The sequence below is a fragment of the Pongo pygmaeus genome, chromosome 8 (genome assembly GCF_028885625.2).
Source record: "Pongo pygmaeus isolate AG05252 chromosome 8, NHGRI_mPonPyg2-v2.0_pri, whole genome shotgun sequence".
Classification (NCBI taxonomy): Eukaryota; Metazoa; Chordata; class Mammalia; order Primates; family Hominidae; genus Pongo; species Pongo pygmaeus.
In genome coordinates this window covers 47,813,360-47,885,448 of record NC_072381.2, presented here as the reverse complement: position 1 = coordinate 47,885,448, position 72,089 = coordinate 47,813,360, and the positions used below count along the sequence as shown (strand labels likewise).

Sequence of the window (72,089 nt, the reverse complement as noted above, 5' to 3'; positions counted from 1 at the left end):
ATCTGTAGTAACTGGGATGCTAGCCTATGAGCGTTTCATAACTTATTTAAACATTTCCCTACTTAGATGTTTCTCCCACCTCTTTCCAGGATATTAGTATAACCAATGATGATGAGCAATACAAGCTCTGTAAGTTAGTCAAATTATTTCCTTAAATGTTTGAGGGTGGCATTTCTGGGTCAATGAGAACATACATTTAGATTTACATTCATGTTGCCAAACTGTTATCCAAAGCAGCTTAACCAGTTCTTACCAACAATCATCTATGTGTGTGCAACTGTGCTTCTTTTGATTAAATCTGGCCCTTTTCAATCATGAGTTGAATACTTAGATCCTTTCTTTTCTATTTTATAACATTCCTAAGTTTGCTTTATTGCTTTTACATTTTGAACTATATCCATGATATATTTTTATCATAAAATATTCAGGCAATGCATTGACTATACAAAAGAAGTATTATACCATTATTCTTTACTTTGGATCTTTTTCAACTTAATGTCATAGACAGCTTTCCCTGTCAGTTCATAAAAGTCTAACTCACCAAATGTTAATTAATTAAAGGACTGTCTTTTAGTTAAATGTTGAGTGACTACATGGTAGTCCAAAGACTGCATGTATCTTAAACATTCCTCTGATGACAGATATTACAGTGACTCCACCTCTTCATTACTACAATGCTGTAAAGACCACCTTTACTTTTTAATTAGATTTTAAGTAGAAATGTTAGGTCAAAGAGTCAAAGTTGGTAGGCATAATCATTTATATTTCTTTTTCCGACAACTGTACATTCATATCCAAGACCATTTCTCCACTGGAATTTTTATATTTATGTATTTTAAGGACTCTCTAAATATTCTAAGTGTTACCTGTTAAATATGATGATGGTAATATTTTCTCCAAGTCCAGCCCTTTGTATTTTAATACTACAAAGCCACTAGTTGCAGAAACTAAAAGCTTTTAGTTTATGTGTTGCATTTGTCTTATTTTTATGACTTCTGAGTTTTCTTATATAGGAAGATAACTATACTAAGTTACAGAAGATACATGAATGATGCTTGATTAAATATTTCATTTTAAAGAACTCAGCCAAAGTCAAAATTTCTCTTCATCATACCAATACAGGTCGAGTATCCCTCGTCTGAAATGCGTGAGACCAGAAGTATTTAGGATTTCAGACTTTTTTGGACTTTGCAATATTTGCATGCACATAATAAGGAATCTTGGGGATGCATTTTAACTGCAACCCATCACATAAGGTCTGGTGTAGAATTTTGCACCTGCTGGTGCTCAGAAAAATTCTGGATTTTGGAGCACTTCAGATTTCAGATTTTCCAGTTATGGATGCTCAACCTATACTACATCCTCATCAAAGACAACTGCTGTTAGCTGAGTGTCGTGGTATGTGCCTGTAGCCCCAGCTACTCCAGAGACCGAAGTGGGAAGGTTGTTCAACCCCAAGTTCAAAACTACAGTGAGCTATGATCATATGGCACTCCAGCCTGGGTGACAGAGTAAGAGCTAGTTTCTTTAAAAAAAAAAAAAGTGAGAGATAACTGCTGCTAAGATTGGTCTTTATTTTTCCAGGTCTTTTTGAATGCATATAATATAGATTTCCTGAAACTTGCTTCTTTAACAAGGGTATATTGGGTAGATTATCATGGGTATATTTCTACTGTTGTATTTTTTTACTTAGAGGTGGAGTTCTTGCTATGTTGCCCAGGCTGGAGTGCAGTGGCTATTCACACGCACAATCATAGTGCATCACAGACTCAAACTCCTGGGCTTAAGCAATCCTTCTGTCTCAGCCTCCCAAGTAACTGGGACTACAGGCATATGCCACCATGCCTGGCTTTGTACAGTATTTACAGCTCCACCTCATTCTTTTCAATTAGCACACAGTATGCTATAACTACTTCCATACTGACATACATTTAGTTTCTTCAAATATTTCACTATTAGAACCTCACAATGAATATCCTCACAAGTGATACGTTCTCTCAGAAGTACACAGAGTATTTCTGTTAAATGCATAATTTATTTAATGTCTCCTCTATGATGGTCAGAAGGAATAAACTACTCTGCACAATTTGCCACACTAACTACATTCCATGGCTCTTTCTTTATTATGAATTTTCTTATGCTGTTTAAGGGCTGAACTTCGGGGAAAGGCTTTCCCACATTCATTACATTTATAAGGTTTTTCCCCAGTATGGAGTCTCTGATGTTCAACAAGGCCTGAGCTGTGCCGAAAGGCTTTCCCACATTTCTTACAGTGATAGGGTTTTTCTCCGGTATGAATTCTCTGATGTCCAGTAAGGGTTGAGCTCTTTGTAAAGGCCTTCCCACAGTCACGACACTGATACGGTTTATTTCCACTGTGAGTTTTCTGATGACCAGCAAAGGATGAGCTATACCTGAAAGATTTTCCACATTTACTGCAGTGATAGGGTTTCTCCCCAGTATGCATTCTTTGGTGACTAATAAGAGTTGAGCTCTTCCTAAAGGCTTTTCCACATTCATTACACTGATATGGCTTCTCACCAGTATGGATTTTCTGATGTTCCAACACAGTTGAATTATCCCTGAAAGCTCTCCCACACTTGTTACATTTAAAAGGCTTCTCTCCACTATGTATTCTTTCGTGACGAGTAAGGGCTGCATTCTGAGCGAAGGCTTTCCCACAGTCATTACATTTGTAGGGTTTCTGGCCAGTATGAATTCTCTGATGACTTAAAAGGATTGAGTTCTTTCTGAAAGTTTTTCCACATTCAATGCATTTGTGGGGTTTCTCCCTAGAATGAATTCTCTGATGGTTGATAAACGTTGAGTGCTTCTTCAGGAACTTCCCACATTCAATACATCTATAAGGCTGTTTGCCTGCATGAACCTTATGGTGATTTAAAAGGGATGAACTGTTCATAAAGGCGATCCCACATTCTTTACATTTATGTGGTTTCTCGCTGGTGTGATTTCTCTGGTGGCTAATAAAGGACGAATTGTATTTGAAGACTTTCCCACATTCCTTGCATTTATAGTTCTTCTCTGTGGAACTTCTGCCCTCCCAGTCCAGGCCTTTTTCCATCATGACAGTTTTCGTTCGCTCTCCCAGAACAGATCCTTCAGAAGTGCTTTGCTTTAGGGCTGACATCTTTGTTTCAAACCAGTAATCCTGGACTGAAAGAGAATTTTTAAAATTCAAATGTTCTTTTTGTTGAAATGCTGAAAGTGAGAGTTGTGCAAGGACTTGAATAATGTTCTATTCTACATAACTAAAGGGTTATGAAAAATTATTAATGTGTCCCACTTGTGATTCTTGCTGAGAAAAGACGGCCAGACTAAGGGCAGGAAAAGGAAGTATGATTTTAAAGAAAAGAAAAGAATCTGTACTACAAACATTGCATTTGAAGAATGCAGTGAGCACCTAAGAAGTTTTCAAGTTAGGAAGACAACACAGGAAACAGCTAAAAAAGAAAAAAGACAATGTGAGAATAAATACAAAATTGAGGAGAAAGCCCAGAGTCACAAAGCAAGCTATAATTACTACTAGGGCAGATTTCTGCAGGTGGTATATTTGAGAACATTACGATGTCACCAAGAACTTGAGAAAAATATTTCTCTGTGAGGATTTAAGAGTGAACCAATATTTAATTGCTCAGTGGAAAAAAGAAAACAGAAAAATATTCAAGGAACAAAAATAGTTCTCAGGCCAATAAGATTTTACTATAAACTAAATTTTTAACATATCTAAAAAACAACATACCTATGCCAGGCGTGGTGGCTCATGCCTATAATCCCAGCACTTTGAGAGGCCGAGACGGGTGGATTACTTGAGGTCAGGAGTTCGAGCCCAGCCTGGCCAACATGGCAAAACCCTGTCTCTACTAAAAATGCAAAAACTAGCCAGGCATGGTGGCACATGCCTTTAATCCCAGCTACTCAGGAGGCTGAGGCAGGAGAATCGCTTGAACCCGGGAGGCAGAAGTTGCAGTGAGCTGAGATCATGCCACTGCACTCCAGCCTAGGTGACAGAGCAAGACCCTGTCTCAAAAAACAAAAAAAAATTACCAATCAATGGGTGTACTATGTGAATTTTCTCTAGCTTTTTACAAAGTACAGACACAAGACCTAAGACAGACAGAGCAAAATGATTCAGACAAAAACGTTCTGAAAAACTAATAGAGCCAAACTTGTAGTAAAATTAACAATCACAACCAATTATTTTACTAAATGCACTTTTCTTATAAACATAAGTTGTATCTATCTATACCTAAAGATATATACACATACATATATTTATATGTATTTATACTTAGTAGTCTGGGGAGAAATTCCATACAACGGATATTAGAGCTAAGACTTATTTTTTCAAGGAAATGCAAGTTGAAGGTGAAGCCCAGTCAGAAACAGCCCACATTCTTCCAATGGCCTTTGATGGGATATGTGTTTAATGTATTATGATCAAACTAGAGAAAATTTCAAGATACTGATTGTAAAGCTGGCAATGTGAAGACACATATGGGCACTTGTTCTATGACAAAGGTGGTCTTGCAAGGCAGTGAGGAAGAGGAGGCTCTGCATTAGTACATTTTAGGAGAAAAAAAATATATAAACCCTACCTCATATGATGCACAGAAATCCATTCTAAGAGGATGGTAAATGTAAACATAAAAACCAAATAATAAAGCTTCTAGAAATTAACACAGAAGAATATCTTCATGATCTCGGGAAAAGAAAAAATATTAAAATCACAAAAATAATAAATGTTAATAAATAATTGTTAATATATAATTTAAAATAAACATTTTAAATAAAGCATGACACAAAAAAGCACTGACAAAAAAGAAAGGGATTGATCAACTGGAAGAACTGGGCTGGGCACGGTGGCTCATGCCTGTAATCCCAGCACTTTGGGAGGCTGAGGCAGAAAGATGGCTTGAGGCCAGGAGGTTCAGACCCACCACCTGGGCAACATAGCAGTCTCCATCTCTACAAAAAAAAGCATGTTTTTAATTAGCTGAGCATGGTGGCATGTGTCTGTAGTCCCAGCTACTCAGGAAGCTGAGACAGGATTGCTTGAGCCCAGAAAAAGAAAGAACTGCTATTCATCAAGACCATTAACAGTCAGTAACAACAGAGAGAGGGATGGTACAATACATGTAATCAATAACAGGCTCTTCAAATAGTTACCCAATCAGAGATGCTCTATAGGGACCAATAAATATTCTAAAAGGTCTTTTTTTTTTTTTTTTTTTGATACAGAGTCTCACTCTGTCGCCCAGGCTGAGTGCCGTGGCGCAATCTCAGCTCAGTGCAACCTCCACCTCCCAGGTTCAAACGATTCTCCTGTCTTAGCTCCCCGAGTAGCTGGGGCTACAGGTGCACACCACCACACCCTGCTTATTTTTTGTATTTTTAGTAGAGTCAGGGCTTCACCATGTTGGCCAGGCTGGTCTCGAACTCCTGACCTCAGGTGATCCACCCACCTCAGCCTCCCAAAGTGCTGGGATTACAGGCGTGAGCCACCGTGCCCAGCCCTAAAATGTCTTTAACCTCATTAGATATAGAGACATGGATATGAAAACCACAATGAGGCACACAGAACATCCACCAGAATGACTAACTTCACAAGACTGACCACAGGAAGTGCTAGCCAGGACATGGAACAAGGAGTGCTCTCACACACTGATGAAGGAGTATAACTGGGTACAAAACTCTGGAAGATTATCTGACATTATATACTAAAGCTGAATACATGCCCAACAGAAATGTAGCCACATAGGAACCAAAAAATAAAGTATAAAAATGTTTACAGCACTTGTAATAGCCAAAAGCTGGAAAATGCCATATATGCATCTGAATATAAGAGAGAAACTGCAGTAGAGTCACACAATGAGTCATTCTAGAACAGTGATTTTCCAAGCATGGGCTCCAGCCCCGCAGCACCAGCAACAGCATGCCTGAGAACCTGCTGAATAAAGAACTCTGCAGGGGGCCCCGCAACTGTACTGCAGCATGCATTCTGAGGCACGCTACAATTTTCAGAAGCATTGATCCACAGCAAAGAAATAACTAAAAATGAATTTGAAAAAATGTTATGCATAAGCCAGACCAAAAATTATATGTACTATATGATACCATTCATATAAAGTTAAAAACAGGCAAAAATAAACTATAGTGTTAGTTCAAGGGGAGGAGAATGGATAATAATTGGGAGGAATTATGATGTGATTTACTCGGGTATTGCCAAAGTTCTATTTTTTAACCTAAGTTTTGGTTACATGGGTATAGAGTTTTAAAATACTAATTTAGGCTGTATACATATTTTATCAGCTTTTCTATATATGTGTTAATTTTTTTTAAGGCTTTAAGAAAAGGAGAGTCTAGCTTATCAATCTGTTAGTACTTCAATCACAGAAATCAAAACACAAATTGCAAAATATCTAAAAAATGATAATGAAAGCTCTACATACTGTAACCTACTGAATATAACTAAAACATTACATAGACAAAGTTTAAGGCTTTAAATATTTATATTACATCAGTAAGAAAAAAGAAAAATCAATGAATGAATAACTAAAATGTTTAGGAGAAAGTAAATAAACCCAAAGGAAAGGAAAAGGGAAAAGGAACTTAAGATTCAAAACACAGAAAACAGTAACACTAATAAATACATCCAAATGCTCTTCTTCAAAAAAATAAAACAGAGCTAATAGAGGGGAAATAGGAAAATATAGGAAATAGGAAAAAGACAAAGTAAGAAATCAGGGAAAAGTAACCAAAGATGCGGAGAATATTACTAAAAGAGTTATAAAAAGCTACTTTGTTCAACACAAGTAACTTATGACCTTAAATTACTGGATGCTTTTTAGGAAATTATAAATTACTAAAACTGTTTCCTAGAGAGAGAAAATCTATTTGGACAAGTCACTATTGACAACACTGTCAAAAAAAGTACCCCCAATTCCTCCCCTCTGCTCCCCGTCACAATAAATAAGTAAAAACGGGACAAAGGACCCAAACCTTTAGGGAACAGCTATCATGTGAGTTAAACTAGACTAAAGGATAAAAATATGAAAGACCAAAAAAAGTTTTATGAAAGTATTACAAAATTAAAATCAAAGCCCAATGAAAATGGGCAGATGAAAAAGAAAATGTAAATACATTTAAGTATCAGTGCAAAAATTTAAATAAAAGATTAGCAAACAGAATCATCCACTGTCATATTCAGAGAATGATATAATGTGTCATGGCCAAGATAATTGAGAAAAAATCTACCACAGAAACAGATCAAAATGGAAAAGACAGATATTTCCATATATCTTGAAAAGGCATTTAATAAAATTCAGCAATCATGCTTGATTTAAAAAACTAAAATTTCTTAACAAAACATGTGAATGAAATACTTCCTTTAAATAACAATGTATGTGTATCCCAACTCAACAGCCAGCTCAAATGAGAAGGCCAGACACAATGCAAAGATGCAAAGACAAGCATATCCATCATTACCTTTGTTAATATAAAGTTGATATAAAACAAACTTTTTAAAAAAAAAATCTGTGATATATATGATATACAATTAATTTCCTGAATGTATAAAAAACCCTTCACACTGACAATAAAAAGACCAACAATCTAACAGTAAAACGGGCAAAGGACTGAACAGGCAGTTCTCAGGAAAGATAAATACAAGGGTTGCTGAAAATGTTGAAACATGCTAAATCACACTCCTGATAAGAGAAAGGCAAATTAAAATTACAATAAAATACTTTCACCTCTCAGATTGGCAAGGATCAAAGCATATAAGACACTGCTGACAAGCTATAAGAGTGGCACTCATATGTTGTCATTAGGAGTATAAACATGTATTATCTTTATGAATAGTAGAAATACCCACCAAATTTGGTGGATTTAAAAATTTTAACCTTTAACAATTCTTATAGGAATTTATTCTATAGATTTACTTGTACATAAGAGAATTGATGTGTATGAGGATAATCACTGCAACATTGTTCAGAGTCATTATGTCCACTAAAGATAACTGATTACATAAATTATACGACATCCATAAAGTGGAACACTATGCAGGCATCAAAAAGAAAAATAAGCTGGCATGGTGATGCACGCCTAGATCACTGTTCAGTTCTGCCATTCAGGCAGCTCTTCTCAACCATGAATTCAAAAGATATTTTTGCTAGAACATGTTTTGACACTGAGCTGAATAACTTCTGTGGATACACCATTCACAAACTTGAGTGAGCTCCCTTTGAAAATTATGTCTTTAGCTTTGTACCTTTTCCTAGGATTGATGAAATTAAATTCCACAGATTACAGTCTTATAAACTGAGGCAAGAGGATTGCTTGAGGCCACGAGTTCCAGACCAGCCTGGGCAAAATAGCGAGATCTCATCTCTACAAAAAAAATTTTAAGAATAAATAAATAAATAAAATTAAAAATAAAAAAAATTAGCCAGGTATGGTAGCATGCTCCTGTGGTCCCAGCTACTCAGGAGGCCGAGGCAGGAGGATCGCTTGAGCCAGGAAGTCAAGGTTGCAGTGAGCCATAATCACGCCACTGTACTTCAGCCTAGGAAACAGTGAGACTCTGTCTCCAAAAGAAAGAGAGAAAGAGAGAGAGAAGAGAGAGAGAGAAGCTCTAAACAATATAGTTATGTCAAATGACTTCTAAGACATAAATGCCAAAGTAACAGGCAAAAGAGCATGCTACCATGTGCTTAAATAATTCATGGATACTCTCACAAAGTATACATCACATCTGCAAATCTCCACAAGAAACTGACACAGGGATGCCTCTGGGGAAGGGAACTGAGTGATGAGAAAGGTATGTGAAGGAGACTGCATATCATTTGAACCATCTGAATGTGGTACCATAAGCATGTCTAACAACTAATAGAAAGGGAAATATACACACACACAAAAAAACATAAAATACTGACTGGTTGTGAAGTCTTTGTAGAAAGATTTACTAGTCCTCTAAGCAGATGAAAGAAATATTAGGGGAAACATTGCTTGTTTTCATTACATCCAAGTTTTAAACATTTTATTTCAAATAACAACCAAAATTAAAACAGAAAGAACAAAGAATAAAGAAGGCCGAGTGACTTTTGTTACTATATAAAGAACCTACACAAGAATTTAGGGGGGAAATGTTAAACATAGTAAGAATAAAAGGAATTACTTCAAAAGCATCCCACCCACAACCAGCAAAGACCTAGGTTAAGCAAGACTATGTATTACTGGTATTTTACATGAAATACAGTTATAAACATTCTCCTGAAGATGACAGAGGCAAAATGACAATTAGAGTTTTAGAAGAAAAAATACTGGCAGGATAAATATTTTAGGTGAGAGAAATATTCAGGCTTAGAGATTTAGAAATGAACTATGGCACACAGAAAGTGACATACAGAAACATATACAAAGTATACACAGAAAAAAATGAGAGCCAAGAGCAAAGGACAGTAGAAAAGAGAAATAAAAGAAGATCCCTAAGAAAAGGAAAGAAAATGCTTCCCCAACAATATGTTTGCCAAAAATCGCAATTACCTGAGAGCTAAAAAACCATGCTTATGTTTGGAATCTGCAACTACCACCAGGAAGTGGTATATAGTGAGTAAGCAAGCTTCCATGAGAGAGTGGGTAACGAATGGAAAATGAAGATGGGCCAGGCGTGGTGGCCCACACCTGTAATCCCAGCACTTTGAGAGGCCAAGGTGGAAGGACCACTTGAGGCCAGGAGTTCGAGACCAGCCGTGACTAATATAGTGAGACTCCATCTCTACATAAAATAAAAATTTAAAAATTAGCCAAGCATTGTGGTGGACGCCTGTAGTCCCAGCTACTCCTACTCAGGGGCCTGAGGCAGGAGGATGGCTTGAGTCCAGAGTTTGAGGTTGCAGTGAGCTACGACTACACTCCAGCCTGGGCGACAGGGCGAGACTCTGTCTCAAAAAATATAAAAGAAAGAAAGAAAATGGACCAGAAGTAGAAAGAAACAAAGGTAGCCTGGTGACTGCCTGGAAAGAGAGAGAGAAAAATCACATAAAGAGCTTGAGGATTTCAGAAGGCTGGGAGATGGCACAGATGGGCCTGAGGCCCTCAGGAAGGCAGCAGCCCTCCCAAGTGCAGAAAGACTGGGGAGAAAAGCGGCCAGCCACTTGACAGGAGGATGACATCAAAAGAGGAAACCAGTGCCTTTCTGCACCAAGAGGGCACTCAAAGATGAGCTTTCCACTCAGGAGCCCCCGTACTATTCCATGTGCTCAGCTGCTGCTGGGATGTTCCCCACCCACTCACCTGTATGTGTGCCTGATGGAGCCTCTCGCACCTCAGTCCAGGGCTCTGCCCCTTGCTCCAACTGAGTAATTAGTTTTGGTTTGGAAGAGAGAAGCCCTGTTCATAAAGAAAAAGGATCTTAGAGGAAGAAAAAAAAATGAATGAAAAGGAATGTGATGGCGGTTACAAGCACAAGCAGTCACCCCAGACCTCAGTGTCAACTTGAGCATCTGCAAGGAGCATGGACAGGTCAGAGAGGCCTAGACGGTGGCACCCAGGATGTCCAACTCATGGAGTAAAGCAAATGGAGGGGGCAAAGTCAACTAGAAAACCAGGTCCTCCTGGAGGACGAGAAACTCCTATTTTGGGAGGCAAATGAATCATGACACAGAAATGTTCCAGAACTGGGCTAGTTGGCACCACAAAGCTACCCATCTTAACTCTGTATGGCTCTGACCTTTCTTGAGGGGTGTAAGGGGCATAAACTCCAGCCTCTAAGCCCATACTTAAGAAAAACAAAACAAAAAGCACATCATTTAAGATATTTTCAATACCCCAAGCCATTCACCCTGTGAAAACACAAAGTTGCCCAGCAGACCAATCCTGAGTCAAGGAGAAAGCCATCCTCACCCACAGACACCAGATTCCCATAGTTCTCCAGCATCACATCCCTGTACAGGGCCCGCTGAGCAGCATCCAGGTGTCTCCACTCAATCCGGGTAAAGGCCACGGCCACATCCCCAAATGTCAGCGGTCCCTGCAAAACCAAACCCAATTCTGCTCATCCGGGAACCCCTGAGGGAGGCATCCCAAGAGAAGGAAGCAAGGTGGTCAAAGCCAGCTTCTGACAGTTCCAACAGTGCTCATGGAAACCAACAAGTAAAAGCTGAGGGCTGAGGGGATGTGCGACTCCTCCCTTGAGCGGGTTCTTCCTGCATGCTTGTCCTGCTCCCTCCTCCAGGCCTAGCCTCTGCTCACCCCACCTTTCATGTCACCTCATCAAAAAGGTCTTCTCTTTCTCCACCCTATCCTCTGCCACTCAGTCTCGAAACCCACTTCACTTTTCTTCACAGGATTTCTCACCAGCTGGCAGGAGAGGTTTGCACTGACTGTCAGCATCCTCTCTAATGTGAGCTCCAGGGGGACAGTGTGGGTCACTGCTGCCTCCCAGCCAAAAACACTGCCTGACACAGAAGTGTTCAGGCTTTATTCAATCAACAAGTGAATAGAAACTTTGAAAAGACATGGAAAGTGATTAGCTTTATCCGAGAATTTACAGGGAGTATGATCTGACTCTGGGGCAGAATATTTTTAAAAAAGAAAAAAAAAGTGCTTTTCATAACAGTAACAACTTACTATGTACCAGCCACGGTGCTAAACCCTGAGATACATATCATCTCTCTAAATTTCTGCCATAACTATATAAAGTAAAATCTATTTTGTAGCGAAAGACACAAAGGTTCAGAGAGCTGGAAGAACTTGCTCAAGGTCCCAGGGCTGATTGAAGGTACAGTATAAAAGGAAGCTATAAAAAGTGGTAATGAAACTAGAACAAATTGGAATGGCTATGAAATATTAAAAGAAAAAATGAGTAAGCCTTAAAAAAATGAAAAATGTGTTTCAAATGAAATTACTTGTTAGAGCAGTAGAAATATAGGTGATCTTTAATTTTTTTAATTTTATTTGTATAATAGATACTCAAATGTTTATCACTTCCTTTCAAAATATCAACTATTTAATCAGCTTCTCAAAATCCTTCAAAACCTAGTTTTCTCCAGGATAAAAGCAAACTCCAGTCTGGGATTCTAGACCATGAATGTTTCCAACTTTCTCAGACCAGTTTGTTCATGGTCCCGCCATAATGACTTCATTCAGGCAGCGCTTTCCCCTAGTATCCTCTGCAATTATGCAAATCTCATTTATTCTTCAGGAAGAACTAAGGCGCCCACTACTCCACTCCTCCCACCCTACCACACACTAAAGGTCAAGAGAGCGCTGCTATCACCCTATGTCTTTATGGCCTACGTCTTTATATGCTAACGTGTATTTTTTTCATCGTCTGCCAGTCTGCAAAGCACTTTTCTGTTTCTAGCACTCTAGAAAACATGGGTAGCAATAATCCACTTGGTGAATGACTACGTAATGGGTAGAGACGACGGAAATCGCGGGACCCATCCAGGATCGGTTCGGGTAGCTTGGTCCACACACAGGGCAGGGCATTGTCCGGGCAAGAGGCATAAACCCCACCTCGCTGAAACACGTGGTTTCTCAAGAAATGGAAAAATCAAACTTGCCTGGATCTGGGCTCTTGGGGCCATCTGTCTCCTGAACTGTTCTCCCAGGCAAGGGCAGAGAATCCTGCGTAAGTCAATCTGGGAAAGAAGAGAGGAAATTGAGGAAGTCCCTCTGTGCCCTAGCCTAGCTAGAATCTGCCCTCTGGACCAGGCCCCCGCCCACCCGTTCCCTCCACAGGTGGGCAGACAGGTCCAGGTGGGTACGCTCGGGAAGAAAGGAAAGGGAACGGCTGCTGGGATCCGGCCTGGACTGCAGCCAGCTCCACGCCAAACACTTTTGGCAGCACCGGGGGACGGCCTTGTCAGTGGCCCAATCTGTCGGCTGGGGCGCAAGGCTGGAGCGCTCTGTGATGCACCAGCCTCGGGCGGTCGCTCCACACGGCGCAGCCACTGCGGGTGGGCACTGCCCACCGCCGCCTTCCCCTCCCACCCCGGCTCGCCCCTCGACCCGCCCCTGGGAAAGGCGGGGAGCACCCGCCAGGGGCCCGAGGCTTCAGGGACCCAGCCTGACCGCGGCCGCTCACGAACCGAACCGAGCCGGCAGGGCTGCGGAGCTGCACGCCCAGAGAGACAGCGACCACACCACGCTGTTCCGACAGTAACCACCAGCCAGGGGCTAGTGCAGCGCTCCCACCACGCGGAGACAGGCTGGACCGGAAGCGGAAGTGGCTGAGGCCGCGGAGGCCTGTGGGAAACGTAGTCTGGGCCGCTTGGGGGTCTTAGGGGCTCCATCCGCAGAGCAGGTTGGCATCACCTGGGAATCTTTGAAAAGTGAAGGTGCGGGAAGTGGAGAGCGGCTGATCGCAGTCGGGAGGTGGTACATTATGACTGACATGCAAAATCTGGTAGAAAAATTGGACAGGGCAGTGGGCCGCCTGGAGGCAGTATCCCATACCTCTGACGTGCACCCTGGATATGGAGATAGTCCTTCAAAAGCAGGAGCAGCTCCATATGCGCAGGCATTTGACTCGCTGCTTGCCTGCCCTGTGGCAGAGTACTTGAAGATCAGTAAAGAGATTGGGGGAGACGTGCAGAAAGGTGGAGATGGTCCACACATGTTTGAAGTTGGAGTGAGCTCTCTTGGTTACAGCTTCTCAGTGTCAACAGCCGGCAGGTAATAAGCTTTCCGATTTGTTGGCACCTATCTCAGAGCAGATCAAAGAAATGATAACCTTTTGGGAGAAGAACCGAGGCAGCAAGTTGTTTAATCAGCTGTCAGCTGTCAGTGAAAGTATCCAGGCCCTAGGCTGGGTGGCTATGGCTCCCAATCCTGGCCATTATGTGAAAGAAATTAATCATGCTGCTGTGTTTTATACAAACTGAGTCCTTAAAGAGTACAAAGATGTGGATAAGAAGTATGTAGACTGAGTCAAAGCTTATTTAAGTATATGCACAGAGCTGCAGGCTTACATTAAGGAGTTGCATACCACCGGACTGCCTGGAGCAAAACGCGGCCTGTGACAAAAGAACTGAGTGGACTGCCATCTGGACCCTCTGCTGGATCAGCTACTCCTCCCCCACCACCAGGCCCCCCTTCTCCACGAGTCTCTGTCAGTTCAGGCTCAGATGAGTCCGCTTCCCTCTCAGCACTGTTTGCGCAGATTAATCAGGGGGAGAGCATCACACATTCCCTGAAACGTGTTATCTGATGACATGAAGACTCACAAGAACCCTACCCTGAAGACTCAGAGTGGTCCAGTATGCAGTGGCCCCAAGCCATTCTCTGCACCTAAACCCCAAACCAGCCACAAAGAAGGAGCCAGCTGTACTTGAACTGGAAGGCAAGAAGTGGAGAGTGGAAAATCAGGAAAATGTTTCCAACCTGGTGATTGATGACACAGAGCTGAAAGAGGTGGCTTACATATACAAGTGTGTCAACACGATGTTGCAAATCAAGGGCAAAATTAACTCCATTACAGTAGATAATTGTAAGAAACTTGGTCTGGTATTCGATGATATGGTGGGCATTGTGGAGATAATCAACAGTAGGGATGTCAAAGTTCAGGTAATGAGTAAAGTGCCAACCATTTCCATCAACAAAACAGATGGCTGCCATGCTTACCTGAGCAAGAATTCCCTGGATTGTGAAATAGTCAGTGCCAAATCTTCTGAGATGAACGTCCTCATTCCTACAGAAGGCGGTGACTTTAATGAATTCCCAGTTCCTGAGCAGTTCAAGACCCTCTGGAATGGGCAGAAGTTGGTCACCACAGTGACAGAAATTGCTGGATAAGCGAAGTGCCACTGGGTTCTTTGCCCTCCCTTCACACCATGGGATAAATCTGTATCAAGACGGTTCTTTTCTAGATTTCCTCTACCTTTCTGCTCTTAAAACTGCTTCTCTGCTCTGAAAAGCACAGCTACCTGCCTTCACTGAAATATACCTCAGATTTGCGGTGGGATAGCAGGTCAGTTGATCTTCTGCAGGAAGGTGCAGCTTTTCCATATCAGCTCAATCATGCCACCAGTCCATTCTTAAGGAACTGCCGACCAGGACTAATGATGCATTTTAGCTTTGAGCTTTTGGGGGTTATTCTACCAACAAACAGTCCATTGGGAAGAAAACAGTCCCAGGAATTAACAGATCAGAAGGTTCACACTGGTTAATCTTTTTCTGACAATAAGCATGAAGGTAGCAGAAGCTGGTGTGTTTCCAGATGGTTCTTCTAACCAAACTAATTTTTCACTATTGACAAGTGAGGCAAGGATTGCACTGGACCAGAGGCTGAGGCTTGGCCATCTAGCATTCCACGCAAAATTGTTTCCTATAAGCATTGCTTTTATTCACTATTCTATCCTGGGTCTGCCTCAACCATGAGATAGGAGAGTCTCCGGTACTAGCTGCTGTAGCAGTGCCCTTCATCCAGGGCAGTTAAAGGAGTATTCGACCCTTTCTTTCTCTGGGATCCCTGCCCAGCACCTTCCTACAGAGATGAAAAAAAAAAAGGAAAACAACACTCCATTCCAAGGAGTGTGGGACTCCTGAATCCTCCTTCCCTGCTAGGTGCCTGTCACTTGTCTTCACTGCCTCCTTTTCCCTGTTACACTCACCAGCTTATGGCTTCTGTCCAAGCACCTGAACAGGGGACCAAAACCTCCACTGCAAGCTGCTTTTAGGTCTTGATTTATGTAAGAATCTTGCACAGCACTGCTAATGTAAATTTCAGTTTTTTCCCTCCAGGACAAACACTTACCAAAATATGCAACTTTTTTGGTGGGAAGAGAGATTGTCCTGTGATTTCTACCCATTTCCTGAGGCCTGTGGAAATACATCTTTATGTACTTAAAGTTATACAGAAAATAGAATAAAATAAATACAAAAAAAAAAAAGCAAAGTGAAGGTGCCTGGGTCCCAGCTTCAGAGATTCTGAATTAATTGCCCTAAGTGTGGTCCTGGCATTGGGATTTTTTAAAGCCCCCAGGTGGTTCTAATGTACTGCTTAGGTTGACATCTGCCACCAGAAACTGATAAGGAAAGTATGAGAGACATATTTTATGTGACTTTGGATAGCTATTTGTTTCCAAATAATCCTGTTTTTATTACATACAAATAAAAAGCATGTTAGAAAATTACATCACCTAGAACACTACAAACATTATTTCCTCACCATTTGCTGACATAGAAAATAAAAGTAGGTTGAATCAGTTTTAACAAATGTATTATTTTCTAGGAAAAGTATATGTTTCTATTTATTAACTCCAGGAATTGGAAAGCTAAGGGAGGAAAATGTATCTCTCTCATTCAATTAGGGCCTTTTTAAGAAAATTTCTCAGGATGGTGCGTTCATTTACCAATTTACCAATGATTGACCAAAGACCCACTGTGTGCTACTCGCAGTGGGATCCTAAGGATAGAACACCTGACAAGTGTCCCTCCTAGACTAAAGTGGAGTCAGGCTCCTTTGCATCCTCCTTTCAACTACGCCTTGTCTCGGCCTGGTGAGCCGAGTTTTAGACAAGAATCCTACAAAGCCACTTTATCAAGAATCACGGCCAGGCACGGTGGTTCAGGCCTGTAATCCTAGGACTTTGGGAGGCTGAGGTGGGCGGATTGCCTGAGCTCAGGAGTTCGAGACCTGCCTGGGCAACACAGTGAAACCCCGTCTCTACTAAAATACAAAAGAAATTAGCTAGGCATGACAGTGTGCGCCTGTAGTTCCAGCTACTTGGGAGGCTGAGGCAGGAGAATTGCTTGAACCTGGGAAGCGGAGGTTGCAGTGAGCTGAGATCGCGCCACTGCACTCCATCCTAGGTGACAGAGCGAGACTCTACAAAAAATAAAAGAATCCCACTTTTTCCATCACACTTTTTCTATCCCACTTTTTCCAGCAAGGGACCTAAGAACCAGTTTTTCCTTACTTTGGGGGCTGGATCCAGAATCTGCATTTATTTATATATGGCTAACATTTGCTGAGTCCAGAGGATAGGCAGAGCCTTTTACATACATCATTGCACTGAGCCCTCACCACCAAAGAAGGTACAATTATTATTCTCATTTTGCAGATGAGGAAATTGGCTCAGAGAACGTAACTTGTCTTTGGTCCCTCACCTAGTAAATAGCAGAGCTGGGTACCAACAGTCATTGTTGGATCCCAAAGCAAAGTTGCCCCCACTGGCTTTCCATCATTCCTCGACTGTCTGAACTCCTTGCCTAACCTGCAGGGCCGTCCACCCTTTCCTGCCTGCTTTGCCATCCTCACCTCTCCCTCGGCCAACCCTGCTCATGTGGCTCTGCCCCAGCGGCTTCCTTAGCCCCTTGCTCACCAAGCTTCACACCACCTAGGGAGCTGGACCCATGCAGGAGCTGCCCTGGGCTCTTCCTTCTGCTTGCCTAACTTGGGTCCCCACTCTTGTCCTGGCCAACTCCTCTCCATCCTTCCTATCTGAACTAAAATATCAATTTCACTTCTGTGGCCCAAGACTAAGAGACATCCTCTCTTAGTACACTCCACTATAAGTGCTCCTGTGTGGGGCTTGAACAAAGTATCAATTGCCAGTGGGCAGATGTAGGCAGAGCCTGCAGGAGTTATGTCAATCATTTGAAAAGAACATTATTTACTGATAATAGAGATTAAGGACTCAAAATGGGGTGTTGGGAGCAACCGCCCCAAAATCTGGCCATAAACTGGTCCCAAAACTGGCCATAAACAAAATCTCTGCAGCACTGTAACATGTTCATAATGGCCCTAATGCCCACACTGGAAGGTTGTGGGTTTACCGGAATGAGGACAAGGAACACCTGGCCCGCCCAGGGCGGAAAACAGCTTAAAGGCATTCTTAAGCCACAAACAATAGCATGAGCGACCTGTGCCTTAGGACATGCTCCTGCTGCAGTTAACTAGGGCAACCTGTTCCTTTAATTCGGCCCATCCCTTCGTTTCCCATAAGGGATACTTTTAGTTAATTTAACATCTATAGAAACAATGCTAATGACTGGTTTGCTGCTAATGAATACATGGGTAAATCTCTGTTCGGGGCTCTCAGCTCTGAAGGCTGTGAGACCCCTGATTTCCCACTTCACACCTCTATATTTCTGTGTGTGTGTCTTTAATTCCTCTAGTACCACTGGGTTAGGGTCTCCCCAACCGAGCTGGTCTCGGCAATGAGGAGTTCACGGTTTCAATCACTACCAGCTAAAACTTACAAAGAGACAGGCTCTGTGCTAAATGCTTAACTTCCTCACTTCTTTAGCCAGTTGGCAATGTGAAGGGGATGGTGTAATCTGTCCCCATTTTTCAGATGAACTCAAGGCCAAGTGGAGATGTGGTGCTCCAGCCAGTGGGCGACACCAAGGCTGGCAAGAGGCTGGGCCAGGATGAAGTTTGGACCTTTCCCTGCAGGCAATGGGAAGCCTTGGAAGGTTTTACACAGGATAAGATAGGAACAGGCCTTTTTCTCAAAAGATCACCCTGGGGGGCCTGGGGTAGTGAGAACTTTAAGGGAAGGGACTCACAGCCAGAAAGGTAAGGAGCACATTGTGAGCACATCCAGTGACCCAGTGAGTGCCCTTCCATGGGCTCATCCTAAAGAGATAATCAGCCAAGTGTCCAAAGGTGTGTGTGTGTGTGAGAAGACTGATTAACAAGGAGTATAGTTGTGCGCCTTCACCCCCAGCTAATTTTTTTATTTTTTTGAGACAGAGTCTCACTCCATCACCCAGGCTGGAGTGCAGAGACCAAGCCAAGGATTCGCCATCAGACTGTACCTGTCTTACCTGTACAAACTAGATAAATTCCTCTCTTCTCTAGGTCTCAAAATATATTGAGGTTCCTGTGCCTGTCAGAAACTGATATCCTTTTTTTTTTTTTTAAATCGGAGTCTCGCTCTGTCACCCAGGCTGGAGTGCAGTGGTGCAATCTCAGCTCACTGCAACCTCCGCCTCCCGGGTTCAAGCAATTCTATGACTCAGCCTCCAGAGTAGCTGGGACTACATGTTCCCACCACCACGCTTGGCTAATATTTTGTATTTTTAGTAGAGACAGGGTTTCACCATCTTGGCCAGGCTGGTCTTGAACTGCTGACCTTGTGATCCACCTGCCTCAGCCTCCGAAAGTGCTGGGATTACAAGCATGAGCCACCATATGCAGCCAGACACTGATATTCTTTTCTTACCACAAGGTCAGGAACTTTGTAAGGGAACTGTGTAGACAAGGTACCAGGCCAGTCATTCCCCATGTCTATTGTCTTTATAAGTCAACTTCAGTTATTTAAAGCAGTCTGGTCATATCAGAAAATATGTCATTCCAGTCAAATGGTGGTTTAAAAAAGAAAACAGTGTCTCCACTTGTGTCCTGTTTTAAAAAAATGGATTCTTACTGAGCTTATGCAAATTACTATATTGCCAAAATATAAGAATACAAACAAATAGTTTCTGAATTCTGGAGAAATCAGATAGAGAGAAAGGTAAATGTCTCAATTTACTCCCAAAAGTATATTTTAGGCTGGGTGCAGTGACTCATGCCTGTAATCCCAGCACTTTGGGAAGCCAAGGAGGGTGGATCACTTGAGGTCAGGAGTTCGAGACCAGCCTGGCCAACATGGTGAAACCCCTCTGCTAAAACTACCAAATTAGCTGGGCGTGGCGGCAGTCACCTGTAATGCCAGCTACTTGGGAGGCTGAGGCATGAGAATCACTTGAACCTGGGAGGCAGAGGTTGCAGTGAGCCAAGATCACACCATTGTACTCCAGCCTGAGCAACAAGAGCAAAACTCTGTTTCAAAAAAAAAACAGAATATTTTACCCAATTTCTGTGACTTACAAGTAGCTCAAAAGAAATAAAGTTTTCTTGATTCCACAAAACAAAACATGAAAAGAATCAGCAATGTTTCAAACAAATAGACATAAAAATCATTTCACTCCTCCATCAGTTCAGTCCCATGTAATTAATTCTTGTTCTGCTTGATGTTGAGTTAGTGATATGGTTTGAATCTGTGTCCCAAATCGCATATCAAGTTGTAATCCCAATGTTGGAGGTGGGGCCTGGTGGGAGGTGATTGGGTTGTGGGGACAGATTTCCCCTTTGGTGCTATTCTCATCAGAGTGAGTGAGTTCTCATGAGATCTGGTTGTTTAAAAGTGTGTGGCACCTCCTCTCTCTCTCTTCCTCCTGCTCTGGCCATGTAAGATGTGCCTGCTTCCCCTCTGCCATGATTGAAAGTTTCTTGAGGCCTCCCCAGCCATGCTTCCTGTACAGCCTGCAGAACCCTTGAGCCAATTAAACCTCTTTTCTTTATAAATTACACTTTCTTTCAGGTATTCTTTATAGCAGTGCAAGAATGGACTAACACAATTAGTGATCTTCACGAACGCACCAGTTTTTTTATTAGTGTTCTGTAAGTTTTTACATAGTCTAATGATATGATCTACAAAGCTATCAGAAACCTCTATTCAAGAGTATAATTCCTGGTCCTTTCCATGAATATCCTTGAAGACATAACACACTAGGATTTGCACAGAGCTAAAAGCTCTATGCAGAAAAGCATCAGATTAAAGCAATTCACTACATGTACCAAGATATATCAACTTTTTAGAAATCTCATACAATTTTGAAATAATATTCTTAACATATTTATGGTGTTGGTCTCTTTGCAGGCTTTCACAGGCTGAGCCTCTGTGCAGCCATAATGCTGCATGGAAGCCACATCATCATTTGCACGGCCCCTCCAGCCAGCCGGGCACCTGAGATGAGAACTGCACCCAACCCAGCACCACAGCTCAGCCCCCAGCAGCAGCCCCACCCTCTGCAACTGGCTTTCTTGCTGCTGCACCTTGGTAGCTAGCTCTGATGTCCCAAATGGCAACCACTGCAGCTGGCATTGCTGCGGGCTCTACTGTTGGGCACACACTGGGGGCTTTAGTGGAAGAAATAATGCTGAGCCTCCAAGGCCTGGCGTCACTCACCAAGAACCTCAGGGAACCCAGCCAGCACAGCAGCAGCAGCCTTGCTTCTGAGATGAAACGGTTTTTGGAGCGTGCCCAGAACCAGGATGACATAAAGCTCTGTGAGGTTTCAATGAGTGCTGAAACAGTGCAGATTTGCAAATGGAATAGCCTAATCAAGAAGTCCAAACTGAAGAAATGAAAATGGCTCTCATGACCAAGTTAATTTAGCATAAAATACAATAGACAGTAAAGGTATAAAGTATAAAACCATCAGTTAAAATTCTCCTCTGTCATTCATATCTTTTTTTTTTTTAAGTATTTATTGATCATTCTTGGGTGTTTCTCGGAGAGAAGGATGTGGCAGGGTCATAGGATAATAGTGGAGAGAAGGTCAGCAGATAAACACATGAACAAAGGTCTCTGGTTTTCCTAAGCAGAGGTCCCTGCAGCCTTCCATAGTGTTTGTGTCCCTGGGTACTTGAGATTAGGGAGTGGTGATGACTCTTAATGAGCATGCTGCCTTCAAGCATCTATTTAACAAAGCACATCTTGCACCACCCTTAATCCATTTAACCCTGAGTTGACACAGCACATGTTTCAGAGAGCATGGGGCTGGGGGCAAGGCCATAGATCAACAGCATCCCAAGGCAGAAGAATTTCTCCTAGTACAGAACAAAATGGAGTCTCCTATGCCTACTTCTTTCTACACAGACAGTAACAATCTGATCTCTTTTTCTTTTCCCCAAATTTCCCCCTCTCCTTTTCAACAAAACCACCATCGTTATCATGGCCCGTTCTCGATGGTCGCTGTCTCTTTGGAGCTGTTGGGTACACCTCCCAGATGGGGCCGCTGGGCAGAGGCACTCCTCACTTCCCAGACGGGGCTGCCGGGCAGAGGAGCTCCTCACTTCCCAGACGGGGCGGCCAGGCAGAGTCGCTCACTTCCTAGACGGGGCGGCCTGGCAGAGGCACTCCTCACCTCCCAAACGAAGGGCGGCTGGGCAGAGGCGCTCCTCACATCCCAGATGATGGGCGGCCAGGCAGAGGCGCTCCTCACATCCCAGATGGGGCGGCTGGGCAGAGGCACTCCACACTTCCCAGAGAGGGCAGCCAGGTAGAGGCCTCCTCACTTCCCAGACGGGGCAGCCAGGCAGAGGCGCTCCTCACTTCCTCCCAGACAGGGTGGTGGCCAGGCAGAGGCACTCCTCACCTCCCCGACAGGGCGGCCAGGCAGAGGCGCTCCTCACTTCCCAGACAGGGCAGCCGGGCAGAGGTGCTCCTCACTTCCCAGACGGGGCAGCCGGGCAGAGGTGCTCCTCACTTCTCAGATGGGGCGGCCAGGTAGAGGCTCTCCTCACTTCCCAGATGGGGCGGCCGGGCAGAGGCCCTCCTCACTTCCTCCCAGACAGGGTGGCGGCCGGGCAGAGGCGCTCCTCACCTCTCAGACCGGGCGGTGGGGCAGAGGTGCTCCTCACTTCCCAGAAGGGGTGGCCAGGCAGAGGCGCTCCTCACTTCTCAGATGGGGCGGCCAGGTAGAGGCGCTCCTCACTTCCCAGACGGGGCAGCCGGGCAGAGGCCCTCCTCACTTCCTCCCAGACGGGGTGGCGGCTGTGTAGAGGTGCTCCTCACCTCCCAGACGGGGCAGCCGGGCAGAGGCGCTCCTCACTTCCCAGATGGGGTGGCTGGGCCTAGGCACTCCTCACATCCCAGACGGGGCAGCCGGGCAGAGGCGCTCCTCACATCCCAGACGATGGGCAGCCAGGCAGAGACGCTCCTCACTTCCTATAGGGGATGGCAGCCAGGCAGAGGCGCTCCTCACTTCCCAGACGGGGTGGCCGGGCAGAGGGGCTCCTCACATCCCAGACAATGGGCGGCCAGGCAGAGACGCTCCTCACTTCCTAGATGGGGTGGCGGCCGGGCAGAGGCTGTAATCTTAGCACTTTGGGAGGCCAAGGTAGGCGGCTGAGAGGTGCAGGTTGTAGCAAGCGGAGATCACGCCACTGCACTCCAGCCTGGGCAACATTGAGCATTGAGTGAGCAAGACTCTGTCTGCAATCCCAGCACCTCGGGAGGCGAGGCGGGCAGATCACTCGAGGCCAGGAGCTGGAGACCAGCCCGGTCAACACAGCGAAACCCCGTCTCCACCAAAAATACAAAAACCAGTCAGGCGTGGCAGCGCGCACCTGCAATCCCAGGCACTGGGCAGGCTGAGGCAGGAGAATCACAGGAGCCCGAGGCAGGGAGGCTGCAGTGAGCTGAGATCATGGCAGTACAGTCCAGCCTCGGCAACAGAGGGAGACCGAAGAAAGAAGGAGGGGGAGGAGGAGGGAGAGGGAGAGGGAGAGGGACTGTCATTCATATCTTTCCTGCTTCAGAATTACAATGGAAGAGGGTGTTCTCACTGTGTAGAATTTCACCGAGATGGTATAGAATTTTGGGTTGGACAAATATTTCTGTGGTTTCCTTAAACGAGCTGTTGTAATTTTATTGTTTGAGAGTTAATTAGAATAAAGTGATTTTCTCACCACCCCCCACCCAAAACAAAATTAATATAGGCATGCTGGCTCACATCTGCAATCCTAGCACTTTGGGAGTTCAAAGCTGAGGATCTCTTGAGCCCATGAGTTTGAAACCAGCCTGAGCAACACGGTGAAACCCCATCTCTACAACAAATACAAAAAATTAGCTGGGTGTGGTGGCATGAACCTGTGGTCCCAGCTACTCAGGAGGCTGATGTGGGAGGATCGCTTGAGCCCAGTAGTCCAGGCTGCAGTGAGCCATGACTGTGCCACTGCACTCCAGCCTGGGTGACAGAGTGAGACTCTCAAAAAAAAGAAGCATACATTCATGCAAATACAAATCAAAGAAAGGTAAACATTTCTTTCTTTTTCTTTTTCTTTTCTTGTTTTTTTTTTTTTTTGACAGGGTCTCTCTCTGTCATCCACGCTGGAGTGGCAGTCACTGCTCACCGCAGCCTCCACCCCCCAAGCTCAAACCATCCTTTCACATCAGCCTCCAAAGTAGCTGGGACAACAGGCATCAGCCACCATACCCAGCTAATTTTTTAGTTTTTTGTAAAGACAGGGGTCTCACTATGTTGCCCAGGCTCTAAACATCATTTATTATTTGTCATTGCTCCCTATATGATTCTAATGTACCAGGCCAGGAACAGTGGCTCACACCTATAATCCCAACAATTTGGGAGGCCAAGGTAGGAGGATCACTTGAGTCCAGGAGTTGGAGACCAGCCCGGGCAACATAGTGAGATCTCATCTCTACAAAAAAAAATAAAAGAAAAGAAAATACAAAAAATAAACAAAATTAGCCTGGTGTGGTGGTGCATGCCTGTAGTCTCAGCTACTAGAGAGACTGAGGTGGGAGGGTCGCTTGAGCCCAGGAGGCTGAGGCTGCAGTGAGCCAACATTGCACCACTGCACTCCAACCTGGGCAAGAAAAGGAGATCCTGTCTCAAAAGAAAAAAAGCCCTGAAAGAATTTACTACCACCAGACTCATCTTACAAGAAATGCTCAAGTGACTTCTTCAGTCTGAAAAAAAAATCGCTAATGTGAAAAAAATGGAAGTATAAAACACACTAGTAAAATTAAATACATAGAAAAACCCAGAATGCTCTAATACTGTAATTGTGGCATACAATCCACTCACAATTTTACTATGGAGCCCAATAGGCATGAGACAGAAATTTAAAAATAATAATAATAATAAGTACTGCATTTATTCACTCCAAGGAAAGTGAATAAATGCAGTAATTAAAGGTGAAGTGAGAAACACAAGTTTTTCTCTGTTGCAGGCAAGGCTATACATAGGTTGTGGTGACCTAGCCTGCAGAAATGAACTCCAGACACCCCGAGCATGGTTAAAAGAAGAAAAACAAATTCCTTTACTGTCTCTCCTGTATTCTACTATTAGTTATGACTATGTTTGCCAATGCTTGGATTTAGTAGGATTTGCAAAGTTCCTGTTTTTCTTTTGATGCAGCTGCTAGCCACTAGCTATGCAAGGCCACAGGTTATTGCCAAGGTCAGCAGTTATGCTCTGGATTACATGACTAGTCACTGTAAAACTTACTGCCTTTGTTTTACTTTTGAATGCTAGCCTATATAAGCTAAACTCTGTTTTTGTTCAATGCTCAGCTTTTTGGATGTGAATTCACTGAGCTGCTGCATGCCTTAAATAAACTTTCTCCTATATTCCCCATTTCGATCTCTCTGGTCCTCAGTTTACCACAACATTTTGGCAATCCAGTCAGGAGTGGAGATGACAGTCTTACCCTCTCCTTTGCCTGTGGGGCTGGAGCCCTGGGTCAAGGGAAAACTGTGACCCCAGGCGTGGCTGGGAGAACTTCGGCCCAGAGGGGAAATAGGCTCTCCTGTGACCCAGTGCCCCTACCCAGCAGTGCAATGGAACCTGAGAGGGGCTACAGGATGATTACCAGAAGCAGCATGCTTCAGGAACCACGGTAAGGTATTGGGGCCCAAGGCAGGACCAGTCCCATAAGGACAGAAGGGGAGCCTGATCACCTCCTGGGGTGTAACTCATAATCCGACCCAGAGAGGTAGGGAGCAGTGAGAGTGGCTCACCAATTTAGATTAAACTCATACCCCAACCAACACAGGATGCGAGACTGGCTCACTAAGTTGGTTAGGAAAAGAAACCGGAGGTGGTGAGAGTGGCTCACTACCCTAAATAGGAACACAGGAACTGGGAGTGGAGAGGTGTGTGAAAGTGTGTGAAGGAGACAGTTCCAGAAGGAACCAATGTGGGGAGTGATGTGGGGAGTCACAAATCTCTTAGCGTGCACTGTGTGCCCCAAGCAAAGTGTGGGGCTGACCTGAACTAGTGGCAAACTGCATGCAACTAATAGGAGCTGCCCCACAGCTCAGAGTTGTGGTGGGAATAAGAACCCCTCCAAAGCCAAGCAGCATCTGAAAACTCCCTTAATAGGAGACAGTCTGGTCAGCCTGAGGCAAAAGGAAGAGTGAGTGTACTGTGCCACAAAGGGAGGAATGGAAGGAAAGTCATCAAAACCCACTCCATTGGAGTGCATGTTACAGATCTTTAAGAAAGATTTTGCAGGGGATTATGGAGTTAAGCTGACCCCCCAAATGTTGAGAACTCTCAGTGAATTAGAATGGCCTCCTTTTGGTATTGGATGGCTGACCAAAGGAACTATAGAGAGGGAAATAATTGGCCATGTATATAAGGTGGTGACAGGGCTCAGAGGACAGCCTGGGCATCCAGATCAATTTCTTATATTGACTCATGGTTAAATATAGTACAAACAAGACTGGGCTGGATCCAGCCCTGTTTAGCAGCTTATCGGAAAACACTTGTAGCCTGAGCTGAGCCAAAAATGAAAGTAAGAGCAGCTTCACTGGCAGACACAGAGTTAAAGGGAAAGTCCCAGAGGAAGCAAAAGAAGCCAGTCTTGTAGGAGCTGCCAGAAGGAGCAGAGATTCTTCCTCCATGTGTTCCATCCTTTGCTGAGGCCAACAGCCCCCCAAGAATGAAATTCAGGAGCTAGCACACCCCAGGTTTACCCCAAAGGGAAGGATCAGAGCCTCGAGAGGCCAGGGAAGGAAGTCAAGATAGTCAAGCAGGCCATCTCAGATCTGACCATGCTCAAGCTATGCAAGTGCCTCTCAGGGAGATTGAGGACCCATTTATTGTGATGACCAAGGCTAAGTCCAGTGGGGGGCAATGGACTTGCATCTATCAGCCCTTTTCAACTACTGATCTCTTAAACACCATACTCCCTCCTATATGGAGAATCCCCAAGCTCTTATAGATCTGATGCAGTCCATCTTTCTGACACACAATCTAACCTGGCCAAACTGCAGGCAGCTTCTTCTCACACTGTTTAACACTGAGGAACACAAGAGAGTAACCCAGGCAGCTCTCCACTGGCTAGAAACCCATGCACCAGCAGACACAGTGAATGCTCAGGCATACACTCAGGGCCAGTTCCCAGACCAAGATCCCAACTGGGACCTGGAAGATGTGACCCAGCTTCAGCATTTGCAGAGGTACTAAGAGGCACTTCTGCAAGGGCTGAGGGATGGTGGAAAAGAGGCAATCAATATAGGAAAGATCTCAGAGGTGCTTCAGGGAAGTGATGAGAGCCCTAGCCAGTTTTATGAAAGATTCTGTGGAGTATATCAGCTTTTCACCCCATTTGACCCTGAGGCTGTTGAACATCAGTGTATGGTGAATACATCATTTATAGGACAGGCCCAGGGTGACACAAAGTGAAAGCTTCAGAAACTGGGAGGCTTCTCAGGCATGAATGCCACCCAGCTTATAGAAGTGGCCACTAAGGTGTATGTTAACTGTGACCAGGAGACAAAGAAGGAAGCAGATCAGAGGCTTCAGAAAAAGGCCAATTTGTTGGCAGCAGCCCTTATAGAGAGACTAGTAATGTGAGAGGACATGGACATAGATGTGGATGTGGAAGAGGTCTAGTTAGACAGGGATTCAAGAGCTGACCAAGGCTAGAGAAGGATCAATGTGCACAATGTAAAAAGAAGGAACACTAGAAGGATGAATGTTCAGAAGGCAATGAGGGAAATGGCCAAGGCTGTGAGACAAAGAGGCCATTGGCCAGGGGCCGCTGCACCCTAGAGGAACCGGATACTGATCTAATCGGGCTGGCAGGGGCTGAAGGATATGAGGACTAGGACAGACCAGGATCATTCTCATTGGGCCTCCAGGAGCTTATGGTCACATTAGAAGTTGGAGGACAATTGATGGACTTTATGGTAGATACTGGGGCTGAACACTCTGTAGTAACTCAACCCATAGGGCCATTATACAAGAACTACACAACTATTGCAGGGGCTACTGGAGTCTCAGAGAAGAGGCCATTCTGCCAGTCAAGGAGATGTGTTATAGGAGGATGAAAAGTTCAGCATGAATTCCTATACCTCCTAAACCGTCCAGTTCCCTTGTTATGGAGAGACCTACTTCAAAAACTACAAGCACAGGTTACTTTTGGCCCACAGGGAGATATGACTTTAAATCTAAGTCACCCAAAGGCCATGGTGTTAATCTTTACCATCCCACAGGCTGAGGAGTGGAGAATTTATAGAAAGAAACTACAGGCACCAATGCAGCCTTGTACACAGGATGAAGAGAAATTATTATTTCAGTTAGTTAGAGAAATTCCCGGAGTTGGGCTGAAGACAATCCACCTGGGTTAGCTATAAATCAGGCACCAGTAGTAATAGAATTAAAACCAGTAGCAACTTCTGTTCAGGTTCGTCAGTACCCAGTTCCCCAAAAGGCTGTATGGGGCACTGTAAACACTTAGAGTGGCTCTATAAACATGAGATTTTAGTCCAGTGCCAGTCACCCTAAAATACTCCACTTTTACCAGTACAAAAGCTGCTGCCAGGACCAAGGTCTGATGAGTATAGATCAGTGCAGGACTTGTGTGTTGTGAACTGGGCCACAGTAACCACCCATCCAGTGGTACCCAACCTGTATGCTTTAATAGGACTCATTCCAGCAAGTGCTACCTGGTTTACAGTCTTAGAATTAAAGGACACTTTCTTTTGTATCCACTTGGCACCAATTAGTCAGCCTATGTTTGCATTTCAATAGGACAAAGAAGCTACACAGTTCACCTGGACTAGGCTCCCACAAGGGCTTAAAAACTCTCCCACAATCTTTAGGGAAGCATTGGCCTCAGACCTCAAGGCCTATACCCCACCAAATGATAACTGCCCCTTGTTACAGTACTTGGATGACCTTCTTGTGACAGCCCCAAACCGAGAGGACTGTTATCAGGGAAACCAGGACCTCCTCTATCTCCTGTAGAAAGCAGGTTACAAAGTATCTAAAAAGAAAGCCCAAATTTGCCATGAAGAGGTTAAATATCTAGGTTTCATAGTGAGCCACAGGAAATGCTGGCTTGACTATGAGTGAAAGCAAGCCATTTGTGTGCTTCCAACCCCAACCACCCAACATCAAATAAGAGATTTTTTAGGGACAGCAGGATTCTGCCGCATCTGGATTCCAAATTTCCCACCGATGGCTAAGCCGTTATATGAAGCCACAAAGGGGGGAGAAAAGGAGCCCCTCCTTTTGGAAACTAATCAGGAAATAGCAGTCAAACAGATCAAGGAAGCTTTAACCCAGGCCCCAGCCTTAGGACTACCAGACATAACTAAGCCTTTCTTTCTATATGTTCATGAATGAAAAGGAATGGCTGTAGGGGTTCTGATTCAAGTGATAGGGTCATGGCATCACCCAGCCGCATATTTATCCAAACAACTGGACTCCATGGTGCTGGGATTGCCTCCTTGCCTTAAGGCATTAGCCGCCACCATCTTGTTAACACAAGAAGCTAGCAAATTAATTTTAGGACAGCAGCTAACCATCTGGGTGCCACATTCAGTTATAACTTTGATGGATCAAAGAGGGCATCATTGGTTATCAAACCAGAGGATGACTCAGTACCACAGGCATCTAGGTAAAAACCCTTACATTATTTTAGAAATAGTGAACACCCTGAACCCAGCTACTCTGCTCTCAGTTGAACCAGGAGCTCCCCTCCATGACTGTGTCAAAAAAGTAGATGCAGGTATTCTCCAGTCAGAAAGATCTTACAGAGAGACCCCTCAGAGACCCAGATGTCAAGTACTTCACAGATGGGAGTAGTTATGTGCTAGAAGGGGTTCAACATGCCAGGTATGCAGTGGTAACATTGAACTCAGTATCAGAGACTCAGCCTCTGCCTACTGGAACATCTGCTCATGCTAAGACTGACTCAGTCATGGAGACCATAACCGAGCGGCACTAGAGGAATTAAAGACAAACACACAGAAATATAGAGTGTGGAGTGGGAAATCAGGGGGCTCACAGCCTTCAGAGCTGAGAGCCATGAACAGGGATTTACCCACATATTTATTGACAGCAACCCAATGATAAGCATTGTTTCTATAGATTATAGATTAACTAAAAGTATTTCTTATGAGAAACAAAGAGATGAGCCAAAATGAAGAGATAAGCTCTGGCTAGTTATCTGCAGCAGGAACATGTCCTTAAGGCACAGAAAGCTCATGCTATTGTTTATGGTTTAGGAATGGCTTTAAGTGGTTTTCCACCCTGGGTGGGCCAGGTGTTCCTTGCCCTCATTCCAGTAAACCAACAACCTTCAGCATGGGCATCATGATCATCACAAATATGTCACAGGCCTGCAGAAATTTTGTTTATGGACAGTTTTGGGGCCAGTTTATGACCAGATTTGGGGGCCTGTTCCCAACATGTTCCCCCTTTTTGTTTTTGCAAGACGATAAAAGCAAAGACGGCTTTATCACGCTGAGCTACTTCTTGCAGGAGTCGGGAGCCACATCTGCAGACTATATAAAGACAACACAGATTAAAAGCACAATCACCATTGAAATCACAGAGCCTTCGAGTGTTTTTATCTATTTTAATGGGTTACTAACTGCTAATCCATCTGCAGCTCCTTCAAGCATTCCAGTTCCTGGCATTAAGGTCAGGTGTGCCTAGGATGCTTTAAATACTTGTTCTTTTAATCTTGCAACATCCAAAGACAACTTTATAGAGTGTCCTTCTGGATGCTTTTTTTAATTCTTTCCCAAATTTTTATCTTATTAAGAGCCATTAATAGTTTCCACAAATCCTTATGTTTAGCTCCTACAATGGGCCATATCATTTGAGATTGAGGTGCCACTATACCACCATGTTTCCAGATAATAGGAACTCTTGCCATACTTCTTACCATTTCTACCATCTGACCATTTTGTTTAGACCAGCTGTACATAGTGTGGCCATGGTATGCAGACTGAGAGGTGCAATTCAAGCTAAACATCCCCTTAGGGGACCAATCAATAATGATTCCATAGGAATCATTGCACAGCACCTCTGCCTGTTCTGCAAATGCAATCTTCCCAAGCAAGTACATTCATTATTTCTGACCAGGTCCAATTCTGTTTACAAATAGGTTTTTGAGGGTGATATGCCTCAATTATAGGAGCAGATTTATTATGGTAAATACTGAGATCAGAAAGCATGTGTAACTGTGTCATAGAGTGATTACATCCAGGCATTATTGCCAGCCAAGATTGATACATATGCGCAATAAGTATAATTGTTCTCTGTGTCAGCCCTTGCTAAAGGAATACTCATGGCAAAGGTGATCACTGCTATCACATAGCTATCATTAAATTACTCATTATGACTGGTTGTCACACTTTCCTCAGGTTCTCCTCCACCATCTGTTACAGCTTCTTGATCTGTCCCCAGGTAGATGTCTGTGTTCCACAGGTGTTGCTTGTGACAGTTGGGGTCCTCCTCACATCAGTCTTGACATGGCTGCAACCGGGGGGTCCTGGGGATCCTCCCAGAATCTCTTCCTCAGCATCTGGATCATGATAAGGTTTCAGGTGTCTTAATGGTATCCAAAGTGGCTGCTGGTTCTGTCCTAGAGAAACACAAGCATAACCTCTACCTCAAGTTATTATTTTACCTATTTCCCAACTTTTTGTTATCAGATCTCTCTACCAAACCAGTTGTCCTGCTTCTGCCTTTGCAGTTGGTTTCTGTAGATGCTGTTCAGCTGCTGATAGCATCTGGCCTTTAGGCAGGCTCAAAAAATTTAAAGTCAATAATGCTAGATTCAATTGCATATGGGGTGTCCTGTAGTCCCTGTAACATTGAACTCAGTATTAGAGACTCAGCCTCTGCCTACTGGAACATCTGCTCATGCCGAGACTGACTCAGTCATGGAGACCATAACCCAGCAGCACTAGAGGAATTAAAGACAAACACACAGAAATATAGAGTGTGGAGTGGGAAATCAGGGGGCTCACAGCCTTCAGAGCTGAGAGCCATGAACAGGGATTTACCCACATATTTATTGACAGCAACCCCTTTTGCTTTTTCAACTGCTGTTTCAGGGAGAGATTCATTATTTCTACTATGGCTTGTCCTTGAGAATTATATGGGATGCCAGTAATGTGTTTAATATTCCACATAGAGAAAAATGTAGCTACAGCTTGGCTAGTATAGCCTGAGGCATTATCTGTTTTAATAGAAGCTGGAATGCCCATCACTGCAAAACACTGCAAAAGGTGACATTTAACACAGGCAGAAGACTCTCCTGATTGGCATATAGCCCAGACAAAGTGAGAAAAGGTGTCCACACATACATGTACATAAGCTAGTCTCCCAAATGAGGGAACATGTGTGATGTCCATTTGCCAAAGAGAATTAGATTCCAATCCTCGAGGATTAACTCCTCCTATAAAAGATGAGGAATTCACCATTTGGCAAGTTGGGCATCACTGGATAATAGCTTTATCTTCTTTCCAGGTAATGCTGTATCTGGGTTTGAGACCAAAGGCATTAACATGGGTTAAATTGTGAAACTGCCTGGCATTAGATATTGCGGTAGCAACTAGGCGATCAGCCATTTGATTCCCTGCAGTCAAAGGTCCTGGAAGAGGTGTATGAGCCCTAATGTGAGTGATGTAAAAAGGGTGCATTCTACTCCTAACTGCTGTTTGTAATTGGGTAAATAAAGTCATCAGTTTTTCTTCTGTATGAAATCACAACTGAGCATTTTCAATTAACTGTGTGGAATGAATCATGTATGAAGAATCAGAAATCACATTAATAGGCATATTAAAAGTAGTCAATACCTCAATTGCAGCTACAAGCTCCACTTTTTGAGCTGAAGTATAGGGCGTCTGGAAAACTTTACCTTTCAAGCCAGAATAAGAAGCTTTACCATTACTAGACCCTTCCGTAAAAACATTCTCAGCACCTTCAATTGGTTTAAATTTAGTTATTTTAGGGAGAATCCAATTAGTTAATTTCAAAAATTGAAACAGTTTCATTTTAGGAAAATGATTATCTAGAATACCCACAAAGTCAGCTAAATGGATTTGCCAAGTAAGACTATTTTATAAAAGCTTGCTGTATTTGTGTCTTCGTGAGTGGGACAATAATTTTTCCAGGATCATATCCATGTAATTTAACAATTCGAGTTCTCCCATTTCCTAAAATAGTAGCGATTTGATCCAAATAAGGAGTTAGAGTCTGTGAATTAGTATGTGGAAGAAAAAGCTATTCTACTAAGTCCTGCTCCTGGACAATAATACCAGTAGGTGAATGCTGAGTTGGAAAAATTAGCAAATCTAGAGTCTTCTCTGGATCTAGTCTATTTATTTGGGCTTTATGGACTTGCTTTTCAATTCACTGTAACTCTGCCTCAGCCTCCTTTGTTAATTGTCAAGGGCTAGTGAGACTAGTATCTCCTCTAAGGATAGAAAATAGATTACTCATGTCACAGGTAGGAATGCCTAGAGCATGTCACATCCAATTACTGTCCCCTAGTAATTTTTGAAAGTCATTTAATGTTATCAGTTGATCCCTATGTATGGTTACTTTCTGTGGCACAATGGTAGTGTCATTTACTAAGGTACCCAAGTAGGAGTAGGGAGTAGTAGTCTGAATTTTGTCCTGAGCTATAATTAAACCAGTGCAAGAAATCCAGTTTTGCAAGTGATCATAACACTGGAATAATATTTCTTGAGTGGGGGCAGCACAAAATATATTGTCCATATAATCAATAATGTAACACTGTGAAAATGTTTTACCAGTAGATTCAATTGCTTGCCCTACATAAGTCTGGCAAATTGTTGGACTGTTTAACATGCCTTGTGGCAACACTTTCCAATGAAAATGCTTAGCAGGCTGCAGGTCAGTTTGTTCACCACAGGAATTGTAAATGCAAACCGTTCACAGTCTTACTCAGCTAAGGGGATAGTAAAGATACAGTTTTTTAAGTCTATGACTATTAAAGGCCAATTTTTTGGAATCATAGCAGGAGAAGGCAGTCCTGGCTATAATGTCCCCATAGGTTGTATAACTGAATTAATGGCTCTTAAGACAGTTAACATTATCCATTTACCTGATTTTTTCTTAATTATGAAAACTGGAGAATTCCAAGGGACAATGTTGGAGCTATATGTCCTTTTTCTAATTGTTCAGTAACTAAGGCCTCTAAAGACTCCAGCTTATCTTTACTCGGGGGCCATTATTCTATCCAAATTGGCTTATCTGTTAACCATTTTAAAGGTATAGGTTCTGGAGGCTTAACAATGGCCGCCATCAGAACTGATATCCTAAAACTTGGTGGGAACTTTGTCTTTCCGCATGAAGCAGTTCCTTCAAACCTTGCAAATTTTTTTCTAGTCCCATACCAAGGACATACCCCATTTCATGCATCATATGTTGACTTTGAGGGCTATATAATTGCTCTGGAATTAGAACTTGTGCTCCCCACTGTTGTAATAAATCTCTTCCCCATAAATTTATAGGTAGAGAAGTTATAATTGGTTCAATAGTCCCAGGTTGTCCATCAGGCCTTCATAATGCAAAATATAACTACTTTGATATATTTCAGGGGCTTTATCAACTCCAACCATGTTAAATTGGGCAGGTTGAATTGGCCACATGGACTGCCAGTGCTGTAGAAAAATGATTGAATTGTCCACTCCTGTATCTAGCAAACCTTTAAATTTCTTTCCCTGAATAGTTATTTCACAGGTAGGATGTTTATCAGTAATTTGATTCACCCAATAAGCTGCTTTGCCTTGTTTATTTGTGCTTCCAACTCCTCCTGTTTGTTTAATTTCACTTTTCCCCATTTCCACATATGGCACAATCAGGAGCTGTGCTATATGCCCTCCTGGCTCTGCTTTCCAGGGAACAGAAGTAGATACAACAATTTGAATTTCCCCATTGTAATCTGAATCAATGACTCCTGTATGTACTTGCGCTCCTTTTAAATTTAAACTAGATCTACCTAGAAGTAATCCTATTATCCCCGCTGGCAACAGCGGGGTCCACAGACCCCTGTTGGAACTTTTTGTGGGGGTTCCCCAGGCAGAAGGCTCACAGCTTTTGTGCAGTATAAATCTACTGCAGCACTACCGGCTGTGATGGGGGACAGATATTGTACAAGGGTGAGGGAGTGGCCTGAGCCAGGAATGCCCCAGTTTGGAATGGGGCCTGGGACAGGCCCCTCATGGCCTTTCCCGAAATCAGGTTCCCATCTTTATCAAACTTAGAGTGACAATGATTAGCCCAATGTTTTCCTTTTTTACACTTTGGACATAGACCTGGTTCATACTGATTGATAGCCTGTTTAAACCCTTTGAGTAATTTAAAGGAAAAAGGCTCAAATGCAGCCACAACATTCCCCTGTTGGTCTGGGGAGTGTATCCTAATAGGGAACTGCCAAGCCTCTAAATCACCCTCTCGTCTAGCTTGCTGAATTCTTGCATAAATAGAACTGAGAGCAGTCACTCGAGGCACTGCTTGAACAGTCACTGGGACAACTACTTTTCGCCCAGTGTGCTCCAGAAAAGAAAGATCTGGGGGGTCAGGCCACTCTTTTTCTTCAAAATAATGAGGGGGAGCAGAAGGGTAGGGATGAGCCTCTTCCTCCTTTGCCGCTTTAGCTTTAGCTGGCAAACAAACCTGCTCTGTCACCTCTTCTGTTACTGTGTTGTACTCTCCCTCCTCATCATCAGTGTGAAAAGGTTCCAAGGTGGAATGAAGCAGAGCCCACATTTGTCCCATTGTTACCCTGATGCTTCCGAGCTCCCTTTCTTACTCACCATGAGGATTGCTTAAGAGTACTTGGGTGTCCTCCAGCTTAGTTCCACATTCTCCAACTGTCACACCAGCAACCTTTTGACCTGAGTTCGAGCCCCACGTATGGGTGCCACTTGGTGAGACCAACTCAGTCATGGAGACCCTAACCCAGTGGTGCTAGAGGAATTAAAGACACACACACAAAAATATAGAGTATGGAGTGGGAAATCAGGGGGCTGACAGCCTTCAGAGCTGAGAGCCACAAACAGGGATGTACCCACATATTTATTGACAGCAAGCCAGTGATAAGCATTGTTTCTATAGATTATAGATTAACTAAAAGTATTCCTTATGGGAAACAAAGCAATGGGCTGAAACAAAGGGATGGGCTCTGGCTAGTTATCTGCAGCAGGAACATGTCCTTAAGGCACAGATTGCTCATGCTATTGTTTGTGGTTTAGGAATGCCTTTAAGCAGCTTTCTGCCATGGGTGGGCCAGGTGTTCCTCGCCCTCATTCCAGTAAACCAACAACCTTCAGCATGGGTGTCATGGCCATCATGAACATGTCACAGGCCTGCAGAGATTTTATTGATGGCCAGTTTATGGTCAGATTTGGGGGCCTATTCCCAACATGCTCAAAAGGCAGAATTAATAGCCCTGACAAGAGCACTGTGTTAGCAAGAGACAAGAAGGTTAATATTTACACTGATTCTAAGTATTCTTTTACTACATTGCATGTACATGAAGCTATACACAAAGAGAGAGGAGTTTTAACAGCTGGAGGCAAAGAAATAAAGTACAAGGAAGAAATTCTACAGCTCTTAGAGGCTGTATAGGCTCCAGAAAAAGTAGCTGTAATGCACTGCAGAGGGCACCAAAAGGCAGGGATGCCAGAAGCCAAAGGAAACAGAAAGGCAGACAGAGAGGCAAAGCAGGCAGCAATGATTACACTGCATTTTCAAGAGGAAGCCTTAGCTATGCCTCTCCTGCCAGAACCTCCTCTCCAAGAGGACCCAAGTTATACTTCAAATGAAAGAGCCTGGTTTGCCCAGGAAGCTAGAAAATATATTAAAGGAAGGTGGTAGAAATTATTCCATAAGAGATTAGCCATTCCAGAGATGTTAGCTCCTAAGTTTGTGAAGCAATTTCATCAAGGAACTCATATGGGGAAAATGGCACTAGAAACATTACTGAAATGCCACTTCTATGTGCCATGGCTCTCTGCTATCACTCAAGCCATTAGTGAACAATGCTTAACCTGTGCTCAGAACAACCCATGACAGGGGCCCACTCGGCCCCCAGGAATTCAGGAAGTAGGAGCCATGCCTTGTGAAAACTTGCTTATAGACTTTACCGAACTGCCCCATGCTGGAGGCTGTCAGTATGTGCTAGCGCTTATTTGCACCTTTTCAGGATAGGTTGAGGCTTTCCCCACCAAAACAGAAAAAGCACGAGTAGTGACCAAAGTACTGCTAAAAGACATTATCCCCAAGTTTGGACTGCCTCTATTTTTAGGATCAGACAATAGGCTGGCATTTGTAGCTGAAATAGTGCAAGATTTAACAAGACTATTAAAAATAAAATGGAAGTTACACACAGCCTGTTGGCCACAAAGTTCAGGAAAAGTGGAACATACGAACTGGACACTCAAGCAGCTACTGAAGAAATATTGCCAAAAAACTCATCTGAGTTAGGATCAGGTCTACCCTATGGTCCTCTTCCAAGTCAGATGCACCCCCACCAAACAACTAAGAATTCACCATATGAGATTTTGTTCAGTCGGCCTCCCCCAATCATAAGTCAAATTAAAGGTGATCTCTGTGAACTAGGAGAATTAACCTTAAGAAAGCCAATGCAGGTTTTAAGGACAGCCTTGCAAAGTGTCCATAGTTAGGTACATGAAAGAATACCTATAAGCCTGACAGACCCAGTACACCCCTTTAAACCTGGAGATTTTGTTTAGGTTAAGAAGTAGAACCAAACTTCTCTAGGACCCATATGGGATGGGCCCTATACTATAATCTTGTCCACTCCCACTGCTGTTGAAGTTGCAGGTGTTGTGCCTTGGATCCACCACAGTCTGCTGAAACCAGAAGCTCAGGACAAGTGGACCAGCCAGCAGGACCCAGATCATCCAACCCAGCTGATCCTAAGAAGAGAACAACCTGCTGTTAAAGACAACCACCCTGCTCTGGTCACTCCAGAAGCTGATCAGTCTATGCATGGCTGAAGCTTGAGGAGACAACAAGCCCTGCTCTAGTCATACACCAGAAGCTGACTAGTCTATACATGGCTGAAGCTTCAGGACTCATCAAGCAAGTAAAGGTGGTTAGAAATCTTAGGACTAGTAGTTTTCCTTGTAATACTAACTGTTTTCCTATTGTTCTGTTGCTGTGCTCAACCTCTTCCCCCTCTTCTGTCCTTGCTGGATATGAATATGCCATACATTGTTTTGCTGTTGTTACCCCCTTAACCATGCTACAAGAAGCACCTATAGAAGGGTGTCCCCACTGTACATATACTACCTGGTCAAGGAACAGTATAATTATAACTCTATTGTACCATACTTATGAGTGTACAAGGACTCACTTAAGAACTTGTACTTACAATCAGACCACCTATTCAGTCTGTGACCCAGAGGATGGCCAGCCTTATGTATGCTATGACCCTAAATTTTCACCTGGTGAATGGTTTGAGATTCATGCAGAGTCAAAGGAAGATCCCCTTTTAAAACCAGACCAAAGTCCCTCTTTTTTACCAAGGGCCTATTTCTCTGTACTTTGATGCCTGTCAGGCAGCATACCTAGACTCACCTGTCTGTGGTAACTTACCTTTAGAAAGATACTATAGAAATGACTACAAATATGTGTATGCATGCCAAGAGTAACTCCACCTTGTTCCCCTGGGACCCCAGAAAAAGATTGTCAGTAATGCATATCGTGGCACCCTAGCACACAACAAAGGCCAATTATGCTTACTGAAATGCCGGTAAACCAGATTATGAAACAAAAACCTGTAATCCTGTAAACTTCACCATTCTAAAGCCAGACCTACCCATGTGGACTGCAGGTTGCCCCATACATGTCTACATACACACATATCCAGCAACTTACCTATATGTTATCAAAAAAGGAAACCAGACCAGTCCAGCCCAGCAACAGTTCCAAGTCTTTCAGTCATTCTATAAGCATGTAGACCAAAAGTTACCAGAGTCTCCTCCTTTAACCAAAAATCTGTTTGCTCAGTTGGCTGAAAACATTGCTGGCAGCCTAGGCATTTCCTCATGTTATGTTTGTGGAGGAACTAACATGGGAGACCAGTGGCCTTAGGAAGCAAAAGAGTCAATGCCACAAGATAATTTTACTCTGACTGACTTTTCCCCCTAACCGACGCCCACAAGTTCAAGTGTCTGGCTCTTAAAAACTTCTATTAGGCCAGGCGTAGTGGCTTACGCCTGTAATCCCAGCACTTTGGGAGGCCAAGGCGGGCAGATCATGTGAAATCAGGAGTTTGAGACCAGCCTGACCAACATGGAGAAACCCCATCTCTACTAAAAACACAAAATTAGCCAGGCGTGGTGGCGCATGCCTGTAATCCCAACGACTCGGGAGGCTGAGGCAGGAGAATCGCTTGAACCTGGGAAGCTGAGGTTGCAGTGAGCTGAGATTGCACCATTGCACTCCAGCCTGGACAAGAGTAAAACTCCGTCTCAAAAAAAAAAAAAAACCACTTCTATTATCAGGAGATACTGTGTTGCTCACTGGGGAAAAGCTTTTACAGACCCAGTAAGAGAATTAACATGCTTAGGACAGCAATATTATAATGAAACACTAAGAAAAACTTTGTGGCGAGGTAAAAATAGTTCCAAATCACCTTATCCAAATCCATTCTCCTGTTTTCTCTTCTGTAAATCACACCTGGTATCAACCTGAAGCTCCAAATAGCTGGCAAGCACCCTCTGGTCTCTATTGGATTTGTGAGCCACAGGCCTACCGACAGTTACCAGCCAAGTGAACAAAGGTTTGCGTACTCAGAACAATTAAGCCGTCCTTCTTCTTGCTTCCACTGCAACAAGGAGAAACTTTAAAGTATCCTGTCTATGACAAAATTAAAGAAAGAAACAAGAGAAATGTAAACATAAGAAAAGACATAAAAACAGGAGATTGGAAGGATACAGATTGGCCCCCTTAAAGAATAACTCAATACTATGGGCCAGCTACCTAGGCACAAGATGGGTAATGGGGGTACTGCACCCCAATTTACATGCTTAACCATATCATAAGGTTACGGCCAGTCCTTGAAATCATCACTAATGAGACAGCAAATGCATTAGACTTACTAGCCCAGCAAGACACAAAAATGAGAAATGCCATCTACCAAAATAGATTAGCTTTAGACTACCTCCTAGCCCAGGAATGAGGAGTATGTGGAAAGTTTAATCTATCTAATTGTTGCCTACAAATTGATGACAACGGGAAAGCCATTATGGAAATAACTGCAAGAATGAGAAAATTAGCCCATGTTCCAATCAGACTTGGAAAAGATGGACTCCTGATTCCCTCTTTGGAGGCTGGTTTTCCTCCTTCAGTGGATTCAAAACCTTAATAGGAGTAGCTCTAGCCCTACTAGGAATTTGTTTAGTACTACCTTGCCTCTTAACCCTCCTTGTTAGGAGAATTCATTTAACTATAGAGGCAATTGTAGCTAGGCTGGCTACCATTCAGCTAATGGCTCTGTGTAAATATCACCCTATCCCTAAAGAAGAAAACCTGCTCTTTCATAAAGAATCAAGTAATTGTGATGCTTTCTATTAAAATCTTGTTTATAAAAAGCATCAAAGGGGGAAACTGAGGCAGAAATTTAAAAATAATAATAACAACAAGTACTGCTTTTATTCGCTCCAAGAAAAGTAAAGGTTAAGTGAGAAACACAAGTGTTCCTCTACTGCAGTCAAGGCTATAGACAGGTCGTAGTGACCTAGCCTGCAGAAATGAGCTCCAGACACCCCCAAGCAAGGTTAAAAGAAGAAAAACAAATTCCTTTACTCTCTCTCCTGTACTGAACTATTAGTTATGACTGTTGCCAATACCTGTATATAGTAAGATTTGCGAAGTTCCTGTTTTTCTTTGGATGCAGCTGCTAGGCCACTAGCTATGCAAGGCCGCAGGTTATTGCCAAGGTCAGCAGTTATGCTATGGATTACGCGACTTGTCACCGTAAAACTACTGCCTTTGTTTTGTTTATGTATGCTAGCCTATATAAGCTAAACTCTGTTTTTGTTCAATGCTCAGCTTTTTGGATGTGAATCCACTGAGCTGGTGAGTACCTTAAATAAACATCCTCCTGTATTCCCCATATCAGTCTCTCTGGTCCTCAGTTTACCACAACAGGCACGATAGATTCGTCATGAACAATAATAGCTATAGCAACCTGTCAAGAGGTAAGTAATATAAATATATGTAAATTCAGACAACTAAAAGTCAAAATGGGGGGATAGAGTTAAAGTGTAGAACTGGTCTTTTTTTCCTTTTTTGTTTATCTTCTTTTCTTTGTGATCAAAGTTTAGTTGTCATCTGTTTAAAATAACTTGTTATATCTGTAAGATATATTTTTTGGTTTCCTCACGGGAACCACAATGCAAAAAAAAATAGATTCACTGCAAGTAAAAAAAACAACGAATTAAAACATACTACCAAAGAAGATGACGTAGCCACAAAAGAAGACAACAAGAAAGGAAGAAAGGAAGACAAAATTACAAAATAACCAGAAAACAAACAACAAAATGGCAGTAGTAAGTCCCTTCTTATCAATAATAAAACAGAATGTAAATGGACTCAATTCTCCAATTAAAAGGGATAGAGTGACTGAGTAGATAAAGAAATAAGACCCAACTATATGCTACTACAAGAAACCCACCTCACCTCTGAAGATACGCATAGACTGAAAGTGAAGGGATGGAAAAAGATGCTTCATGAAACTGGAAACCAAAAGAGAGCAGGAATCACTATACTTAGATCAAATAGAATACAAAATAAGACTGCAGAAAGACACAAAAGGGGTCACTATATAATGATAAAGGGATCAGTGCAGCAGGTGGATATAATAATTATAAATATGCATGCAACACCAGAGCTCCCAAGTTTAAAAAGCAAACATTAATAGGTCTGAAGGGAGAGATGGCATGCAATACAATAATAGTAGGGGACAGTCTCAGTAATGGACAAATCATACAGACAAAAAAATCAATAGAGTAACATCACAATTAAATTGCACACTATACTTAATAGGCCTAAGTAACATCTACATAACATTTGCCCAAATGTTGCATAACACACATTATTTTCATCAGCACATGGAACATTTTCCATAATAGACCACACCTTAGGCCACAAAACAAATCTCAATAATTTTTTTTTTTTTGAGACAGAGTCTCGCTGTTACCCAGGCCAGAGTGCAGTGGCCTGATGTTGGCTCACTACAGCCTCCGTCTCCCAGGTTCAAGCAATTCTCCTGCCTCAGCCTCCTGAGTAGCTGGGATTACAGGTTCCTGCAACCATGCCCAGCTAATTTTTGTATTTTTGGTAGAGACAGGGTTTCACCATGTTGGCCAGGCTGGTCTCGAACTCCTGACCTCAAGTGATCCACATGCCTTGGCCTCCCAAAGTGATAGGATTATAGGTATGGCCACTGTGCCCAGCCTCAGTAAATTTTTAAAAGTAGAAATCGGGCCAGGCATGGTGGTTTACACCTGTAATCCCAGTATTTTGGGAGACTGAGGCAAGAGGATCACTTGAGGCCAGGAGTTTGAGACAAGCCTGGCAACAAAGTGAAACTCCATCTCTACAAAACATTTTAAAATTAGCTGGGCATGGTGGCACATACCTGTAGTCCTAGCTACTCAGGTTGTTGAGTTGGGAGGATCTCATAAGCCCAGGAGGTCAAGGCTGCAGTGAGCCACCATCGTGCCACTGCACTCCAGCCTGGGCAACAAAGCAAAACCCTGTCTCAAAAAAAAAAAAAAAAAGAAGTAGAAATCATATCAAGCATCTTTTCTAACTACGATGGAATAAAACTAGAAATCAAAAAGAAAAGAAACATCAGAAACTTCACAAACACATGGAAACTATGCAACATGCTCCTGAGTGACCAAAGGGTCAATGAAGAAATTAGGAAGAAAATTTTAAAATTTCTTGGACAAACGAACAGGGAAATACAACATACCAAAATCTATTCAACACAGAAAAAGCAGTACTAAGAGGGAAGTTTTTAGCAATAAACACCTTCACCAAAAAAGCAGAAAGACAGGCCAGGCACAGTGACTCATGCCTGTAATCCTGGCACTTTGGGAGGCCGAAGTGGGAAGTCTGCTTGAGGCCAAGAGTTCGATACCAGCCTGGACAACACAGTGAAACCTCATCTCTACAAAAATTTTTAAAATTAGCTGTTGTAGTGGCACATACCTGTAGTCCCAGCTACCCGGGAGACTGAGGTGGGAGGATCGCTTGAGCCTGGGAAGTCGAGGCTGCAGAGAGCCATAATTGTACCCCTGCACTCCAGCCTGGGTGACAGAGTGAGACTCTGTCTCAAAAAAGAAAGAAAAAAGAAAGAAAGAGTAGACAGACTTCAAATAAAAGAATCTAACAATGTGCCCCAAGGAACTAGAAAAGCAAGAACACACTTAATCCAAAATTAGAAGGGAAGAAACAATAAGTATCAGAGCAGAAATAAATGAAGTTGAGGTAAAAATATATATATACATAATATCAACAAAACAATTAGTTTTTTGAAAAGATAAAATTGACAAACCTTTAGCAAGTCTAAGGAAAAAAGAGAGAAGACCCAAATACATAAAACCAGAAACAACAAAAGGAGACAAAATAACTGAGACCACAGAAATACAAAGAAACATTAGAGACTATGAACAACTATACAACAACAAATTGGAAAACCTAGAAGAAATGGATAAATTGGACACATAGAACCTGCCAAGTTTGAACCATGAAGGAAAGAAAACATCAACAAGCCAATAACAAGTAATGAGATCAAAGCTGTAATAAAGTCTCCCATCAAAGAAAAGTCCAGGTGGCTTCACTGCTGAATTCTACCAAACATTTAAAGAACTAATACCAACTCTACTCAAACTCTTCAAAAAAATGAAAGGGAGGAAATACTTCCAAACTCATTCTATGAGGCCAGCATTACCCTGATATCAAACCAGACACACACACAAAAAAAGAAAATGAGAAGCTAATAACACTGATGAATGCAGATGCAAAAATCCTCAGCAAAATACTAGCAAACTGAATTCAACAACAGATTAAAAAGATCATTCACCATGGTCAAGTGGGATTCATCCCAGAAATGCAAAGATGATTCAACATACATAAATCAAGAAGTATTAAACATTTATTGATTTATGTTATAAATTATTTAATAAACATTTATTGATTTACATGATACATTAATGTGATACGTTGCATTTACAGAACCAATAACAGAAGCCATATAATTTCAATAGATGCTGAGAAAGCATTCAATAAAATTTAACATCCCTTTATGATAAAAATGCTCAACAAACCAGGTGTATTCCATACCTCAAAGTAATACAAGCCATATATTAGACAAACCCAAAGCCAACATCATACTTAATGGGGAAAAATTGAAAATCCTTTCTCTAAGATCTGGAGCCAGACAAAGATCCCCACTTTCACCACTTTTATTCAGTATAATTCTGGAAGTCCTGGCCAGAGCAATTAGGTGAGAGAAAAAAATAAAGGGCATCCGAACTAGAAAGGAAGAAGTCAAGTTAGACTTGTTGGCAGACAATGTGATCTTATATTTAGAAAATCCTAAAAACTCTACCAAAAAACTCTTTGAACTGACAAATTCAGTAAAGTTCCAGGACACAAAATCAACATACAAAAATCAGTAGCATTTATATGCATCAACAGCAAACATCTGAAAAAGAAATCAAAAAGCATTTTTTGATTTACAATTTGTCCCCATTTACAATAGCTACAAAGAATATAAAATACATAGGAACCAATTTAACCAAAGAAGTAAAAGATCGATACAAGGAAAACTATAAAATACTGATGAAAAAAATTGAAGAGGACACCAAAATATGGAAAGATAGTCCATGCTCATGGACTGGAAGAACTGGTATTGTTAAAAAGACAATACTACTGGCCGGGTGTGGTTGCTCACGCCTGTAATCCTGGTACTTTGGGAGGCCGAGGCAGGTGGATTGCCTGAGCTCAGGAGTTCAAGACCAGCCTAGGCAACATGGTGAAACCCTGTCTCTACTAAAATACAAAAACTTAGCCAGGTGTGGCAGCAGGCACCTGTAGCCCGTGCTACTCAGGAGGCTGAGGCAGGAGAATCACTTGAACCTGGGAGGCAGAAGTTACAGTGAGCTGAGATCACACCACTGCACTCCAGCTTGGGTGACAAAGAGAGACTCTGTCTTAAAAAAAAAAAAAGGCAATACTACTCAAAGCAATTTATACATTCAATGCAATTGCTATCAAAATACCAATAACATTCTTCACAAAAAACATTCTTCACAGAAATAGGAAAAAAATCCTAAAATTCACATGGAACCACAAAAGACCCCAAATAGCCAATGCAATCCTGAGCAAAAAAGAACAAAGCTGAAGATAGCATAATACCTGATTTCAAAATATAGTATGAAGCTATAGTAACCAAATCAGTATGGGACTGGCATAAAAACAGACAAACAGTCGAATGGAACAGAATAGAGAACCCAGATACAAATCCATGCACTTACAACCAACTCATTTTCAACAAAGGAACCAATAACATACGTTGGAGAAAGGGACAGTCTTTTCAATAAATGATGCTGGGAAACTGGGTAACCATGTGCAGAAGAATGAAACTAGACCCCTATCTCTCACCATAAACAAAAATCAAATAAAATGGATTAAAGACTTAAATCTAAATCCTGAAACTATGAATCTACTAGAAGAAAACATTGAGGGAACACTCTAGGACATTGGTCTGGGCAAAATTTTTTTGTGTAAGACCTCAAAAGCATAGGCAACAAAGGCAAAAATAGACAAATGGAATTACATCAAACTAAAAAGCTTCTGCACAGCAAAGGAAACAACCAACAAAGTGAACAGACAACCCCACAGAATAGGAGAAAATACCACAACCTATCCACCTGACAAGGGATTAATAACCAGAATATACAAGGAGCTCCAACAACTCTATAGTAAAAACACAAATAATCTAGTTTAAAAATGGACAAAAGAGATCCGAATAGACATTTCTCAAAAGAAGACATAAAATTGCTAACAGGTATATAAAAGAATGTTAAACATCACTAATCATGAGAAAAATGCAAATCAAAAGCACAATGAGCTATCTTCTCACCACAGTTAAAATGACTTTTATCTGAAAAACAGGGAATAACAGATGCTGGCGAGGATCTGGAGAAAGGGGAATCCTTGTACACTGTTGATGGGAATGTAAATTAGTACAACCACTATGGAGAACAGTATGGAGGCTCCTCAGAAAACTAAAAATAGAACTACCATATGATCCAACAATTCCACTACTGGGTATATATCCAAAAGAAAGGGAATCAATATACTAAAGAGCTATCTGCATTCCCATGTTTACTGCAATATTCACAATATCCAAAATATGGAATCAACCTAAGTGGCCATCAATGGATGAATGGATAAAGAAATGTGGTGTATGTACATAACGGAAGATTATTCAGTCATAAACAAGAATGAAATCCTGTCATTTGCAGCAATATGGATGGAACTAGAAGCCATGATGTTAAGTAAATAAGCCAAGCATAAAAAGACAAATATTGCATATTCTCAGTCATATGTGGGAGCTAAACAAAAAAACAAGTGGATTTCATGAAGACAGAGAGTAGATTGGTGGTAACCAGAGTTCAGAAAGAGTAGAGATAGGGGTCTGAATAGAGGTTGGTTAAGGGGTATGTATTAGTCTTTTTTCACACTGCTATAAAAAAATGACTGAGACTGGGTAATTTATAAAGAAAAGAGGTTTAATTGACTCACACTTCCACATGGCTGGGGAAGCCTCAGGAAACTTACAATCATGTTGGAAGAAGAAGAAGTCACCTTCTTCACAAGGTGGCAGGAGAGAGAAGAACAAAGGAGGAACTTCCAAACACATTTCACAAACCATCAGATCTTGTGAGAACTCGCTCACTATCATGAGAACACCATGGGTGGAAACTTGTGATCCAATCACCTTCCCTCCCTCCACTTGTGGGAATTACAGGTCCTTCCCTCAACAGGTGGGAATTACAATTCAAGATGAGATTTGGGTGGGGACACAGAGCCAAACCATACCAAGGTATAATACACAGTTAGATAGAAAAAATAAGATCTGGTGTTCAATAAACCAGTAGGTTAACTATAGTTAACATTAACCTAACGTACATTTCAAAATAGCCAGAAGAGAATCATTTGAATATTTCCGGCATACAGAAAAGACGAATACTTAGCGATAGATATCCCAATTTCCCTGCTTTGATCTTTACACATAATATTAATCAAATTATCACATGTACCCCCAAAATATGTGCATCTATTATATATCAATTTTTAAAATTAAATTAAAAATTAAATTTTGGGTTTTGCATGTGAAAAAGGAGAGAATATGGGAGAAAAGAAATTGGAAACATCCCTTAGGGACAATTTTTTTTAGGAGTTTTGCTGTAAAGCAAAGCAGAGAAATGAGGTAGTGGCTGGAGAGAAATAGGGTGCAAGGTAAGGGGTTTTATTTTATGGACAATATTATAGTGTATTCATTAGTATGCTGATAATTCAGTACAGAATGAAAATCTTGAAATACAGAAGAGAGAGAAGGACCTCATTCATGAGAAAACATTTAACATCCATTGTGCAAAAGAATTTTCTCATATAGGAACTAGGGCCGGTGACTCAGAATGAAAAGTAGAGCATACAGGTTCTAACGCAGAGAGGAGGGTAGATGTGCCTGTGAGGCGGTATAGAAGTTCTCTTTACTCAGTAACAGAAAGTAAAGTCATCAGCACTCAGTGAGATGGGAAGAGTTGTCGGCGGCTTGAAAAGAGTAGAAGGCCAGGCATGGTGGCTCAGCCTGTAATCCCAGCACTTTGGGAAGCTGAGGTGGGAGGATCGCTTGATCCCAGGAGGTGGAGACCAGCCTGGACAACATGGTGAAACTTCATCTCTTAAAAAAAAAAATACAAAAATTAGCCTGGCGTGGTGAAACAAGCCTATAGTCCCAGCTACTTAGGAGGCTGAGGTGGGAGGGTCGCTTGTGCCCAGGAAGCAGAGATTGCAGTCAGCCAAGATCGCACTACTGAACTCCAGCCTGGCTCAAAAAAATAAATAAATAAATAATGAAAAGAGAGTAGAACCTGTGAAATAGTCATTTAGGAGAACGGATGGACTAAGAAATGTAGAAGGATAGCCAGGCAGCATGAAGGGCCCCCTTGAACTTAGTGGTTATAAACTGAAAATGAAACCAATCATCCCAGCCATGTGGTTTTCTCAACCAACCTCTGCCATACAGGCGCAGGCCAGGAACTGGATTCAAGCACATTTGGGTTTCTATCAAGAGAATAAAACCAAGAAAGACTGGGACAAGAGAGTTAAGGGTTACTGCACATAAACAGGACTGGCCATAACCATGGGCCATGGCCTCTTAAATTGCGTGAGGAGAGAAGTGAGTACATGAGGAAGTAAAGGTCAGGGCAAGGGTGGTAAATCTAAATGGGGAAAAGCTCCGTGGTTTTCCACTGAAGAATGAGGAGAAGAGTAAGGTCCAAGGGAGACATTTTGTGTTCCCCAGGAAAAAGGTAAGACAGCATCTCTGAGGAGGAGACTGAAGGGGACATGGGCCTCTCCAAGCATTGCAGGCTGAAAATAACAGTCCTCCAAATATGTCCACGTCCTAACCCCCAGAAGCTGTGGATGTTAATTTCTATGGCAAGAGGGATTTTTTTGAAATGTGATTAAATTAAGGATCTTAACGTCAAGAGATTATCCCAGATTAGCCAGCTGGGCCTGATGTAATCACAACAGTCGTTATTAGAAGGACCCACGAGGAGCCAGTGCCTGAGCATGTGATGTGATGATGAAGGCAGAGATTGCAGTCATGCAGTTTGAAGATAAAGGAACGAGCCATAAGCCAAGGAATGCAAACAGTCACTGGGAGCTGGAAAAGGCAAAGAAATATTCTCATCTAGAACCTCCAGGAGGAACTAGCCCCACCAACACTGACTTTATAAAGCCCAGTAAAACTGATTTCAGACTTGGCCCCTCCAGAAGTTTAAGAGTAGTATAACATGTTTGTTATACTACTAAGTTTGTGGTAATTTGTTGTGACAGCAATTGGAAACTAACACACCAAGGAAGGCGGAGGATGTAGAAGAGAGGTCCAGGCAACATCTCTTTCCGCTCCAAAATAAATGTGAAAGAAAGGAATTGGGAAAAGACCAAATGGGTAGCTCTGTGTCACTCGGTGAGAAGTGAAATAAATGTAAAATCCTGGCATCAACAACCCTTGTGTGCGTTTAGGAGAGTTCTGACTGCTGGGAGCCACTTGTCTAATTCCCTCACCTCCTGTGTTTGTTCCAAGATCCCCTATTTAAAATTGCAAAGTACACCCCTAGCCCTACACACCCACAAACGCACCTCGCCACACACGCACCTCGCCACACCCCGCGCAGCTCTATGCTTTCTGTACCACCTCATGACACACACGATGCCATATATTTACTGTATTTATGGATTGCTTGTTTCCCCCACTAGAATAGGGCAGTGAGTTTTGTGCAAGCATCTTGAACAGCTCCTGGTACACAGTTGGCTCTCAATTAATATCTGTTAAATGGATGAACTTCAGAGGTGAGATGGAAGATGCCGAATGGCAAATATTCACTTCAGAATGTTTTGAAAGGTAAAGATGAAATTATGGGTATTTACATCCTTTTCCCCAATAGTATTTTAACAAATGAAAATCACCTTAACAGGTATTCCTAAAATAATTCTTATTTGTTTGTAATAAAAAACGAGGAGGAGGACTTGAATACACGCGTCGCTGACTCAAAAATGATCCCCTCTGCCCAAGAATCCCATACCGCACAGCGCAGAGCGCAGGGACCCGCGCCGGAAGTGGGCGTGGCTCGCCCGCGGCTTGCTGGGATTTGTATTTCGGGGCTCTAGGCGCGCGAGCGGTCAGCATCCGGAATCTGGTCCCTGCAGGCGTGGGGTTCCACGTGGGAGGTGAGACTGGCCGGGCTTCCCCAGCCGCTGGCAGAGGCGTTCAAGGGTCAGGAAATGGGTGTGCCGCGGGGAAGGCGCTGGGCCGCCGAGCTGCAGAAGCCGGGAGGGCGGCGATGGTAGAGCACGCGACCAGCGGAGGCGCGCCCCGCGGCGGCACGTGTGTCCCGGCGCCGCATTTCCGAGCTGCTGCGCCCCCGGGGCCGGGCTGCGGCCACACCGAAGCCTGTTGGGCCCTGCAGCTGAGCGGCCGCGCCTCCGATGGCCCCTCCTCCCTCCTGGCCGAGCTCTGGCCTGGGCCGGCTGGGGGCTTCATGGTTGGCCACGCCGGCCTTTTCCTCGCTTGTGATGGGCGTTACTGCAGGGGGGTTTTCGGTGGACGTTAGGCGACGGAGGGGGGCTCCTGTAAGAGACTGAGGTTTCTGTCCGCAGCACTGCCTTTGCTGAAAAGAGCTTGCATCTGAGCCCCCGCACCGCAGGAACGCGCCAGGCTCCTGAGAATGAGGTCGGGGAAGGCGTCTTGGGCAACCGAAATCCATCCCGAGAAGCTCCTCCTCTTAACTAGAACTTTAGGACAGAGATCGGAAAAGTCAGAGGAAATGGGCACTGCTTAGAGCTGCCGGCGGCTGCGGAATTTACTTAGCCTCTTGGTTTTGGGGGGAAGACGGCTTGTTCAATCGAAAACCCTGTGGAGAGAGATGAAGGTGGTGACAGAAAATGCGTCACAACCTCTCACCTGATGGAGGGAGTGTGAGTGGAAGGGTTGACTGAAGAAGCGTCAGAGGCAGGAGCGGAGTAACTTTTTCCCTGCAGTCTTGCTGGACTTGATTTTCATGGCTTTTTCTCTTTCCCTAACTCTGCCTTTCCAGGAATCCATCCCCTCTGGAAGTAAGAAATGACCAAGGTCCGGGTGAGTTGGCGTTCCATTTCTCCTAAAATGCCATCTCCCTGAAATGTCCCTGTGCCATGTGTTGTTTTCTTTATTGTCAGGCCCCCAGTAAGGTATTTTATAGCTATGGATGTAGGGACATTAAGATACTAAGGACATGTAGCTAGCAGATGATGTCACCAGGGTCTGCACAGAGAGTTTTCACTGGCCCATCCTGCTTCCAATAATTTATTCCACTCCTCAGAGCAGTGGACTGTGCCCTCCTGGGGAGCCTCTCAAAGCCTGCCTTTTCCTGCCAGACATTTCACTCACATTGAAAGTCATTCCAAGCTATTCCACACTCATCCCAGTGCTAAGTGGTCTCAGCAAAACAGATGGAATGATAAACCACGGTGCTTTTCTTCAAGGAGCTTACCATCTTGATGAACATATTACCTGTACACAAAAAAATGCATATTAATAGTGATAATTTATTAACTATGAGTCAAAAACGAGGAAATTTGTTAAATGGCAGCACAGTGGTTACAAAATCACTCTAGAAATGCTTTTCAACCAGGTTATGCATCAGAACTCTCTGTGGCGTTTTTTTAAGAACTAAGCTTCCTTCTCTATTCCAGACCTAGTGAAAGGAGAGTTTCACTCCTTTTTTATTCTTTTGATCTTTGTACATCCAAAGGTTTATTGTGAAATATCTCTCTATACACTTGATATAAGTGTCTCTAGGGTAGGTAAAATGAGTTATTCATCCTTTATACTCAGGTTGATTTGTTTTCTTTCACCAGCATGTCTACATATTTAACTGTTCCAGTAAATTTTAAATTACCAAGTCGTACTTTTTTAAAGAGAGTTCTCAGTTGTCTCCGTAAAACCATCTGTAGGAGGCTACCTCAAAATTAACCCTTAGACTCCCAGGGTATTTGAGATGGTCAGCCCCCACTTAGAATCCCAGGGTGTTTGAGATGGTCCGCCCCCTCTTTGCCCTGTCCTGGCATTTTATGGTGGAGAGCTCTAACTCGGCTAACTCTGAGAGAGCCGAAGGAAAGTGCCTTGTCCTTTGTTGCAGAGAGCAGAAGGCCAGAAGTAAACCCCATGTTTTCTAACTTCAGGCTGTTCTTTCTCCATTAACTAAACAGGTCATCACATCAGAAGTTGTTTGAATAAAATATCAGACTGTGTTTTAAGGAAAAAAAAAATGTTTTTTAACACTACCAGCAAAGGCCATCTTTTTGCTTGGCAAATACTGCCCTCACACACGTAAGCTCTTAGAAAAAATCTGTTTAGAGGACAGTAAGCTGTCTTGAGGTACTGAGAGCATGGCTTCTCTGTGCCCTGAAAAGTAATTGAGGACTTCAAGGGAGATTAACCTTAGGAGAATCAATACATTTTCCTTCCTTTGCTTCTGCCTGCTCCCTAATGATTAATTATTCACTGCCGCTGCAACTGGGGATTGCTAGTTTAGTAAATTTTGAGATTCTGGTGTGTGTTACACAACAACTTTTTTAATTTAAAGGAAGGACTTCATTCCAAGCACTGTGTGTTTTCTATGTACCACACTGTCCTTAGGTCTGCTGAAAGGCGGGAGTCTTAGTTAACCCTGCCCTTCGTCTGTGACATTGGGTAAGTCACTTCGCCCTTATGAACTGTGGTTTTTTTCATCTGTAAACTGAGGGTCTTGGGCTTGACTGTCTTTAAGTTTTCTTTTAGTTGTATTATTATTCATTTAAATTGAATGTGAATTTATATTTATCTTTCAGATTCCAAGTCAATTATGGTAGTTGCTGGGGATTTAAAGATGAATTGAGGCCAGACATGGTGGCTCACACCTGTAATCCCAGTACTTTGGGACGCTAAGTGGGGAGGATCACCTGAGGTCAGGAGTTTGAGACCAGCCTGGCCAACATAGTGAAGCCTCATCTCTACTAAAAATACAAAAATTAGCTGGTCATGTTGGTGCCTGTTGTAATCCCAGCTACTCGGGAGGCTAAGGCAGGAGAATCTCTTGAACCCGGGAGGTGGGGGTTGTAGTGAGCCGAGATCATGCCACTGCACTCCAGCCTGGGCAACAGAGTGAGACTCTGTCTCAAACAACAAAGATGAGTTGAGTGTAGCCCCTATCCTTCAGAATCTTCCAGCCAACTTGGGAGACAGACTTAATAGCTATAGTAGAGGGATGTGAAAGATGCTATGAGATCTCAGAGGAGGAGAATTCTAACTCATCATGCTTCAGAAAGAGGCTATTGTCCTGGGACTGAAAGCTCCAAAATGAATGGGAGAGCTCAATAAGTTAGGGCGTATTATAGAAAGGACTGTGCTAGACTCAAGTGTGATGTGTTGAATGCCTCCAGGTAATCCAGTGTGCTTCTTCCTGCTTTTCCACTTCAAAGTAAATTGTTAGATACAGCAGAGATGGGCTCTGGAAAGAAGTGGAAGGCCACATGATGGCATGTATGTAGTTCTGAGGAGGTTGACATTTGTCTGATAGAAACAGGAAACGATTGAACTTGTGACCTTCCTCTTTGGTTGGCCTTTAGAATATCAAGTCTGCTCTCCCCACTGTAAGCAGGAGCACAGCCTTGGAGTGACTCCTTAGTGCCACTGATACCTGGGAAGACTGTTGATTATTCAGTGTTTCAGTCCCAGCTTTGTCTTGCTTTAACAGGAGCACTAATTTCCTTTCCTTTTCTCCCTTCCCTTGTCACAATGATTCTTCTCATTTGGTCTACTCCTGTCATTTTTTTACCTACCACAAAGTTAGTAGTCCACCAACATATCCTTTCCCTTCTCAGAATGGAATCCCACCTGCCATTTTATCTTGAGGACCTTAAAAAATTAATAACTCTGGTTGTCTAACCTAGGGACTGAAAGATGACAAAAATTGTACTACAAAGAATTGGTAAGGAGTTATTGTAGCTTAGGTAAGAAAAAAAAATAAGGGTCTTACTAAGACTGGCAGTGGAAATGAAAAAGAGGTAACACATTGGAGGGAAATTTAGGAGGCAGAATTGACAGGATCTGAAATGGTTTGAATATTGTTGAGGTAGAGAAGGAGGATTAGACAATCCAGACGACTGGATGGAAGACGGATAAAAAATAAGGGAGAGAAAAGATGATTGGTGGGCTTGCATCTCTGAAGATAGAAGAAGGGATTTGATCTAGAATGCACAGGAAGAGATTAGCCTTAAACAGAAAGAAATTTTTTTTTCTCTGTGGTCTGAAGAGAAGTTCTGCTTGGGAAGAGCAGCCAGTCTACTTGCTTTTAATATGCCATGGGTCGTGCGTTGCTAAAGGATGTAGTGATGGAGCTTGAAGGCAGCAACATTTGCTTCTGTTTGTTTGTCCCACCTTTACTCCGGGGCTTTAGCCTCCTTTTCCAGCCCTCTTCCTCAGAGTGGAGACCAGTGACCTTGAACAGAAAGCTTGGGAGACAACACCCATCCTTACCTTCATCTTTACTCTCATCCTTCCCCACTGGTGACAAGTTGGGTAAGTCATGTCACTCCTGCAGGGCAGGCCCAAGGAAGGAGGGAGTGGTGCCTCTGTAGCCTCAGGCCGAAGCTGGCTTAGCTGATCAAATTTATGAGACAGTCTTTATGACTTTTTATATATTCTATCACTTTACTTTTGAAATTGTGCCTTAGAGAGTGGTGCCAGCCCATGCACTGTGCAGATATAAGTACTGAAATTGAGAGTTTGAAAAACAAAAACAAAAAACTGGTTCTTCACCACAGGCAGTTTAAGAAGCATTGCTTCATCAGACAGAGCCCTGAAGGGAACCAGATTTGCTGACATTGACTGAATAAATATTTGGACTCCCTTTATGTGCCAGGCCCTGCTTGAGGTCTTGGGGATGCAGTCATGAACAAATGAGGCAGCCTCTCTATTCTTGGGGAATTTAAATCTCAGCAGGGAGAGACAGTAAATAAGAAAGCAAGTGAATAAGAAAATAAGGTAAGGCATAAGTTATAAGAAGAAATTAATTAAATTAAACCAGGAAAATGATATATACAGGATGCTCCAGTGGATTAGATGGTCAGTGACATGCTTTCTGAAGAGGCAACAGTTGGACTGAGAGCTGAATCATGAGGAATGGAGAGGGCAGCGAGCGCAGAAGCTACAATGAGTTTGATGCGGTTCAAGGGCCTGCTGGGTCACTGGTGCTGAATATGATCATAAGAGAGGCCTAGGTTGGGGAGGTGACAGGAGGGCCTCACGGGCCAGGATGAAGAGTCTGGATTTTACTCGATGGCCACTGAAAAGCCTTTGGAGGGTTTCACGCTTGGCCTTGTTTTTGTTTTAAAAGATCACCTTGGCTGCCATGTGGAAAATTCATGTTTGGGGGAGCAAGAGTAGAGTCAGACCAACCAGGAGGTTGGTGTGGGTGAGAGCAAGTGCTGCCTAGGCCTAGAGAGGTGACAGTGCAGGGCAGGGGAGCTGGGTGGATGCCGATATGCTTCAGCGGTAAAGGAGGTGGGTGATGGGTGAGATGTGAGGATGAGAATGAAATGACTTCAGGGATTTTGGTTTGAGCAATTGAGTGGTTCGTGTGGCTGTTTACTAAAATGGGGATGACTGGGGAAGAGCAGATGCTGATGGATATTGCTGGAGCAGGAGTTCTGTTGGGGCCTGTTAAGTTTTTTGTTTTGTTTTTTGTTTGTTCGACTCACTGCAACCTCCGCCTCCCGGGTTCAAGAGATCCTTCCACCTCAGCCTCCTGAGTAGCTGGGACTACAGGCACGCACCACCACACCTGGCTAATTTTTGTATTTTCAGTAGAGTCAAGGTTTCACCATGTTGGCCAGGCTGGTCTCTAACTCCTGACCTCAAGTGATCCGCCCACCTCGGCCTCCCCAAATGCTGGGATTACAGCCGTGAGCCACCGTGCCCAGCTAGGGCCTGTTAAGTTTTAAGCACCTTTAGACGTCCCAGTGTAGATGTTAAAAGGTAGAAAGCTGGAGTCTGGAGGTGAGGTAAGAGGTTAGGGCTGGAAATAAATATTTGGCAGTGAATGGTATTTTAAGTCAAGGGATCCCTCAGGAGAGTGTTTTATGGCTGTGTATATGTGCTATTTTATTTTCCCAGTAATATTCAACTACTTAGTTTAGAAGAGGAAGAACAGAAAGCACAGGAAGGGATTTTTAACTTGTAGGATATTAGAGAGATTAATATTTTAAGAGTAGAGGGGTCCAGGTAGTGGACTAGTCCCGATTATCATTATTACAGTTTGATGAAATGTGGCTGAGATCATTGGCACTGTGGAGATTAAGAAATGTGAGGTCAGAGTGTTGGGTAAATTGTCCTGCGAGTGTTAAGGTTGTCAGGATAATGGTGGGAATGAGGTGAAGATGACAATTCAGCAATGACACAGGAAGAGAGTGACACAGAAAGATTCAGTAGCTGAGAACTTGGGCGTAGATATGTTGTGGGCAGGAGGGAAATGATTTGGATGGAAGTAGCCAAGTAAGTGAGAAAGGAAAGACTTTCCAACAAAACTTGGCTTAGCTCACTCAGATCCCCTGAGCTGCAAACTTCTTCTATACCTTTCTTACCTTTTCCAGTGCTGCTGACTCCACCCCATTTCCAGGGGATTTGTACAGATAGTTGTTTGTTGAGGATGAATGTGCTTAATGTTTTAGGAACCAGTTACATTCAAGGATGCCTCTGTGGCCTTCACCGAGGAGGAGTGAGGCCACCTGGACTCTGCTCCCAGGAGGCTGTGCAGAGCTGTGATGCTGGGCAACTACAGAAACTTTGGTGGGTAAGGACATGTGAACTTGGACACCTGCCCATTGGCCTCTTTGTTTCCTACTTCCTTTTTGACACAAAAGGATGTTTTCTGACTATTCTAAGCAGCTAAAGAACTTGGTAAGAATTGGAGAATGGTAGTTTTACTGGGTTGTCTCAAAAACTATACCTTTTCCATCCTTTATAAGCCAGAGGTGGGACTGATTTTGCTTTCTGCACAATCACCCAATCCCTGTGAGTTTCTGAAATGTGATCTCTCAGATGGAGCGAGATAAAGATCATTATATAATAACAAGTGAACCCCAAAGAGCACCAGGCATCATGGCAAGTTATAAGCCAGGCTAATCCACAACAGAGGAGTCCCTTTTTCAATGTTCCAGGAGTTATCTGATATCTTGCAGTCTGTGTCGAAAGCAGGGACTTCCGGAATGTTTCCTATGTGCTACTGTTTTACCTGATCTATTCACTTACTTCCCTTCTACCTCTGCAGGAGGTTGTGGTCTTTCCCAGTAATGGTCACTTGCTTCTCTGTACTCTTGCCTTTCCCCACATTTCCCCCACATTGGTCTTGTACCATCTTTGCTTGGACTTTATTTTTCATTGAATGTCCTCCCCCTGCCTGACAATATCCAGTTTCCATTATTTCTTTTCTTACACATTCAGGAATTCATCCCTCTCCCCTCCCAAAAATAATCAAAACTCATGGTGAGACACTCTCATACCCTACAAATAGATAAAACACTTTTTTGTTTTTTGTTTTTTGTTTTTTGTTTTTTGAGAAGGAGTCTTTTGTTTTTTTGTTTGTTTGTTTGTTTTTGAGACGGAGTCTCCCTCTTTCGCCCAGGCTGGAGTCGAGTGCAGTGGCACGATCTCAGCTCACTGCAACCTCCACCTCCCAGGTTCGAGTGATTCTCCTGCCTCGGCCTCCGGAGTGGCTGGGATTACAGGCATGAGCCACCACACCCGGCCAGATAAAACACTTTTTGACTGCCTGAATCAAGGAGCCTTAAACATTTTCAAATGCAGTAATTCATTTTTTAGATATCTAGTCTAAGGCAATAATTAGTAATTTTAACTGAAAATTGTGAACAAAGATATTCATTATAGAATTATTTAAAATAGTGAAAAAATTATTTGCCCACTAAATGTATCACAGGGGATTGGTCAGGCAAATTATCATGGATCACAGAAAAGTATGTAGCCATTAAAAAATATGTTCATAAAGAACTTAAATTAGATGGGGAAATGAATGTATACCTACTAGGTTGAACCACATGAACTTGCCATTTTATAGCCAAAAGCAGCCATTCTACAAAAAACACTGAAAAGTGGCTGGGCACAGTGGCTCCTGCCTATAATCCCAGCACTTTGGGAGGCTAAGGCGGGCAGATGGCTTGAGCTCATGAGTTTGAGACCAGCCTGGGCAACACAGCGAAACCCTGTCTCTACAAAATATGCAAAAATTAGCAGGACATGGTGGCAGTTACCTGTAATCCCAGCTACTCGGGAGGCTGAGGTGGGAGGACCCCTTGAGCCAGGAAGGCAGAGTTGCAGTGAGCCAAGATGACACTACTGCACTCCTGCCCTGGTGACCGTGAGACCCTGTCTTTAAAAAAAAACACTGAAAAATGTGCCATCATGTTAGCTTTCAGGGTTTTTGCCTCCCTCAGTCCACCGTGGGGCCCTGGTTCTCTTCCCTCAGTAACTGTGGCCTTTCAGTTTCTATTTTCAGCTAATCCTGGGGAGTAAAGAGAATGCTACAGGGCAAAGTGGTTACCTCCAGGTAGTGAACCAGGCCTTTCCACGTTCTTTATATAAACCCAGTGCCTGTGCTCTGTTCTTGTACCAAAATTGCCCACTTGGAAGTCACCACTGAACTTTTGTCTCTTTCAGAGTTTGTTCCTTTTTTAATTTTTATTTCAGCATATTTACCATTATCAGTTTTACTGATGGTTTCTATAGTGTTGACCTTCTCTTGAAATTCTTTGTCATGCATGAAATCATAGTTTTTCTGTTTCCTCCAGCTTCTCTCTTAGTCCTTTTCTCTGTAGATTCTCTGGCTTTTTTTTTTTTTTTTTTTTTTTTTGAGATGGAGTCTTGCTCTGTCGCCCAGGCTGGAGTGCAGTGGCATGATCTGGGCTCACTGCAACCTCCGCCTCCTAGGTTCAAGCAATTCTCCTGCCTCAGACTCCTGAGTAGCTGGGACTACAGGCACATGCCACCATGCCCAGCTAATTTTTTGTATTTTTAGTAGAGACGGGGTTTTACCATGTTAGCCAGGCTGGTCTTGATCTCCTGGCTTCTGTCTTTTTTTCTAACTTGAAATCTCAAAGGGCTCTTTGGTTTTAAGTTACATCATCAGTGTTTCTCGGCCTTTTTCTTTATCATTACTCTCTCCCTGCCAAAAGGAGACAAATTAAATTTCTCCTTTAGAGAAATTAAGTATGAAGGAATAAGGTTTTGTCAGGTAGGATTGTTTTTGTCAGTCCCAAACCAGCATAATATGTAAGATTTGTTTGGCCAGGTGTGGTGGCTCACACCTATAATCCCAGCACTTTGGGAGGCCGAGGTGGGCGGATCACCTGAGGTCAGGAGTTCGAGACCAGCCTGGCCAACATGGCAAAACCCCGTCTCTACTAAAAATACACAAATTAGCTGGGCATGGTGGCGGGTGCCTGTAATCCCAGCTGCTCAGGAGGCTGAGGCAGGAGAATTGCTTAAACCCGGAAGGTGGAGGTTGCAGTGAGCTGAGATCATGCCACTGCACTCCAGCCTGGGTGACAGAGCAAGACTCCTTCCCAAAAAATAAAATAAAAAGATTTGTTGTGCCCCCTATGAACCAATTCTCACCCTTGGGGACATTATTGCCCCTGAGAATGCATGGTATGTCCACTTATAGGAGGAGCTGTTACACATTTAATGGTGTTCAACTCGCCTTTGTATTTTGATAAGCCTAAAATTATTTTCCTTTTTAAGTTCCCTTCTTATATTCCCACTTTTGTCGGTATTAAAGTTGTTCCAGTCTCCTAGTTTAGAAATAGGCCATGACTATATTCAATTTCTCTTGGGCCAGGCGTGGTGGCTCATGCCTGTAATCCCAGCACTTTGGGAGGCAGAAGCAGGAGGATCACTTGAGCCCAGGAGTTGGAGACCAGCCTGGGCAACATGGCAAAACCCCTTCTACAAAAAATATAAAAAATTATCCGGGCCTGGTGGCATACACCTGTAGTCCCAGCTACTTGGGAGGCTGAGGTGGGAGGATCACCTAAGCCAGAGAGGTTGAGGCTTCAGAGAGCAAAATTCTCCAGGCTGCAGCAAGTAAAGATCTCCAGGCTGCAGCCTGGGCAACAGAGTGAGACCCTGTCTCAAAATAAAAAAAAAGTTTCTCTCTTCTCGTCCTCAGTATCTAAAATCTCCCACCAATTCTTTTTTAACCTTAACTTCTTTTAAGTTTATTAACACTCCTAGATCCCACAGATGTTGCCCTAAAATGAGTCTGTTTAACACTTAAAATAGGGTAAAAATTAGTCAGATTGTTGCCATCGTTTTTCAAGCTTAAGTTAGATGTTACAGGTACACTTGTCTCCTTTAAACATCATTTATGATGTCATTCTTTGGAGTATTACTATACAGTCGGTAAGTCCTATGAAGAATGGAACACTGCTCTGAGAGAACAAAGGCATGTGATGGAATGTGGGTTGTGTATGTGTCTTAGGGAGAGCCTCTGAAGTGACATTAAACTGGGAGCTAAGGGATCAATAGTTTAAACAGGTGGCTAGGGAGGAGAAGAACATTCCAGGCAAAGAGAACCACACAAGAGGAGACCCAAAGACCTGGAAGGAGGAGTGTGGTAGACCACAGGGTGCATCTAAGAAGGACTGAGAAGAGGTGGTGAACATGGCCTGGCTCAGTTATGGCGTTGAAGGCACTGGTAAAAAGTGGATTTATGACAAAAAATTAGCCAGGCGTGGTGGCGCATGCCTGTAATCCCAGCTTCTTGGAGGCTGAGGTGGGAGAATCGCTTGAGCCCAGGAGGTGGAGGTTGCAGTGAGCTGAGATAGTGCCAGTGCACTCCAGCCTAGGAGACACTGTGTGACCCCATCTCAAAAAAAAAAAAAGTAGATTTATCTTCAGTGGGCAGCCATTGTATCAGGGAATGGTGTGCTCTGATTGACCCAGTATCACTGTGACTGCTCTGTAGAGAGTGATTTACAAGTAGACAAAAATGAAGTAGGAGATGGGCTTCCAATTTCAAGCTCTGCTCTAGGTTTTCATTGTTATTAACATAAAATGGAACATACTTGTTCAACATTTTTCTTTTATGCAAGTAAGACATAAAAGTCTCAAAAGCTCAACACAGTATAATATGAAATCAAATCACTTTCTATGGACTCTGTACTTATGTATGTACAAGTATATATATTAAAATTTTATGAGATTACACTGTGCGTATTTTTAATGTGCTGTTTTATGCAGTATGTGTTAGAGCTTTTTTCTGCCATGTTAACTCCCTGTAAAAGGACCCCTTTTCTCATGTCTATTTTCTCCTAATGTTATACACTCATTCTTCATATTTTTTTTCTTCTTCTTTTTCTTTTAGACGAAGTCTCACTCTGTCGCCCAGGCTGGAGTGCAATGACACAATCTCGGCTTACTGTAAGCTCCACCTCCCGGGTTCAAGTGATTTCTCCTGACCCAGCCTCCTGAGTAGCTGGGACTACAGGTGCCCGCTACCACGCCCTGCTATTTTTTGTATATTCAGAAGAGACTGGGTTTCACCGTGTTGGTCAGGCTGATCTCAAACTCCTGACCTCAAGTAATCCACACACCTCAGCCTCCCAAAGTGCTGGGATTACAGGCATGAGCCACCGTGCCCGGCCTCATTCTTCATATTATTTTAAACATTTTTTTAAAAGCTAACATCACACTTTCATTAAAATGCATCTTTCATAAAATTCCTCCCACATTCATTTTCATATACCTATAATTTCTATAACCACTAGCCATTTCCAAGTATTGTACGATATGGCTGTTGAAGCAATATCCTTTAAAATCCATTTAATCATTTCAGCCCATTTGATGATTTAACGCTACAAACTGCCCTGTTTTTCTTTTGTCATTTTTCTTTTTCATTTTTGCCATTACTTTTGAAATTTATAAACAAAGTGATACACTCACCTGGGTAAAACAAGTTGTGTGGACAGCTCATAGTAAAAACATTTCTGTTTCCTGACTCTGCTGCTCCATCAGCCACAGTGTGGCTTCCAAAGGCACTCAGTTTTCACCTTTCTAGCTGTTCCATATTGGGTTTGTCTTCCTACTCCAGACAATATGTTTACATTTTGTTATTTTTCTCTCTCATGTAAACAATAAATGCATTCACATGGTTAAAAAATAAATATAAAACGTGCACAATGAAAAGTTTCTTTCATGTCTGTAGCTCTTGTCTATCCAGGTTCTGGTCATTGGCCTTTAAAAAGTGAGCTGTCTCATGTAAATGTCATTTCACAAATTATGCCTGAAAATCTGAAGAGTAAAGCTCTAAGTTGGAATGCTGAGTGCATATATTTATGACATTGATAATTGTCAAAATGTCTGTCCTTCATATCAGTTTACATTCACAAGTAATGTGTATCTTCAGACTTCGGGTTTGTGCTAGTGTAACAGGTGGAAAATGGTACTTCAGTATCCTTTAAATTTAGTGCATTGTGATATACTGTTATTTCTCAGTTTGTCAATATTTTGTAATTTCTATTGACTTCCCCATATTATAGATGAGGATGTAGCTTTTTTATATTACCTCCTCAAATGCCTAGCCTCCCAAGAATTTATGTTAGAGTCATGTCAGTGATGAATGCTTACAGTGCTTTGACTTTGTAATTAGTTGTTCACTCTAGAGTCAAGTAGTACAGTATGATTATAGTTCCTTTTTTTTTATTTTTCCTCTGAAGCTAATACTTGCTTTTTAAAAATATATTTTATTTGGGGGGTTTTGATTCCATACTGTTATTGTAGAGTTTTGTTTATTTTTTTCTTTTATTTTTCAACTATGATTTTGGGGTTTGGGGGTTTTTGTTTTGTATTTTGTAGAGAGAGAGTTTTGCCATGTTGCACACACTGTTCTTGAACTCCTGAGCTCAAGCAATCACCTCGCCTCAACCTCCCAAAATGCTGGGATTACAGACATGAACCACCACGCCTGGCCTAATTATGTATTGTATTGACTTCTTGGCTTACTGTTATTTCTTGCAGCATGTATCCTTTTTCTTAAATTTTAAAAAATTTTGCTATAGTATATTCCTGAATGATTGTTTTAGTAATTGAATCTTTTCATGTCTGAAAGAGTGTCTATTTTTTCCTCCCATTGAAATGGTTAATTGGCTGGGTAAAAATTATAATTTCGCAATGACTTTTAACCCAAAATTTGAAGATATTGAAGATTTGCAATATTGCCGATTAGTTGTTCAGTGTCAATATAATTCTCATTTATTTGCACATAACCTGGCTTTTCTGTTTGGAAGCTTTTAGCATTTTCTGTTTTTTTGTTTGTTTGTTTGTTTGCTTGTTTTTTCCTTGAAGTCCTGAGGTTTTAAAAGAGTATGTTTAGTTTAGGGTCTTTTTACATACCATTTTTTAGCATTTATTGGGCCCTGAATCTTGAATTCTAGGAAACATTTTTTTGTTGTTATTTCTTTGATCATTTTCTCTCCCTGTGTTCCATCTTCACTGTCCTCATGCAGCTCCTTGGAGATGGGCTTTTACTTTTATCTTTCTATTTGTCTGTCTTTTCATATGCATTCTTGGAGAATTCCTCAATCTTCCATCTTAGCCATGTGTTCATTTTACTATTTAACTCATCTAGATTGCAGGCGTTTGACTAAAACAGTCTGATACATATCTAGGAAACAAGTGACATAACCTATCATCATCTTCAGTCATTTTATTTAGAATTATTATTTTTCATAGCAATATGTTTATATTTTATTATTAGATTGTGTTTAAATGTGATATCCACTCCAGTTTTTCTGGGATTTTAATTATGTACCTTTTAAATTCTGTTTGTCTCCTTATATATTTTTTCAAAATTCTTGTGTTCTCAGCATGATATTGGAGTGTGTCCTCAACCCATGCTTGACCCACTGTGGCATGCATGTGTGTTCTACTTTAGGGGACACTTCTGCTGATTGGGCTAGGGAGGGAGGTAATAAGAATCCAGATGGTGGATGTTATAGGCCTTTTTTTTTTTTTTTTTTTTTTTTTGACAGTTGGCAGAGCTAGCTGAGGTTTTATCTTGGGAAAAAGAAAAAATTTGAATTGTTTTGTAGCTGGATACATGGGCAAGGGGGCTACCCGGGCAGTAAACTCCCCCCACGGGTGGGCTAAGGGCTAGGGCTGAGCCTCAGGTGGGCCTCCTATTCCCTGTACTCCCCTGCACAGTGATGTAGGCCATTTTTTAAGTCCACCTCTTTTGCCACTGAGTTATCTGGGGCATGCCCTGCTTCTTCATTTCCAGTGCTGGGCTGTCTTCCTTGTCAGAACTCCTATTAAAAAGTTTAGCTTGAAGTTTTATCCTGGGCACTTATGTTGTCAATTACTTCTTTTTTGTACCTTAATCCATTGGTCATTGTGTAGGTTCAACATTACCTCAACCTCTGCTTCTGTCTTCAGTCCAGTTAATGTTATTAGCAGTCTTTCTTTGGCAGATCATTTATTTTATTCTTGAGGCTTTATATGAGGGCACTGCTGCTAGCCATCCAATATTTCTATTTCTAAGAGGAAGAGGGTGGGCTGGGAGAGTGCTGCTAACAGCAAAAACTAGCACAGCTGTTAGGAATGCCTAAGTTGAATTAAGAAATGTCTTACTTTATCATTGTTTATTATTTTCTGAGACATAGACTCCAGAGAAATGGGGTCAGTGCTCCCTTTGTAATTATTGATTCTGAGTTTAGTAATTGAATTTCTATGATTTCTTAGGATGTTTTACCCATGAAGAAGCCTCCTGTTATACATAATTTGAGCTGTACATTTTTTCCCCTAGTTCCTCCATCACTCCTAATCCATCTGCTCGTTATCATTTAGGAGTTCCTCAATGTTTTTATTCTGACGATGTCAGCCTTTCTGTTTTCCCAAGAGTATTATGGATTTCTTGACATTTCAGTTTAATATTAGGCTATTCACTCTAATTGTTTAAGTCTAGGGGAGGGTTTTGTTTTTGTTTTTGTTTTTTAATATACCAGTAAGTCTAAACTCTGTATTCCTAGCACAGTTCTCTCACAGGAGTTCCAGACCTATATATATCTCACAGTTTACTGACCAGTACTGCAAGAATGTTCCACCAACACCACAGATTATACAAGGCAGATTTGAGTTCTGCTGCCTTCCCTACTTCAGCCTCTTCCTTTTGCATTTCCTATCTGATTATATAGCACCACCATACCGTCACTCAGGCAGGGATCCCAAGGAACAGGCTTGGTGCCTCCTTTCTCTTCTAGGTTTAGTTTGTCATCACATGATCTAGAATGAATTTCTCCCATTCTCTCCACAACTATCATCCTTACCGTTTTTCTTCTGATTTGCTATGGCAGCCGTCTCGCTACCTAAAGTCTTGCTTTCCAGTGGTGTTTATTGTCACAAAGTCAGTCATTTCACTCTGAATTAAAATTCTTTAATAGTTTTCAAACCCTTCAGGGTTTAGCCCCGAGGTCCTTATTATTAGACACTAAGCCCTTTGCTCTGGCCTCTTACTTCCCCTCCGTAGCACATTCTTCACCACTCTTAACTGTTTTTATCTCCTTCATAAGAAGCCACTTGTAGTTTTCTTTAGCATGTCATATTTTCTCTCCATGTTTCACTTCTTTTTTTTTTTCCCCCCTGTCATTTTCTCCCAGAAATCTTCCTAAACACAGGGTCTGAGTTGAGTGTTCCTCTGCTGTGCTTTCGTGGCTGGTTAGGCATACATCTCCTGTACTGTATTGTACTATACGTTCATCTACACCACTCACTTAGTATTATCATTATTTGGTATATTTGTCTTCCCAGGAAGCTTTAGCTTGTTAAGCAAAAGGATTTATATTTTCTTCCTTGTATCCCCCACACCTATGAAAGCAGAATACCAATTAAATGCAAATTGACTTAAAGGAAAGTAGGCCAGGTGTGGTGACTCATGCCTGTAATCCCAGCACTTTAGGAGGCTGACGCGGATGGATCACTTGAGGCCAGGAGTTCGAGGCCAGCCTGGTCAACATGGAAAAACCACACCTCTACTAAAAATACAAAAATTAGCTGGGCATGGTGGCATGTGCCTATAATCCCAGCTACTTGGGAGGCTGAGGTGGGAAAATTGCTTGAACCTGGGAGGTGAAGGTTACAGTGAGACCAGATCACGCCACTATACTCCAGCCTGGGCAGCAGAGTGAAACTCTGTCTCAAAAAAAAAAATGAAGTGAGATGAGATGAAATGTTATTGTTAGCAAGGATATAGGACTTACAGCCTTCTATAGGATTAGTTAGGGAAGACTTTCCTTGGCTATGCTTAAAAGCCAAGAGAAAATTTCTGTCTTGTACCCAGATACAAATGTACCTGACCTTAACCCAAAGGACATGACTATGAAGACAAGCTGAACTTTTTCCTAGTTACTAAGACTTCAGGCCTTAGGCACTGTCACTCTGAAATCTTGAAGTCTACCCTTTGTTCTTACCACTGAATTGTCTTTGTTCCCTAGGAGACTTGAATGAAAATTCTGTGGAGAATCTTCAGCAGGAAACACTTCAGGATCTGTTACATGAGCTTTCCTTCTGGCTAGTTTTGGAAGGCATGGCCAGTACAATTACTGGAAGTCAGGATTGTATTGTGAATCATCGAGGGGAAATGGATGGGGAGCCTGAACTAGATATTTCCCCTTGTCAACACTGGGGAGAAGCATCTTCTCCTATTTCCAGAAACAGGGACAGTGTGATGACTCTTCAAAGTGATTGTTTCAAAAACATTGAAAGTGAAACATATTTGCCTTTGAAAGTCTCAAGCCAAATAGACACACAATACTCTTCAGTGAAGTTCTGTAAGAATGAGCCTCGGGGTCATCAGGAAAGCAAACGTCTCTTTGTAATGGAAGAAAGCACTGAGAGAAAAGTGATAAAGGGGGAAAGTTGTTCAGGGAACCTTCAAGTTAAACTGGTGTCTGATAGACAAGAACTGGCCTCGCCATTGTTAAATGGTGAGGCAACTTGCCAGAATGGCCAGTTAGAAGAATCTTCGGATCCCATTGACTGTAACTGCAAAGACATTCATGGATGGAAATCACAGGTGGTCAGTTGTAGTCATCAGAGAGCTCACACAGAGGAGAAACCCTGTGACCATAATAACTGTGGGAAAATACTTAACACCAGCCCAGATGGTCATCCATATGAGAAAATCCACACTGCAGAGAAACAATACGAATGTAGTCAGTGTGGTAAGAACTTCAGTCAAAGCTCAGAGCTACTACTTCATCAGAGAGACCACACAGAAGAAAAACCCTACAAATGTGAGCAATGTGGGAAGGGCTTCACAAGGAGCTCGAGTCTGCTTATCCATCAGGCAGTCCACACAGATGAGAAGCCTTATAAGTGTGACAAGTGTGGGAAGGGCTTCACCAGGAGCTCAAGTCTGCTCATCCATCATGCCGTCCATACAGGCGAGAAACCTTATAAATGTGACAAGTGTGGGAAGGGCTTTAGTCAGAGCTCCAAACTGCACATCCACCAGCGAGTCCACACTGGAGAGAAGCCCTATGAGTGTGGGGAGTGTGGTATGAGCTTCAGTCAGCGCTCAAACCTGCACATCCATCAGCGAGTACACACGGGAGAGAGGCCCTACAAGTGTGGTGAGTGTGGGAAGGGCTTCAGTCAGAGCTCGAACCTTCACATTCACCGGTGCATCCACACGGGAGAGAAGCCTTATCAATGCTATGAGTGTGGGAAGGGTTTCAGCCAGAGCTCGGATCTTCGCATCCATCTCAGAGTCCACACTGGAGAGAAGCCCTATCACTGTGGCAAGTGTGGGAAGGGATTTAGCCAGAGTTCCAAACTCCTCATCCACCAGAGAGTACATACTGGAGAGAAGCCCTATGAGTGCAGCAAGTGTGGGAAGGGCTTCAGCCAGAGCTCCAACCTTCACATCCACCAGCGGGTTCACAAGAAAGATCCTCGCTAAGTGACATTAGCCCATTCAGGTCTTCACAGCGCTCATACTGTAAAAACTGTTAAATATTTAGTATCACTCTTACCTTTATATTCTACAAAGGAGAGAGATGTAAGGGTTATTTAGATATGTTCCCTCACTGAAAAATCATTCATTCAAAGTATTTAAATATCAAGCACTTTGTTATGCTGTACAATGAATGGATTGTTCTTGTTTCTCAGATGGGTAGAGTAAAAGTGTCTGTACTTTACAATTCAACTACATATTCTACCCAGCATTTTAACGGCAAGAACTTTATATTTATTCTCAAGCAGGGCATGTTTCCCTTTGTTCACATTCTCTGAGAAATTGAAACTCTGGTTTCTCTTCAAATTATGTGCCTTGTGTTTTTCATATTTCTTTCCAGTCCTGATTAGCCCCCTCTAAACTATGATTGTACACTGCATCCATTTTAGGCCAAGAGGGCAGTTGGAAATACAATGGACGTGGAAATTCTTGTGTTTATTGCAAAAAGATATAATAGTTTGTAGCCACACAACAAAAAGCTGGAAGAGAGTTACTCATGTAGTACATTCCCGTATACCATTTTGATAGGAAGTTGAACAGCCCCTCCCAGGCAACTATTTAGGAACATAAGTAGTCCTTTTTGGTGAGTACAGCTAGTTTATTGGGATACTTCCAGAGTGAATGTGAGGGAGGGTCCAAAGTAACATGCCTGGCACTTTGGGAGGCTGAAGAGGGTGCATCACTTGAGCCTAGGAGTTCGTGACCAGCCTGGTCAACATGGCAAAACCTTGTCTCTACAAAAAAGTGCAAAAATTAGCTGGTGTGCTGGCACAGACCTGCAGACCCAGCTACTCAGGAGGGTACCTGAGAGCAGGTGATAATAACAAATAGATTCCAGAGGCAGAGCTGGAAAAATGAATACATAAGGAGCAGGGGGCAGCTTAGAGGCTGCAGAAATCATGTTGGGGCTTGATAAGCTAAAAATTGCTAGCACAGAAAGTATTTGAGAATGCACTTTTGTTAAACATGTCTCATCACATTGGACAACATTAAGATGCGAGGAAAATTTAATTTATCAAACTACAGCAATAAGGAGAATAGGAGAAAGACTATCAGCAAATGAAAATTTGAAAAATGGAAAGACAGCCAGTAGAGCAGAAGCAGGCACAGTTACACTGCTTGCATATGGGGATAAGGAAAAGAAGGAACCCGTTTGGCTCCAGGCTCAGAAATGCTTAGTACCTTGGAGGATGGGAGTGAGATGTGCAGAGAAAGCAATGAAACTAATGGCCATTTGTATATGGAACATACCTCCTCATTACATAAACACACACTGCTCCCCAACTCCTGTACTTGGCTGACCAGAGGTTTAATGTCCAGCAAGAAATAGGAATTTTCTTCTCTGCAGAAGTTGAATGGACCCAAGGGAAAGACCTCTGTATTATGGGAATCTGGGAATCCTACAGCAAAGCTACTTTCTAGCTTAAGTACACATGAAACAGAGCTTCAAAATTCATGAAATAAAAACTGGCAAAATTGAAAGAGGCACAATTTCAATTATAATTAGTTAAATAATCAAGTAATTGATAGTACAAGTCACTTAGGAGGTATAAGCCTTGAACAGCACTATCAACTAACTTGACTAATTGGCATTTGTAGAACACTTCACTCATTAGCATGATATATTAATGTATTTTTATTTTTTAGGGACAGTGTGTCACTCTTTCACCCAGGCTGAAGTGCAGTGATACAAGCAGTTAATTGCAACCTTGAATTCCTGGGTTCAATCAATCCTCCTGTCTCAGCTGCCAGAGTAGCTAGGACTATAGGCATGTGCCACCACACCCAGCTATTTTTTATTTTTGTAGGGATGGGGTCTAGCTCTGTTGCCCAGGCTGGTCTCAAACTCACAGGCTCAAGCAATCCTCCCTCCAGGACCTCCCAAAGCACTAGAATTACAGATGTGAGCCACTGTGCCCAACCTGTATACATTCTTTTCAAGTGTGCCTACTATGGACTATAATAAAACAGTCTTAAAAATTTTTAAAGAATGAAAACCATACAAGGTATATTCTCTCACCAGGACAGAATTAAGTAAGAGACCAATAACAAAGATGTCTAAACAATCTCTTAATATTTGGAAATTAAACATCATACTCCTAAATGAGCAATAAAGAGAAAGTAAGAAAAATTTGAAAATATTTTGAACTGAATGAATATGTCAGAATTTGTGAAATGTAGCTAAAGCAGTGCTTACAGGTGAAATCAGAGTATTAAATACTTACATTAGATAAAAAGTTTTCAATTCGATAGTCTAAACTTCACCTTATGAAATGAGAAAAAGAACAGAAATCATCCAAAGCAAGTAGAACAGGAGATGATACAGAGCTAAAAGTCACAAAATCACAAATGGACAAACAATAGAGAAAATTTAATGGAACCAAAACCTAACTCTTTGAAAGGGTTGAAAGGATTCCTAGTATCAGGAATGAAAGAGTAAATATCACTATAGGTCCTATACACCAAGACGGTAATACAGGAATTTTATTAGTAACTTAATTCCAAAAAATTCAGCAACTTAAATGGATTGGAAAATTTTATTGTAAGGAATATAGAACCAAAGCCCACTTGAGAGAGAGAACTTGAATAGTCCTATTAAATTGAATTTTTAGCTGATAACCTTCTCCCAAAGAAAAGTTATGAGACCAACATTACCCAGATACCGAAGCCAAAAAGGACATCATAGGAAAAACTCATAGATCAACATCTCTTAATAATAATATAGATGTAAAAATCCTGTTTAAAATATCAAGTTGAACACAGCAATCTATAAAAGGAAACACATATGGCCAAGTAGGGTTTATCCTAGAAATGCAAGCTTTAACATTCAAAAAGCAATGTTTCATATTAATACTAAAAAGAAAAACCACATAATTTTTTTAATGTAGGAAAACATTTGAAAAAATTTAACACCCATTCATGATAAAACCGCTCAGTTGATTAGGAATTAAATTGAGCTTCAAGAATCTAAGAAAGAGCATCTGTGGGAGAACCTACATCTGACATCGTACTTACTGGTGAAGTAAAAAGCACTTTTCTCCTAAGATTGGAAACAAGGTAAAGATGTCTAGTCACCACTTCCAGTCAACCTTGTAGTGGATGTCCTAGCCAGTACAATAAGCCAATAAAAAAGAGGCTGGGTGTGGTAGCTCATGCCTATAATCCTGGCATTTTGGGAGGCCAAGGTGGGAAGATTGCTTGAGCTTAGGAGTTCAAGACTAACCTGGACAACATAGTGAGACCTCATTTCTACCAATACTTAAATAAAAATTAGCCAGGCATGGTGGCATGTGCCTGTAGTGCCACCTACTCAGGAGGCTGAACAGGTGGATCACTGGAGGCCCAGGAGGTCAAGGCTGCAGGGAGCTGTGAGCGCACCACTGCACTCCAGCCTGGGCAACAGAGTGAGACCCTGTCTCAAAGAAAAGGGATACAGAATGTGAAAGAAGGCATGAGACTGTTTGCTGTGACATGATTGTCTATATGGAAAAGCATAAAGTGTCTGAAAATGTTTTAAAAACTAGTAAGTGTGTTTAGCAAGGTCATAGGATGCATGCTCAATATTTTTAAAAAGTCAAAATTATGAAAACAGCATCAAAATTATGAAATGTAGGGACAAAGTTGCTAGACCTGTACTAAAGCTACAAAACATGTACTAATGCTAGAAGAAAGTAAATAAGTCCTAAAAATAAAAAGATACACTGTATTCATGAGTTATAAACCTCAAGGACCTACAAAGTCAAAACAATTTTTTAAGATTTTTTTCTTCTTTGAGATGGAGTCTCCCTCTGTCACCCAGGCTGGAGTGCAGTGGCACAATCTCGGCTCACTGCAACCTCTGCCTCCCAGGTTCAAGTGATTCTCCTCCCTCAGCCTCCCAAGTAGCTGGGATTACAGGCGTGTGCCACCACATCCGGCTAATTTTTTTTGTATTTTTAGTAGAGACAAGGTTTCACCATGTTGACCAGGCTGATCTTGAACTCCAGACCTCAAGTGATCCACCCGCCTCAGCCTCCCAAAGTGCTGGGATTACAGACTTTTTTCAAGACTAAAGCTATAGTGATCACAATAGTATGGTACTGGATCTAGGCTACACATACAGGTAAACAGAATTGGACTCACTCATATATTTTCAAGTGGTTTTCAACAAAGATGCAAAGATAAAGGGAAGAGATAGAGTTTTCAACACAGTTCTGTAACAATTGAATCTTTGTATAGGGGAAAAATGAGTAATATAAGCATGAAAACCATGAAGTGCCTAGAAGAAAATCTTCATTAAAGAGGACATGAAAAACATAAATCTTAGAAGAA

The 72,089-nt window shown here is 42.5% G+C and overlaps 2 protein-coding genes and 1 pseudogene across 15 annotated transcripts in view; 2 read left to right on the top strand and 1 right to left on the bottom strand.

The window, feature by feature from the left end:
• ZNF485 (zinc finger protein 485) overlaps positions 1-13,252 on the bottom strand; it is a 13,658-nt gene extending 406 nt beyond the window's left edge. The window contains exons 1-5 of the mRNA XM_054437136.2: positions 13,116-13,252; positions 12,588-12,665; positions 10,924-11,050; positions 10,315-10,410; positions 1-3,174 (exon numbers count right to left, since the gene is read on the bottom strand). The exon at positions 1-3,174 is cut by the window's left edge and continues 406 nt beyond it. Coding sequence (XP_054293111.1) covers positions 2,096-3,174; positions 10,315-10,410; positions 10,924-11,050; positions 12,588-12,611 — 1,326 coding nt within the window. The 5' untranslated portion in view covers positions 12,612-12,665; positions 13,116-13,252 and the 3' untranslated portion in view covers positions 1-2,095. The remainder of the gene's footprint in view (positions 3,175-10,314; positions 10,411-10,923; positions 11,051-12,587; positions 12,666-13,115) is intronic.
• A 159-nt stretch (positions 13,253-13,411) lies between these two features.
• On the top strand, positions 13,412-15,284 carry LOC129006888 (adenylyl cyclase-associated protein 1-like; annotated as a pseudogene).
• Positions 15,285-49,822: 34,538 nt separating this feature from the next.
• On the top strand, positions 49,823-68,084 carry ZNF239 (zinc finger protein 239). Of its 14 annotated transcripts, XM_054437123.2 has the most exons (6): positions 49,823-49,905; positions 50,772-50,812; positions 52,355-52,408; positions 54,153-54,274; positions 56,425-56,542; positions 66,256-68,084. In XM_054437123.2, the coding sequence occupies exons 5-6, from the start codon at positions 56,518-56,520 to the stop codon at positions 67,722-67,724; spliced, it is 1,494 nt and encodes a 497-aa protein (XP_054293098.1). In that variant the 5' UTR covers positions 49,823-49,905; positions 50,772-50,812; positions 52,355-52,408; positions 54,153-54,274; positions 56,425-56,517; the 3' UTR covers positions 67,725-68,084. The 14 variants fall into 14 exon arrangements, with proteins under 14 accessions (XP_054293098.1, XP_054293107.1, XP_054293103.1 ...); XM_054437128.2 differs by lacking the exon at positions 52,355-52,408 and having other exon boundaries at positions 49,829-49,905; XM_054437125.2 differs by lacking the exon at positions 54,153-54,274 and having other exon boundaries at positions 49,829-49,905.
• Positions 68,085-72,089: the final 4,005 nt, after the last annotated feature.

Bases quoted from the DNA above. Each gene is read 5' to 3' on its own strand.
- ZNF239 (XM_054437122.2), top strand. From the start codon at position 60,431: ATGGCCTGGCTCAGTTATGGCGTTGAAGGCACTG. The intron at 60,465-66,255 runs GTAAAAAGTGGA...TTTGTTCCCTAG, and splicing joins TTATGGCGTTGAAGGCACTG to GAGACTTGAATGAAAATTCT.